The 72,089-nt window shown below is 35.0% G+C and overlaps 1 protein-coding gene across 1 annotated transcript; it reads right to left on the bottom strand.

The window, feature by feature from the left end:
* Positions 1-23,266: 23,266 nt before the first annotated feature.
* MS3_00004570 (uncharacterized protein) lies at positions 23,267-59,558 on the bottom strand. The gene is made up of 8 exons (XM_051212507.1): positions 59,304-59,558; positions 54,211-54,490; positions 52,727-53,071; positions 51,417-51,641; positions 37,696-37,905; positions 35,220-35,487; positions 31,473-31,805; positions 23,267-25,107 (listed from the first exon to the last, which is right to left on the bottom strand). The coding sequence occupies exons 1-8, from the start codon at positions 59,504-59,506 to the stop codon at positions 24,947-24,949; spliced, it is 2,025 nt and encodes a 674-aa protein (XP_051072692.1). The 5' UTR covers positions 59,507-59,558; the 3' UTR covers positions 23,267-24,946.
* Between the last annotated feature and the right edge of the window lie 12,531 nt (positions 59,559-72,089).

The following is a 72,089-nucleotide window of genomic DNA, read 5'->3' as shown; positions in this document are numbered from 1 at the left end:
ATACTTATAAGACATTTAGTAATGATGACAAATGTCATTTGATTATCTTAAATAACTAAAAGAAATAATTGAGTTATTTCATCACAAGTCGATAGGAAAAAACATCACGTTTTTGATCAACTTTGACTGTTAAAATGAATAAGGTGTTGTCTGTCTAATAAGACAAAATTCAATTATTTCAGTGTAATAGATTTTGAGAACTTTTATGCCAAGACAACAAATAAAGAAGTTGATTAGCTTTAATTTTTGAAACTGTATCCATTTTCATTTGGTATTGTTTATTCGAATATAGATACTGAAAATACATCTCTTAATTAAATCATTTTCTCCTATTAGATGTTAGCGTCTTTTTAGCGAGTTCATTGATGAACAAGGTGGGTCTGATGCAGATGTGAAAGTGCGAATCGGTAAAGCAAGAGCAGCATATTTACAACTGAAGAACATCTGGAACTCAAAGCAATTGTCAATCAACACCAAGGTCAGAATTTTCAATATAAATGTCAAGACAGTTCTACTGTATGGAGTGGAGACTTGGAGAACAATAAAAGTAATCATCAAGGAGATACAAGTGTTTATTAACAGCAGTCTGTGAATAATACTTCGAATCCATTGACCAAATACTATCAGCAACAACAACCTACTGTGGGAGAGAACAAACCAGAATCCAGTAGAGGAACAAATCAGGAAGAGGCGTTGGAAGTGGATAGGACACACAATGAAGAAAGCACCCAACTGCGTCACAAGACAAGTCCTCACATGGAATCTTCAATGCCAAGAGAGGAGAGGAAGACCAAAGAACACATAACGCCGGGAAATGGAGATAGACATGAGAAAAATGAACAAAAAATGGATGGTACTAGAAAAGAAGGCCCAGGACAGAGTGTGTTGGAGAATGCTGGTCGACGGCCTATGGTCCATTTGGAGTAACAGGCGTAAGTAAGTAAGTTTTATTAGATGTGAATGATTTTATCATATATTGGTTTATCTATGCTACACATATAATGGTAAGGCACCATTGATAAAACATATAAAACGGGAATTATTATTGATTATATTTTGACCTTCAACTTTATCCTTGATTAATTATCTATTAGTGAATATATCTTTATTTGATATTTCGTTTAAAGAATCATTTTTCTAATCTATTTTTATGTTCAGTTAGTCAATTAGTATTTTAGACTTTTAGAATCTAATGTATTGAAATTTTAAGGATAAGTCTTGTGATTAACTTATCAGTTCAGTCACCTTATCTATTCCAGAAATTTAACCAAAATAAACTGAACAATGTTATGATCTAGTTGAGTCAATTTAATTAGCACATTTAAATAATCTATGATCAATATTTAAATAAGGAATTAACTTGATCATTTTCTTCACTGACTATCAGATATTAGTGGTAATAATTTTATAATATCGGTATGGGGATTTATGGGGATGAAGTGTTGATGTTAGACATTACCATATATAGTGCCCGCAGTGTCGAGTCACGTAGACCGGTGGCCACATTGCAACATGATCGATAGCATTCGATCTGCACTAATAAGGACTAGACACACATGACATTGATCGCCACCCAGTGATCAATCAATTGTGAGACATTACCATCATTTTGAAATATTCCCATATTGTAAATTTAGAACAACATATATAAGCGAACAATACTGTTTTCGATTGGATCTTCATCAGGCTTTACTCTAATATACAGTAATATTTATATGCTCGGTTCTATCACACTTGATCGATAGAGGTCATGCAGTGGACAGAAACAAGTCATTTAAAGTCATTTATCGTATTCCCACTAGTTTCCCTTATGGTGTTCGATCTCGTCTCTTACATATAGCAGAAGCTATAGGAATTCGAACCAACAAGCCAAGTCTTTGTGTTCAGAAGAAATTTATAACACCCTCCCTTGGCCTGAATAAATGAATTTCTTTATTATTTTTCAAAGCTTCTCTTCGTTTATTATTTTTCTTCAACCCCTCCTACCATTTCATTTTATTTCCTCTCAAATATACGTTTCACGGTTCAATTATCTGAACATTCCTTATTACGTCATCTTATAATTTTATAAATGTCATCTCACTGTCTATACTTTTCTAATCATTGACCTATTTCCGATTATGTAACATGGATTTGAGCCTTTATTATCCTTATCAAAAACTAATGCACCTGTTGTCACACCATCAATTTGTACTTTTCACTTATTGTGCAATCGTTTTCATAGTTATCATTGACTCATAAACTACCTTGATTGGTTTAATAATTTCATATATGCATATAAATATTACTGTATATTAGAGTAAAGCCTGATGAAGATCTAATCGAAAACAATATTGTTCGTTTATATATGTTGTTCTAAAATTACCATCATTGTCTGCCAGCTCGGTGGCCTAGAGGTTAAGCGTTCGCTCAATAGACCGAAAGTCCCGGATTCGGGTCCCGAGGGTGGGATTGTGGATGAGCACTGCTGAGGAGTACCATACTAGGACGAATCGGCCATCCAGTGCTTCCAGGTTTTCAATTATGCTCTAGCTTAAATTAACTCGTCAATCCAACCGTGAAAATAATCATGTGCAATGACCATGTATAAAAGTCAATTGAAGGTAGAAACAGTTAGAAACATGTCAATTAGTTTGATTATTGTCTTAACTTTTATTAAATATTACTATCACAACTTTTCTTACCTTTATCACAATGTGTGAATCTTATGTATACTTTATTAAAACCTCATGAAATTTCAATCTTAAATTCATTCAAAAATAAATTAGATATCTCTGAATAATAAATTGTGACCAGTGAAGTTCAACCGCGTTTATTGTGATATAGTAATTCACTGAAGACAATCGTGGATGGTGGCGCGATTTCGTGAATTGGTTGAAGTTAGACATTAACAACGTTGAATGCCAACTCAATGGTCTAGAGGTTAAGCGTTTGCTTGAGAGACGGAAGTTCCTGGGTTCGGGTTCCGAGGGCAGGATTGTGGATGAGCACTGCTGAGAAGTTTTATTTATTTGGACACATGAATATTGGTACAAGAGAGCGCCAATATATATGCGCCACACAAAACAATGAAAATTCGAGAGGAATACAAAGAAAGAAAAAGAGAAAACACAGCTAAGGAGCGCAACAAAAAAAGAGAGAACAATAACGAAGAGACTGGTGTAAGGCAATGTGCTAGTAATCAGGGAACGCAAAGGTAAAATCGGAAGAAATCTTTCAGCTAAAGAAGTTACGATCACTTTTAAGAAGAAAGTAAAAGAAGGTTACAGCAGGATCGCCACTGGCTTCTATTCTGAGCCATATCTGATAACGTTTCTAGCCACTGTGTAGCACCATCTCTCGGACCCCAACCAGGGAGTCGTGAAGGACCAACACAAGCCAGTCCTTTGCAGCTTTCTTTCATGCCACGACACCATGTCATGCACTGACCACCTCTCCGCTTCTTCCAACCAGTCCCAGAGTCGGCAAATAATGCACGACGTGGAATTCTCTGGGACGACATTCGGAGAACATGTCCAAGCCACCGAAGTCGGTGTTTCAAGATGGTAACACCAATTGAATTATCATCTCTGTGCCCGAACACACGATGCCGAGCCTCTGCATTACTGACATGGTGTTGCCACTGAATGTCAGCAATCCTTCGGAGACAGCGATGATCGAACACAGAGAGTCGTCTAACGTCCTCAACTCGGAGAGGCCAGGTTTCACAAGCATAGAACAAAACTGCTCTCACCGACGCGTTGTAGATCCGACCTTTTACAGCCAGACTAACATCACGAAGGCGCCAAAGATGGCCCAGATTGGCATAAGCCGCTCTGGCTTTCACTATACGTGCATTGATCTCATCACTCACACCCCCACCAGCACTTATGCAGCTACCCAGATACACGAACATCTCGACTACGTCTATCTGCTCACCATCCAGGGTGAGTACAGGATTGGAATCCTGCCAGTCTTGTAGAAGTACTTTGCACTTCGACGGTGCAAAGCACATACCATACCTACGGACACTGATTGCCAACTGATTAAGTGCGAACTGCATGCCTTGGGCATTATCGCACAGTAAGACAGTATCGTCCGCATACTCAAGGTCGAGAAGTCTTTCTCCAGGCAACAGATCCACACCACCATTACTTACATTCATCAGAGCTGTTTTCAGAATGTCATCGATGGCAAAGTTGAAGAGGAATGGTGAGATTGGGCAACCCTGCCTAACCCCACTGCTCGAATGGAACAATGGAGAGAGGTGGTTGTATGCCCTCACTCTGCCTGAGGTGTTTGTATATAGGGCTTTTAGGATGTTAATAAACTTCTCAGGCACACCCTTCTTCAATAGACAATCCCAGAGAACAGTCCTGTCCAACGAATCGAAGGCAGCTCTGATGTCAAGAAACACTACGATTGTTGGCCTTTGATAAGTATGGCGATGTTCTAACATTTGGCGGAGGGTGAAGATATGATCAATACATCCTCGACCAGAACGAAACCCAGCCTGCTCCTCGCCAGTCAATCTTTCTCGGGTTTTGAACAACCTACGAAGTATGACGGAAGCCAATAGCTTGGACGCAATCGGAGGTAGACTTATCCCCGATAGTTGTTACAGGAACGACGTGAACCCTTTTTAAAGATAGGGACAACTATCGACTCATTCCATGACGTTGGTACACTCTCTAGTTCCCAAACCTTTGTAAACAACGTCGTCAATTCCTTAGTCAAAAAGTCACCACCATCTTTAAAAAGAGCCGGAGGTAAGTCATCTGGGCCAGGTGATTTGTAACGCTTCAAGAGTTGGAGTTCCTTGCGGACTTCCTCCTCGTTTGGTGGATCAGTCGTCAACGGCCATGGAGGGCAAGACAGTCTGGCCGATGTTGCCGGAGCAGCAGGCCAGTTGAACTGCCCTTCAAAAAATTCTGCTCATCGTCCAAGACGTCGATGGATGTTAGTGATTGGCATCCCATCATCCTCGCAGATTGTTTCACTCACACCAGACTTCTTGCTGCCAGTGGCTCGGATGAGTTGGAAGAGCTTCCGGTAGTTACCAGATGCAGCTGCTGCTTCCAGCTCATTAGCACGCTTCGACCACCAGGCTTCTCGGTCCTTACGCAAGCTTTGCCCAATTTCCTTACGTAACATCCTTCGTTTATGGTCAAACTCACGGTCACCCGGAGTAGACCGACGGGCTTCAATGAGTTGTAAGGAACCAGAAGAAACCCAGTGCTTAAAAGCGGGACGTTTCGCAAACCCACAACTGACTGTTCCCGCCATTTTCATGGCGTCATGCAATTGCAACCAATGCTCATCTATACTTTTCGGTGGAGTGGTAGCTAGCCTAGAGGCTAGCTCGGTTCGATACTTATTTGCAACAGAAGTTGCAACCAGCTTGCTAATATCAATACTTTGCTGGCGGTCACTTCGTTGTCCACTGAAAAGTAAGGCAAGATTGGCGCAGTCCAAGGCATGGTCAGAGTTCAGATAGGTACTCCAAAAGGAGCGGCAGTCTTTTACACAACCACGCCAGCGGTAGCTGATCGCGATGTGATCAATCTGTGTCCAGGCTTGGGATGCAGAGGGAGGACGCCAGATGGCACATCGGCGATGACTGTGCCGAAAGTTAGTGCTAGCCAGAAACAGGTTGTGGTCTGTGCACAGTTGCAGTAGACGGTCCCCGTTATCTGACCTGCGACCAACGAGTCCCTATCGGCCACCTAAACGACTCTCTTCTGTGCCTAGACGCCCGACCTGAGCATTCAAGTCTCCGGCTAGTACTACAATATCTGTCGAACGCACTTTCTGGAGAAGAACAGTTAACTGGTGGTAAAACTCATCCTTGATTGCATCCGGGCTGCAATCTGTCGGGGCATAGGCGGAGATGACGAAAAGACATCGTTTTTCACGCCGATTTCTTCTCACTTTGATGGAACTTTCTAATCTAACAGCACATAACCGACTGTTAATGGGGATCCAATCGACTAGTGCTGCCTCAGCTCTAGCGCTTAGTGCGACACCAACGCCAGCAAGACCAGACGAAGATGCCACAGGGTCCCCGGATAAGCGCACGTAAAACAAGCTTTTGAAGCGACAGATGGAGATCGAATTTGTAGTACTTCGCCAGAGTCTTCAATACGGGTCTCGGATAGACAACAAACATCAATATTAAGACTTTCCAAATACATAGCCAGCCCTATCTGTTGACCAACCTGCATAAGTGTGAGAACGTTGAAGGCAGCCAGTTTGAATGGCGCACGTGGTTTCAGAAAAACTGCTTCAGTACTCATATTCGATGGTAACATACAATTTTCAACCGGACAGTGACTCGAGAACGTTTAGATACAGTCGGATTTCCACCAAAGACGAGCCGCTGTATAAGTATAAAAGAGGGTGAATAATGTGGAAAATAATAATAATAATAATGACAATAATAGTAATAATAATAGTATTAATAATGACAATAATAGTAATGATAATTATTTGAATCGACTGATTGTTTTTCGGAGCGAGAAAAGTGGTTGCCATAGACATAGAGTTCATCGTTTGTGTGTGGGCTGTGATACTGCCCGGGTGCCCAAACCGAAGCAGGTGGTTATCTTAGGGGCCACTCCCCGAGCCTTTGACCTAAAGGTCTAACCCACAAGGCAGTGGAGCATCGTAAGGAGATGCAATCCCATGGTAGCCGGTGACCAAAGATTGGTTCATACGCCATTTGTTCCCGCAGGATACTGGAGCCCATGTGCACCATTGGTTTGTGATCCGGTTAAAGCGCCGGACATTCGCTTTTCGTCCTCTCATTTTCGTAAACAACACCCCCGCCACGAGAAGGCAATGAGTAGGACTTCCCTGGCAGAGGCTGTATACGCGCGGCCGTGTGAGAGTATTTCGAGAGGGAGAGCGGACTCACCCCACTCTCGGCCGTACCAGGGCATTCGGGGCCCCCACACTAGGACGAACCGGCCGTCTAGTGCTTCCAGATTTTCGATTGTCGTCTAACTTTAATTGACTAATGAACTCAACTATTAAACTACCACAATCTCCAGAAAACCCCATTGCGATAGTAAGTTTCTTTTCTGTTAATAAACAACTATACAATTTTGATCATGATCAACTTGTTTATAATAGAAAAACATGTGAACATTCATTAGAATCGTTTCTTAAATAATCTTTTATTATTCTAAATTCTTTTCTTTTTTTGAATATTTCAGGTAAATATTATTATGAACTGAGTAAATAATTTAGCAACATACCATTAGAAGAACCAACTTATTAAGTTTTCTGAAATCTATCAGTTTAATTAACAATACTTTGAAGTATGTACAATTGAGAAATTGTTGCACTGATTGAAATCATGAATCAATTTAAGCTAGACCACCATGGAAAACCTGGGAGCACCGAACGGCCGTTTCATCCTAGTATGGGACTCCTCAGCAGTGCGCATCCACGACCCCGCACCCCGCGAAGTTCGAACCCAGGACATGTCAGAATATAAACAATCAATATATTTGTGGTAAAGATTGATTTGTAATAATTTTATCATACAACATGATTAACCATTTGTTTAATGAACGAGAACTCAGATGAGGTCAAACAATTATGTTTTATTATGAAATCTCAGAGTTCTTTGATAAAATGTGAAAAACATATGTTCAATACATTATTTACAAATATTTCATTAACTGACTCAGACGTTACTGTTCCTTCATTGTCATAGCAATTATTCTGTTGCCGTTCTCAACCTCCTGTTGTTAGGCATTCCACTTCTGATTAGTGTTACATACTACTTATGTATGTCAACTTAAGTAGCATACACCACATATGAATTGTTGTATTTTATACCCTACTTACTAATTACTGAAATAGAAAATTCTAATTGGGCATCATGAATAAATGCTATCACGTATGAATAGTTTTGTTCTCTAAGCTAGATGGTTTGATCGTGTAGCTTTTATCGTTCTTCTGAATGATATCATCAACACAAACTCCAGGTAAAGGTGCTCAAATCTCTTCACATGTGGTTCACAGATTGTCCTGTATACTTCGATGTTGATTGGTTCTTGTTGACCTTTAAACCATCATTGTTTACTTCTTTATCTCGACATCTTCTCCACCATCTGATAGTCAACATAGAAGCACTGAATGAATTTTTCAAAGATATTATAAAACTTTTTGACACAAGTGAAATTCCTCACTGTTTAAAAGTGATTATAATATTTATAGGTAAATCTTTTAAGGACATTTTATGCTTTCAGTGTAAACAAAAATAAAATGTCAGTTAATAAAATGAATATTTTAATAAAGTTTGAACGATAGATTTTGATTTCATTAATGACTGAAGAATCTTATTGTAATTTGTTTTTTGATTTAAATATTTGGAAATGTGTTTAATAATTTAAAGTACCTAGTCTCTTTGATAACTCCACCAGTAACACTTCTAGGTTTACTGATGGTCCAGACACCAGGTAAAGGAAAAGGATTGGACATCGGACCAACATCCCCATCTTGTAGAAAACAACCTTGCTAAACCAGAATAAACAATTCAAACCATTTAAACTCTGTCCTCCGACATGAATCATCATCATTAAGAAGAATTATAACGCCTCATGGTGAAAACCTATTGTGATGATTAGAAGTATTCGAATTATTGTACGAACAAGGAATCTCAGAAATAACACGATATAGACCAAAGAGAACTAGATGAACACGAACTAACTTATTGTACTTTAAATTCAAAATCAGGTAGTCATCAAGTACAAAGGAATCATTATTTAATACAGACACTACACCTATGCTCCTCCACGAGTAGAAATAAGCATAAGTAAATATGTTTAGATATAAATATATTTAGATAGTGTTATATATGAAGATGAAGATTATCAGAACTATGTGATTTTTATTAGTGAACAATCTGATCACGAGTATACTTATTAAGAAACAATTATATAATAAAAATAGGTCAAATGTATTGAGCCAATTTATATATATATATATATATATATATATATATATATATATATACCATCTGATAAACTTCGTCTCCTTTATACACTACGCACAACTCATTATTATTTATTAGGTAGATGTGTAAAGAAATTAATAAAAACAATAATGGTATTCAAAAGACCATGAAAACGTCTAGGTTTTCAGTATAAGATCATTAAAAAATAATGAAAGAAAACTTATTATACCTAATGAACTAAATGATGTTAACTTAACTGATTAGTCACATACATTAGTTTTCTACTCTAAGTACAAATTCAATTGATTTTAATGGAATTTAATTAAATCAGCTGGTCATTAAAAGAGTAGATGGAAGAAGAGAAAAAATCCATTAGTATATACATTTCTTGTTATAAACCTAAAGAATTGCCTGTTCAAGATGAAAAAGTTCAATAGTACATGAATGTTTTAAACATTTACAATGGAAACTATCAAAATGCTCTACTTTGATTGATTTCGGTAGCAGTAGTAGTAGTAGTATTTAGTATTCCATTTCGAAAGGAGTTCAAATATGGTGTTTGATGTTCCTATGATTAGGCATCGTGATTTTATAATCTTAATAGGTGAAATCAAACTTTCCGTGTATTATTTTATTTATTAGCTTCATGATAAAATATGACAAGGAAATCGAAATGTTAAACTCATATTCCGGTATATACTACTGATGTTGATAGATATAAGTAGTATGTATCACCAGTCGAAAGTGAAATGCTTAGCTGTAGAATGTTGAGAAGATCAAAGAGAACAGAATGAGAACAGAGAAAAATTGATATGGAAATGAAGGGACAATAAAGTTTGAAATAGTCGATAAATATTTTGCAAATGAAGTATTTAATGTATGGCTCTCAGATTTTACTAAGATATTCTGTAATTTTATATCCTGATACATTTACTTGTCTCCACTTTTATTCTCGTCCATTACATCATCACTTTCTCATTTAGAGATGATTTAGCATGATGAATTATTTGAAAGATTATTGTTTATAGGGATGATGGATTGTTCAAATGACGGGGGAACTTTGTAGCTTCAAGTAGAAGTATATTGTCATTAATCACAATGAAAGCTCCACAATTAAACTGTCTAGCTCACGGAACACAACATCACCAAAATAATTGATTATTTTATACCAAATAAACACTTTATATCATGTTATCAGAAACAATCCATGTTAATGCATACATACATATCTAACTACTTTGAGTACTGATATATTTGAGAGTTTTTCATATGCTTCATATTTTTCAAAACAAAAAGGAAAAGAAAGGTCAAATTCATTATTAATTTAATCCATTAAGAGTAAACTCAATATCTTAGTAAAATCTGAGAGCCATACATTAAATACTTCATTTGCAAAATATTTATCGACTATTTCAAACTTTATTGTCCCTTCATTTCCATATCAATTTTTCTCTGTTCTCATTCTGTTCTCTTTGATCTTCTCAACATTCTACAGCTAAGCATTTCACTTTCGACTGGTGCCAATGGACTGGAAAGAAGGACACCTCATCAAGATTCCAAAGAAAGGAGATCTGAGCAAATGTGAAAACTACAGAGGCATTACACTACTGTCAATACCAGGGAAAGTCTTCAACAGGGTGTTGCTGAACCGGATGAAGGATGCAGTAGATGCCCAACTTCGAGATCAACAAGCTGGATTCCGAAAGGATCGGTCGTGCACAGACCAAATTGCAACACTACGGATCATCGTCGAACAGTCAGTTGAGTGGAACTCGTCACTATACATCAACTTCATTGATTATGAAAAGGCATTCGACAGTGTAGATAGGAGGACATTATGGAAACTTCTTCGACACTACGGAGTTCCTGAGAAGATTGTCAATATTATCCGGAACTCATACGACGGACTACAGTGCAAAGTAGTGCATGGAGGACAGCTGACTGATGCATTCCAAGTAAGGACCGGAGTCAGACAAGGCTGTTTACTCTCTCCATTCCTCTTTCTTCTGGTGGTCGACTGGATTATGAAGACCTCGACATCTGAAGGAAAACACGGAATACAATGGACAGCTCAGAACCAATTAGACGATCTGGACTTCGCAGATGACCTAGCCCTCCTATCACGTACACGTGAACAGATTCAGATAAAGACAGCCAATGTAGCAGGAGTCTCTGCATCAGTAGGCCTCAGCATACACAAAGGGAAAACCAAGGTCCTCAAATTCAAAGCGGAGAACAGCAATCCAATCACCCTTGATGGCGAAACTCTGGAAGATGTAGAATCCTTCACATATCTGGGAAGCATCGTCGATGAACAAGGAGGTTCAGATGCAGACGTAAAGGCGAGGATTGGCAAAGCAAGGGTTGCATTCCTACAATTGAAGAACATATGGAACTCAAAACAACTTTCAACCAATATCAAAGTGAGAATCTTCAATACGAACGTCAAGGCAGTTCTACTGTATGGAGCTGAAACTTGGAGAACTACAACAACCAAAATCAAGAAAGTACAAGTATTTATAAATAGCTGTCTACGCAAGATACTCAACATCCATTGGCCGGATACCATCAGCAATAGCCTTCTGTGGGAGAGAACAAACCAACTACCAGCTGAAGAAGAAATTAGGAAAAGACGATGGAAATGGATAGGACATACATTACGCAAATCGTCAAGCTGCATCACGAGGCAAGCGCTAACTTGGAATCCTGAAGGGAAGCGAAAAAGAGGAAGGCCAAAGAACACATTACGTCGGATAATAGAAGCAGATATGAAAAGGATGAATTACAACTGGAAGGAGTTGGAAAGGATTGTCCAGGACAGGGTTGGATGGAGAATGCTGGTGAGCGACCTATGCTCCTTCACGAGGAGTAACAGGTGTAAGTAAGTAAGTAAGTAAGTAATGAGTTCCTTTATTATGTGACTTTACTGACTAATAAACTAATGATTCATTTGAATGGGGTTTTATGGAGGCTGGTTTCATTTGTACCTATTATTAATTACAGATGTTTTTTTTTTTTGTATTTTAAAGTCGATCATCAAATGATCTTTTCTCAATATTTATTTATTATGTCACTATTATCACCGGAAATAAATAAATTGGTCAATGCATATGTTTTGGTAATTATGAAAAGATAACTCAGTCATTCTTTTCTATGCTAGTAATCAATGAGAAACATATAACAATTTACTATTCTTATTACAAAGATTGACTGAATTTTATCGAGCAAAAGAAGTTTTAAGCTCGTATAGTATATCCATTCTTGTGCAGAAGAATTTATAACGAATAAAAATTATGTAAATTTGTAATGAGAGCAGTAGTATTAGAGTAGAATTGACGGTTCACCAAACTACATTTAGCTTCCAATATTCGTTACTTTGTGGTATTTTTCTGGTAATCAATATGTTTATCACAAGTAAACATGTTCTATTTGAAATGGTAAGTGGAACTGCTGTTGAAATACAAAATGTCAACGCAAATGTATACTCAAAACTTAACTCATTGTTGATAATATTTCAAGATATTGAATTAATCCATCAAAGTAGTCAACAAGTACGGGTTTGTGTACTTGATCATGAGGCACAAGTTTTGAGTCAAGGCTATTAATACTACCGGGTTGCTAGCACTGAAAAATAGATAGTGAACTTCGAATCTGGGATGTAATAATTGAAAGCCTATCAATTTATCCTCAAACCATGAATCAGTATTTTAATCTTATAAGCATTCAAGCTAATCTAATCACCCAAACCAAATATAGAGATCTATTTTAATTTCAATCCATTACCTAATTAGTCGAATTCTTCTGAAATTAATACGACAACTATTTGTGAATGTTAATCGATTTGAAATCGTCCTACATTATTGACTAATATCAAGTGAAGAATATTTTGTAGAAAAAACAGGATAAACGATTGACCGCAGTCGGAAATGAAAACCGTTAAACATAGACTCACTGATCTGAAGGATTTATGATCACTGCTATGTCTAAAGGTTCTGGATTAAATTTTGTATAGGATTTTGTGATTAAGAGTCAGAATTTAAGACAAAGAAGCTTTAAAACATTCCCCAACTTTCAATCTTTCTTTGTGTGATAATAAATTATAAAAACTCTGAGAATTACCAAGGTAATAACAGTCAATAACGTCGTAATCGCTCAACAGTATAATACACTTTGTATAAAAATCCTTTGATTCAACACGTGTGTGTTACAAATAAACAAAGTTAAGGCGAAGTATGAAATGATAAATATATGAGTACAAAAATGAACTGGAATATTTTTGTCCAAAAGTACTTTAAGGATTCAAGTACAAATATGCAGTGACTAGTCATAGAATTCATGATATTCATTTCTTATTCAGTGACATTAATGGTCAAGATAATGATAAAAACACTGGATTTGTTTATCATCAGAACCATTCTAAGTGTAATGTAACATTAATCGTTTGCAGATAGAAATGCAACGAAAATAACACCAGAAGTATGTTGTAATTAGTAAGGGTTGTATTTATCCCATCGTTGATATTCAAGACAGGATTTTAATCAGTCTTCATCAGTATATGTGATTCCTTTACAGATGTTCTTGAGATAGCTATTTGGTTACAAGCTATTTGATATAGACTTATCGTGCCTAACAATAGAATGTAGGATGTACGTTTATCCCCGTTTTGGACTAGTCAGTTGGATATACCTGCATACTACTGTTGGTGTTAACATTGGGACTCAAATCTAATACCTTTTGCTTCAAACGCCAACACGCTGTACTCTAAGCTACTGAATCCAGATAGTCACAATGTGTTTTAAGGCGGTTTCATGTTCGTTAGTTACAGTTATCTAGCAATCTTATTAACTATATTCTACATATCACACAATAAACACTACGGTTTTCGTAAGAAGTCATAAAAAAATCTTTGCAATAGGATTTCATCTCATCGTATTACCATTACCCCAAACAGTTATTCGTATTTAAATCACAGAGAGACCAAACTTAAACAACTGTTGCTAACAAGGAAGCACCAAACGGCCGTTTTCTTCTATTATGCGACTCTTAAGAAGTGTGCATTCACCACCCTGTGACCGCGAATTCAACCCTAAAATCGAGATCTCATACAAGAACACCTAGGTTCCAGAAAGCTGAGCGTGAATGCTACAGTGCAGAAGTCTAGGACCAATCAATTCATAATCTTCCATTTCCTTCAGGGAGTACCGTCCTCATATACGACATAATTCAACACAACTGGTAACAGCTCCACAGTGGAATTCTGGAAATATCCTATTGATGCTATTTACTAGTGAGCACGTGGTTATTATCAGTACGGGATTGCGGAAGTAATTGAATTGCATGGAAATTACGAGAGGATCTAAGTTTCTTTAATGCCTCTTATATCAGTAATTCGCTGGCAAAATTAGGCCGACTTGACGTGCTTTTAAAATTCAGCATTACGTATATATATATATATATATATATATATATATATATATATATATCACTTACCTTTATCATAGGTAGGCGTTTGTCATGACTGGTACATAGTGATAAAACTGAATTATCTCAAGTACTCAAATTCTATATTCACTTATTTGTATGTACGTCTGTATTTATCATTAAAGTTTGAAAAAAAGCTTGAAATAAAACGATACTTTGCTCTAATCTAGTCATTATTAACATTTCAATTATGAAATTCAAAGGAAAAATACTAGTTCTTATGAAACTAAATCTCAGGTATCTATTAAAACGGTTTAGTCAAAGGTAGTATTCATAATAATAATAACAATAACAACAATAGTAGCATTTATATAAATAGCCACAACCTATCTCTGCTTATAATGCTTGTAATTTAAGGTAATACCGAGACAATCCACACAGGATGAACATATGCCAATAAGAAACCGATCAATTACAGTCCTAAACATCAATGGGAACATTCAAACATACAATACAAAATGAATAAGAATTTCTCTATAAAAATAATATAGAAGTTACATTTGAACTCTCACGGGTAATCTGTCAGCCATTCGAAACTTAAAATACTCTCTACCGAGATAAATGACTGACTAATTGAATTCATAAACACCACTAAGTTATTTATTTATTTATTTAAAACACGCAACCGAATGTGTTGGCTAACCCCTGAGACAGAATATTTTACAAGAAGGAAAATTACACTGTTATTCCAATTTCACAATCACTAATGTCATTATCTTAATTCATTTGATTTTCATTCTAAAGATTTTCTTTAGTTTGATTAATATGAATTCTAGCATCTTGAATTAAAAAACATTTTTATTCCAGTAAGTAACTACGTATTTAAAATCTAACCTTTTGTCTCTTTCTCTTAATTATTAAAAAAATTCGTTTACTTAATCTTGTTACCCCTCATTGAGGAGTATAGGCCGCCCACCAGCATACTCCATTCAACTTTGTCCTGGTCAATCCTTTCCAGTTGTTTCTAGTTACTATTCATCTTTTTTATGTCTGCTTCCAATTCTCGACACAGTATGTTCCTTGATCTTGATCTTTACCGTTTCCCTTCAGGATATCAAGTTAGTGCTTGCTTCGTGATACAGTTTAATGATTTCCTCAACGTGTGTCCTATCTAGTTCCAAAATGTTATCCTAATTTCCTCCTCAATTAGAAACTGGTTTGTTCTCCCCTACAGTAGGCTGTTGTTGATGGTATCCGGGCAGAGGATGTTGCTTACTGTTAAAACTTAAGTATTGAGTACCTAGTATTACTATATTTATAACAGTCTATTGTTATTCGTGACTCTATACGAGTAGTTTGTAAATTCGAATAGTCATAAAGCGAGAATAATGAAGTCTTTGGTATTATAAACGGTTGTATAGGTCTGTTCTGACATTTTCTGTAGTTTCTTTTTAAAAATTTGTCTTAATTAGATATATTTTCCAAATCATGTGATTTGTTTTAGTACTCTAATTATCATGTAATCACTGCAGATTATGAATGTGGTTCATATTGTCATCAGCACTGTATTTTTAATCTCCAAATGAATTTTAGTATTTCATGAAAAATAAGTGTTGATACAGATTATATATATCAGTCAGTCATCTACAACACAGAACCAGGCACATATATGCATCTGTCCAATTTCCCATATCTCATTAGCAAAACAACATCAAAATCATAGAAGCAGTTATTTTAATGGTAGTAACAAATAAAAAAATATTGCATAAAAGAATATGATACAGCAAGAAATAATTGGTTCGTAGAATGAAAGATATAAAAGAATTTTAATCTAACATTTTAAGGGAAGACTGAGAGTGTATACACCGACGTCATTGGGATCGATTCTGACCCACGTCACACACAGTCTCCAATCACTGGTTACCATAGTCATGCAGACCCGAATCAAGTAGTCTGCACCTACCAACATAACTTCAACCAGAAATTAGTGACTTCAAACACTGATGGCACGTTTTGGTTTGGCTGTCCCTAACTTTCTTCCAACTATCTCCAACACTGGTCAACATTGTGTATCGTGGTAATCAGTATTCAAGCATACATAACATATAATATATATATATATATATATATATATGGTATATACTTTTATATTAAATGACGGGTTCCATTGAAAATGATTCCTTCTATTGTAATTCCTGAATTAAAATCATAATGAATGAACGCTGATACATCCGTTGACAAATATCATACAGTGACAAGAAAGTTTAGAGAGGTATAAATTGGAATAACAGTGTAATTTTCCTTCTTGTAAAATATTCTGTCTCAGGGGTTAGCCAACACATTCGGTTGCGTGTTTTAAATAAATAAATAAATAACTTAGTGGTGTTTATGAATTCAATTAGTCAGTCATTTATCTCGGTAGAGAGTATTTTAAGTTTCGAATGGCTGACAGATTACCCGTGAGAGTTCAAATGTAACTTCTATATTATTTTTATAGAGAAATTCTTATTCATTTTGTATTGTATGTTTGAATGTTCCCATTGATGTTTAGGACTGTAATTGATCGGTTTCTTATTGGCATATGTTCATCCTGTGTGGATTGTCTCGGTATTACCTTAAATTACAAGCATTATAAGCAGAGATAGGTTGTGGCTATTTATATAAATGCTACTATTGTTGTTATTGTTATTATTATTATGAATACTACCTTTGACTAAACCGTTTTAATAGATACCTGAGATTTAGTTTCATAAGAACTAGTATTTTTCCTTTGAATTTCATAATTGAAATGTTAATAATGACTAGATTAGAGCAAAGTATCGTTTTATTTCAAGCTTTTTCAAACTTTAATGATAAATACAGACGTACATACAAATAAGTGAATATAGAATTTGAGTACTTGAGATAATTCAGTTTTATCACTATGTACCAGTCATGACAAACGCCTACCTATGATAAAGGTAAGTGATATATATATATATATATAATTGAACTGATTGAAATTTACGAGTTTACCGAATATTTGTTTTTTATATCAACAATCTCAGAAGTTATCTGTGCAATCATTATTATTACTATTATTAGTATTGTACCTAACCAAACTTGTGATGATCATGTATTTCCAAATAATTTTAATCACAATGTAGTTGATTTCTTGTTATATTATGACATACAATGATAACATTATCATTATTTTCAAGAACGTGTATAGTTTTACTGATCAGTATTTTATCCCTTAAAAAAACATTACTGATCATTTATTGATTGAAAATCGTTTCCATAAAAATATATATATGTGAAAAGCTATTCAAGCGATTCGATGTAAATATTCGTGTCGATGATGAAATTTAACTAAGATTTATTCCATGTCCTAGTTTAGCTGTTACTTCGACAGTTTAGTAATATATTATTATTGAAATCAATAGCAGTATATATATATATATACCATGGGTAATAACATGACACCCTAGCTACTCAGTATAAAGATGATGAAACATAACTGAACTTATAAGTGATCGGATGTCTGTGACGCCTATAAATCATAACGCATTATGAATTTAGATATAATATGAAGAAAACCGAGTAAAAATTTAGACAAATTATTCATAGCATTATCTATCCTACGATGTAAATAAAATAAGAGTTAAGTATTAATAATACATACTTTTTAACTTCATAATGTATAACGTCCATTAAGAACAGACTATAATCTTTAAACTACAACACTTCTAATCATATTCTAGTTATGTATTTCTACTTAATAGAAATTTATAAATATGGCACATGTGTCACAAATCTCATTAATTTTTTATAATGAGTAGATAGTTTCAAAGATCATTTCTAACTCAATATACATTATAAACATTATGCATTAAACATTAAAGAATTCATTATGCAACATATAGATGAATGAATTAAGTCAATAAACACCATTCAAATGTTAAATGAAAATCTAAACTATTGAGTGACACTATATGTGAAAATTATTATTTGAAATAATCTCAGTGATTGAAATTTAAATAATTCTAACGTTTCGTCCAGCTAACTTGTCTGGACTTCTTCAGGGTGATAATCAAAATCAAAATCATCAGAGAAATATATATAGCTTTTTAACAATCAAAACTATACTGTATTAAACCAGTCAAATTTGGATGTTGATTTTTTGTAAAATAGGATAAAATGAGTTTGTTAACTACAAATTATGTGAAAAAATCAACTACATGGAAATAATTAACAAATTGTATGTGTTAAGGACAGGTTACCAAAAGAAGAACAACAGAATATTGTGTTTGAGATCAACTGTCATGATTGTAATGCAGCCTATGTTGGAGAAACATCCAGACAATTGAATGTAAGATTGAGGGAACACAAACAATGTTTGAAAAGTGTTCCCAAATCCTCGGTTAATTTGAAGAAACTTGAGAATAAGTCTGCAATAGCGTTACATGCGTTAGAAACAGGACACAAGATTAATTTTTAAGGGACCAAAATACTTCAGAAAGGTTTTAACACCTATAAAGAAAGATTGACAGCAGAAGCGCTGTATATATGGGCGAACAAGAACAGCCTGAACCGAAAACATGGTATTCCACTGGCGACTACCTGGTAAATTTCGTTTGACAAGTAATTTGAACCCTATCTTTACTCAACCTGTTTATTTCACATGCATCCTTATTTTGACAGTTTTTTAGCACTACAATTAGGTATTTGTTTGACGTGTACATCGATGATTTATTAACAATTTTATCAACCTTGAACTTGCACTTTTATTTATTTATTCCTTCATATATCACATATCAACACAGAACATCAATAATTAATCTCACACATAAATACATACCTACACACTCACACACATACAATTTGCTGTTTCGGTTAATTATTTCTATGTAGTTGAATTCTTCACATGATTTGTAGTTAACTGACTCATTTGATCCTATTTTACAAAAAATCAACATTCAAATTTGACTGGTTTAATACAGTATAGTTTTGATTGTTAAAAAGCTATATATTTCTCTGATGACTTTGATTTTGATTATTACCGTGACGAAGTTCACACAAGTTATCTGGACGAAACGTTGGAATTGGTTAAATTTCAATCACTGAGATTATTTCAAATATAATTTTCACATATACTGACTTCTCTATACTCGGCGCCCAATTTGTGTCAAACAATTCGTTCTAATCTTGACGAATATTCGTATATATTGAGTGACACTTTTTTCAGGAAACAATTTCAGAAATTCTCCACAACCTCATACTGACAATTATCATGTGCTCACTAGTGACTAGCTTTGTGAGAGAATTCTCAAAGTTCTAGTGAGAAGCCGTAACCAGTGGAGCTAATCTATGTCAGGTAGACACAGGTATCTACCTCAGACAATTGAAGATGGTCGCCCAATCTCGTGGATTGGTTAGAGTTAGACATTAACACCGTTTGACGCCGGCTCAGTGGTTCAGAGGTTAAGAGTTCGCGCGCGAGACCGAAAGTCCTGGGTTCAAGTCCCTCGAGAGGGGTCATGGATGAGCACTGCTGAGGAATCCCATACTAGGACAAAACGGCCGTCAACTCGTTCCAGGTTTTCAATGGCGGTCTAACATCAATCGATTCATGATCTCAATCATAAAACTTAATTTAGTGAGTTATTGACCCTCTAAGAGAATGACTTACAGTAAACCACAAAACACCGTTAAAATATCATTATAACTTTTAAGCAGTTAATAAATGAATAAAGGGAAAGAAACCAAAATAACAAATAATTTTCTAAATCATATTTAGCATGAATACAAGTGTTGCAAATTTATTATTCTATAGGTAAATTAAATTAACAATTGAACAATCTGATTCTTGTAGCTAACTTTTTCATAGCCCTGTGTGAAGACTAGTAATACTACTTAGTCGTTTTGACTTAGATAAACGCAACAGGTACCAAATCTATAACTCGATGGTATGCAATTAAATATCTCAATCATTAATCCATTGTACTAACTGTATAAGTCAAACGGAAATACACTATCAAGACATCTTGTTTAAATTAATGATTGGTGCTGAAATTTAAACAATTCTTGAAGACCAATAAGTAACATTCGGATCAACTACAAGATATTTGTAGCTTCGAAAACGGTTGTACCATAGAATAGTGTGAATTTTATCATTAATTAGATCATTCACTAGGTACCTAGGTGATTGCTGATAATACACGGTTGCCCAAATCGAAGTAGGCGGAGTAGGGTTTGAACTTATGACAGACACTTTAACCACTAAACCACCATTCCAATTCAAGACACTTAGCGATAGTAGTAACTATACTAGTCAAGTTGGTTTAATAAAGAAACAGTTCTAAACGTCTGGTACACTTAAATATACTGTAAATTCTCCAAGTATTGAATTTATAACATTACTTATACAAATGTAATTGAATAGAATTTTGTTCGGTTATTTCAAATGATATAATCGATTTAGAAAGTTACTGGTGGTCAGATTAAAAAACGTTAATCTTGTTAAATCTTAGTATCAGTTTTTATTACCAATCGAATTAACTTCTACTATTGTAAGGATGAAATTTTGTAAAGTAAGCAAAACAAATGTGATAGTAACATATTTCCATTTGATGTAACTATATATATACATAAATATGGAAAATTTTGACAGTATACGAAATCCACTTGTACATCACGCAATTATGTAGAAACTGATAAAGCTTTTAAGATATATGCCTTAATATAACCAGTAAAACAGATATCATAAATTAGTTTGCCTAATATTGCTATAAATTAAAACGACTCCAATTTTCGAATTTATACATCATTTGTTTATGTACATCATTTCAAGGGGAAAAAATCAAGTTACCTCTTTTCTGGTTATGACACTTCATTATTGTTTGTAGTGTGTTAACATTCTTTATTGCACCACGTTTTCTTCTTCTTTCGATTTGTACGACACTAATAATCACATATAAATTAGGAAAGAAACATCTACTTACAACTGGAAATTTCTTTCCTGTTGTCCAATAAATATTTCTTATATTAACTTGGAAAGTTGAGGTGGATAAACAAGGAGAATAGATTCATGTCACGAAATATATGTATATACACCGTAGTTAGATAATTGAAGGCTAATATATTGTATAAAATATGATCATACTTGGTTTATAAGCATCTCAAGCTATTCACTAATCACTCAAAATGAATGTCGAAAGAATTCCAAATTACCCTCAATATGTCCGCTAAGTCATGCTGGTCCCACCAACCAATAAGGAAATTAATATCGATTCTATTGTAGACATTCAACGCCTAAGTAATATGCGATTCTTACCTTTGTAGGTTAGCATTTAAAAGAGGTTTGTTTATGTTTGTAACAATCGAATATATCATGACAAAATTCTAAATACTCTAATATTCCCCTTCCTACTACTGTGGTGCGTGCTAGTTATGTTGATATAAGTAGTATATGACGCGAGTCAGGAATGTAATGTCTGGCAGCAGATGAGAAAGATCAAGAAAGGAAGAGCGGGAATAGAAAGCAATTAGTATGGAAATGCAATAACAACGAAGTTCGAGACAATTATTGAACATTTTGCAAATTCAGTATTATCGTATGCTTTTTTTTTAACAAGTAACTGTAATTTTGTGCTAAACATGTTCGGTTGTCCTCACCTGTGTTCTCCTTCACTACACTACTAATACTATTACTATAGGACAAGGCACTGGCACAAGGATTGAATGTTTATGGTGAGAAATTAGTGTTTATATGATACGCATGCATAGCCTTCGATCTTCCATTTGCATCTTTTGGTGTGTTCTGCAATCCAAACTATCTTCGAACCTGAACTTTATGTATTCTACCTACGCATGCTTTGATGTACTGAAACTCTTCGCGGCATCTGATGGCCATGACAGCTTAGAAGCCACGTTCCACTATATATACTACTTACATGCAATCTTGGGATTAGCGTTCACTACACTACTACTGCTACTATGACTAATGTGATGAAAAATTTCCAATTTAAGGAACAAACAAAACCTATATCATAGACAAAACAAACAGAGTGCGCAATAATTACAATTTACACACCAACTTCTTTGAATACAATCGTTTAAAACAAAAAAAATCCAACGGTAAATTTTACTTTCAAAATGTTTATTTTAGTGGAAAAAGAGAGCTTAGTAAGTAATAAAGTATTACAAAACAATCAAATATTAAATAGCTACACATTCAGAGATTAGAAAACAATAAGACTCCCCAAAGTAGAAATCATCAGTTAATTCCATCTGAGAAATGTGATCAGTGATAGAGCCTATTAAAATGTATATTAAAAACTTCTAATAAACTAACAATAACATTAATATGAAGAATCATACTCCCACATAGGCTAATAAGATATACGAAAACACCTGAGTACTCGTTGAATCAATACGCTTATCACAAAAAGCACTCAGATTACAGTTTAAACGTTGTAAATGACCTACAACAAGTGATCCATATGAATTCGCCCCCAAATGACCTAGTACGGCCGAGAGTAGGGAGTCCGCTCTACCTTTCGAAATGCTCTCACACGGCCACGCGTATATAGCCTGTCATGGAAGTCCTACTCATTGCCTTTTCGTGGCAGGGGTATTGTTTACGAAATTGAGAGGACGAAAAGCGAATTTCCGGCGCTTTAACCGGGTTGGTGGACACGGAGAGTCCACCTAGGAGGGTCGGAAAACCCTGATTTCAAACCAATGGTGCACATAGGCTCCAGTGTCTTGAAGGAACAAATGGCGTATGAACCGATCGTTGGTCACCGGCTACCATGGGAATACATCTCCTTGTGAATCAGACCTTCAAGTCGAAGGCTCCGGGTGTGGTCCCCTAAGAAAACCACCTGCTTCGGTTTGGGCACCCGGGCAGTATCACAGCCCTCACACATATGAAATGAGATCTGTGTGGCGCATATGTATTTGGTGCCTCTATATGAGTTCACCAAATATTTACAACAGATCGTGAACTACTATTTAGGATTCTTTGTATACATTAATTTGTAATGATTCGATGAGTGACAAATAGGATGAAACGTACATCCTAAATTTCAGTGCTAGTTATATCTCATCTACTGATTACAATTCTATATATTGTTTGATTACTTTATTTTTCTACTGTCCATTAACATAAGTATCCTACCACCAACTATGAACTCATTTAACCTATCACCTTCCATGATCAAACGTTTACAACCACCGAATAAATTATCGACATCATAACATCAAACACGTTGAAATTGTGTAGCTGTCCTCATAAATACAACAAAATAGAATATATATCAAAATTTCTTTTATTAAAAAAAAAAAGAAGGAAAGTATTCTCCAGAAATAGTACAAAATGTAAATTACAAATATAAGTAAGCAAACGTTGTGTATCAAATAATGGAATTAATACTTGCTAGTGTTTGGATCTTGTACATGATAAGTACTTTGTTGTTTGTATTGTTTTGTTTATTTTCCATTTTAATTGTGAAAATCATAAACATACACTATGAAATACATCAAAATAAGACAAGTTATACAAAGAATAATAGCACATGTGTTATTAGATTAATTATGATTGTAACTTCAATAAGTTATATTCTTCTATTCATAACATAAAAGATAAGTAGTTAAAGGGAATCAATGAAAAGAAATTTATTATACAATAAATGGGATCACATGAAATAATAACTGATATAAGTGATCTACTATTGAAAGTAAATGTTGGTATAATTATGAACGTTCGTTTTTTTTTTTATAATTTCGCTAATAAAATCATACAATTGAAGAAGTATTTACTTTTTCGAACATCATTTTACACATTTATGATAAAACAATGGAAGTCGTAATATATATATATATATGTACTGTCTCTAAAGGTTGAATTAATATATCTTTATTGAAACATTGTATAACTATGCCATCAATATAAACAATAATAAATTAACAACATACTTACAAAATAGTCTTATACAAGGTTATCACTTCTTTATTATACACACATATACATATTATAAATGAAAATGATAATACACTTGGAAATGATTGGAAGTATCCAAATACAACATATTGAATATTTCATTCAATATTCAATGGGTTTATAAATGAAACAAGCAAGATACAACGAAACAGTCGTCAACAAAATCATCTACTTGAACCAAAAAAAAAGAAGAAAAAAACAAGAACAGAACGAGAATAAAGTAAATTGAATATAGAGAAGAACAAAAAGAAAAATCTATTTTCTAATAAATTGACCAGAATTACTTGATAATTAATAAACATTGAAAAAAGTGTTTTTCAGTACAAATAAATAAGATGGTAAGGTGAAAGGTAAGAATGTAAAAAGAGAAAAAAAACAAAAAACAAAACGTGTTTAACCACTGAGAAAAGGTCCGTGTTTGTTTTTCTCTTTTCTATCCGTTAGTTAATACTTACAACAAGAGAATAAAAATAACTATACACACGAAAGAACTGATGTATATAGCTGTTATTATAAATAGCATATATATATATATATATATATATATATATATATATATATATAATAAGTATGATTAATACAAATAGAATAGTTTATAAAATAAATACACCATTATTAATATCATTAAATAATTGTTGATCTACTAGTTGATAAACTTTTGTTTTCGGATTTAAAAAGTATACATGATCATTTGGATCAATGTTTGGATCGAAACCAAGACGACTGATTTCTGCTTTGCTAATTTTAAATGTACCTAAATAAAGAATAAAATAATAAACGAGATTTCTTTTTTTTAAAAAAAAAAAGGCGGAATGAAACCATTTTTTAACAATCATAAATTAAACTTCATTAAAAATACATTTAATCTCAAATATTCATATGAAAACACGTTCATATAAAGTTTTTACAATGTTGTTATATTATTAAACAAATTTGATAAATGTTCAATTCATGTTCCAATCAACAAGAGGTTAAAAGAAGTAAAAATTCATCCAGTCAGTCATCTACAATGTAGGACCAGGCAAATGTATGCATCGGTCAAAGTTGCCATACCGCATTATCACAACAAGATCAACAAATTCATAGAAGTAGTTAATTCAATGGTGGTAATATATAAAAGAAAGATTGCATAAAAGAATATGGTACAAGAAGAGAGAATTATTTCGTAGAAAGAAAGATATGGAGCGATTTTAATCTCTTAGTTTAAAGGAAGACAGTGTGTATACATCTATGCCATTGTGATCGATTCTGATCCATGTCACCAAAAGTCTCCAACCATAGGTTACGATAGTCACGCGGACCACAACCAAGTTATATCGAAAACTTGTGAGTAGTGGAGGCCCTGAGAATGCATCTTTTTACCGCCGATCTCACTACGATCCTAATACTATTACTATGATCATCATCATTGATATAAGTAGAAGTAGTAGTGGTTATTAATATTTTATAATTTTTATGAACATCTGTTCGTCCTTTCTATACTTTTTTATATTCGTCAAACAGTCAAGTATCATTTCATAATTTTTACACATAATACCATTCCATCTTACTCTTCCCTTCTATAAATCCGGTGTTCGTCTTGCAGTGCTAACTGAGGTGTGTCAACTTGAACCGATGCATGTATGCGCCTGATCCTACGTTGTAACTGACTAACTCTTACTCTTTCTCAGTATATAAGTTACCTGTACATTGGTACAATGTAATTAATAATATTTTGTTCAAATACAATCAAACTTCCTACTTAAGTCATTTGAAAATAACAAATTTCATTGATAACACAAGTTATTTCCAGCTGACAATAGTAAACAAATTGATAATGCATTATCATATGTAACTTCCTAATTAATAAAACAAGTAAATGATAAAATGGATATGAATGTTTGAAATACATTTTGTACTAATTATTTCCGATATATTTAACAGTATCTATTATCATCTGTTATACATTACGTTTCTGTAAATAAACAACAAACAAACATTACTTCAAATTCAATGTAGCAACAACAACAAAAAATCAATAACTTAATCAAAGGTTTGTTTATCATTTTGTTTGCCAATATCATAAAATTTTCATGGTGTGTGTGTGTGTGTGTGCATGATATATTTTTGTAAAGCTTAAACATTATAATAAACTATTCCAAGTGTTAAAAACAGTGCAATAAATATTCAAGTTTAATTCTTTCGTTCTTTGTTATCGCTTTTTTTCTCTCTAATTTTGAAAATGGAACTTAGTTGTGTTTTCCCTCTCGTTTTTCTCTTGAACAGATATCTTTTATTATCAATAAATAAAGCTTTAATAGTAAGTAATATATTGTGAATTCATAGAAAAAAAAAAGTTTTGTTTTAAAAAAATGAGAAAAAAAACAACAGGACTTTAGTACGTGAACATGAATGTGACAAAGTTTAATTATCACCTTAGTTGTTCGTTTTTTTTCAAAATTATTATTATTATTATTATTATTATTATTATTATTATTATTATTATTATTATTATTATAGTGTAATGTGGTATTGTGGTGTATGCAGATATAAGTAGTATATAACACCAGTCAGAAGTGGAATGTCTGTGAGCAGAAGATTGAAATGAAGAGAAGTGTGTAGAAAACTGAAAGCAATGGAGATAACAACAGAAATGTGGGAACAATGAAGCCTGTAAAAGACAATTCAAAGATGTATAATTTTCACATTTTTCTATACCACTGAGTGATTATGCATTAAACAGTAGATTAGTTTTCGCCACCTAAGTCCTCATTTATAATAGTATTATTATTTATAGGTGTCATTACCAAGGTTTGATTTGATAATTTCGAATAAATTGAGCATTGGGTTGATTGTTATAAATAAAATAATATATTTGTAATATCCCAATGAGTAAAAAATTGGATTTTCTGACGTTTCGTGACTTAGTGTAAGTCACTTCTTCAGAGAATAAATAACCAAATTAAAATTAATCCAAGTTTAAATAGTACAACGTTGTATATATATATTATTTTATTTATAGTATTATTATTTTATTTTATTTTAACACATAGATATTGGTACAAAGGGGCACCGTATACATGTGCGCCACACAAATCATGCGACTTGTGTGAGGGCTGTGATACCGCCTAGGTGCCCCAAACCGAAGCAGGTGATTTTCTTAGGGGGCTACTCCCCGAGCCTTCGACCTAAAGGTCTGATCCACAAGGCAGTGGAGCATCGTAAGGAAGTGCAGTCCCATAGTAGTCGGTGACCAACAATTGGTTCATACTTCATTTGTTCCTTCAGGACACTGGAGCCCATGTACACCATTGGTTTGGAATCAGGGTTTTCCAACTCTCCTAGATGGACTCTCCGTGTCCACCAACCCGATTAAAGCGCCGGAAATTCGCTTTACGTCCTCTCAATTCCGTAAACAATACCCCTGTCACAAGAAGGCAGTGAGTAGGACTTCTTTGGCAGAGGCTATGGTCATGTGAGAGCATTTCGCGAGGGTGAGCAGACTCTCGCCACTCTCGGCCGTACCAGGGCATTTGGGTGAAATAAATTCTTACGTAATTATGTCATATCAAAGTAAAAGTAATATGAATTTATAGTTCTTAATGACATTTTTATCAACAGATTAAATGAATTCAAACTGCACATAGACAGACAATATCAATATAAAACTTGGCATAGATGTGCGTTGGCCCAAACTACCAAACCAGATTACCATAACGAGATGAAAATAAGAAGAGACCGAAATAATCTAGTAATAATAACGATAAAAAGAAGGACTAAACTAAGGGAATATGGTTTTAAAAAAGAAGTATTCAGGTATGTATGAAAAATCGTGGAATTAATTAAAGATTGAAGGAAAGATGCGGAGTGAATGTATCTGTGTTATATTGCACTTTATAGTATTTCATGATGACTGATTGAAAATAATCCAGATCGCAGCTTGGATGTTTTTCTTTTTCTACTGAACTACATCAATACACTTATCAGTTGAACTACTATGACTGAATTACATATGACCAATCAACATCTAATTGGAACATATTAATTCATCGTATTACATGTGCATAAGAACATGATCACATTGACAGTAAAAAATACCATTCACATGAAATAGTAAGTTTTTAAAAAAAAACATAAACTCGAAATTCAGAGAGTAAACTAACAATTAAATTGGTGTGTATAACTCCCCGTGAAACATAGAAATATATCAGCCGGACAAATATAAACAATAAATGATTCGGCACTAGATATGTGTCAGTGTTCTTAATATCTACACTTTAGATATGCAGGATCGATGATAGCGTACTACTGCACAAAAATTACAGCAATCTATCTAATGAATGGATATGAACAAAAGTATCTCTAGTGAAAACCATTTGACATATTCAATTTATTTAATAGGATACAGTGTGGTGTATGCTACTTATAACGACAGACATAAGTAGTATGTAACAGCAATCGAAAGTGGGAACCTTGGCAGCAGAAGGTTAAGAAGATCAAGATGAAGAAAATACAAGGGGAAATAAAAAGGAATTGCCAATAGGAAGAATCATATTTATTTATTCATCATTTATTTATTTTAACATATAAATATTGGTAAAAAGGGGCACCGTATACATGTGCGCCACACAAATCATGCGACTTGTGTGAGGGCTGTGATACTGCCTGGGTGCTCAAACCGAAGCAGGTGGTTTTCTTAGGGGAACACACACGGAGCGTTCGACCTAAAGGTCTGATCCACAGGGCAGTGCAGCAACGTAAGGAGATGCGGTCCCATGATAGTCGGTGGCCAACAACAGGTTCATACTTCATTTGTTCCCTCAGGATTCTGGAGCCCATGTACACCATTGGTTTGGAATCAGGGTTTTCCAACTCTGTGTCTACTAACCCAGTTAAAGCGCCGGACATTCGCTTTTCATCCTCTCAATTCCGTAAACAACAATAATGCCGCGAGAAAGCAGTGAAGCACAAATGAAATAATCAATGTGCGGTTCTCATATTTTACCAAGGTGTTATGTAATTTTATACAAAACTAAATTTGGTTGTCCCCATCTGTTTTCTCGTTCATTACAATAGTAGGATTATATTACGGTTTTCTTTTTTACTACACTCAAATTTATAAAAGGAAGTACATAAATGAAGCATTTAAGTCCAATATTGAGTTCTAATAAGATTTTAAAATTAAGTCGGTTTATTACAATCAAGTTCAATTACGTAATAGGTTCACTTACACAGATCACATGTGTCGTGTCACAATATTATATAACGTGGATTAAAAGTGCAAAATTAACAATAAAAATCAGAACGATTTGTAAAGAATAGTTTTATTACACACTATCTATCACTTACTCTAGACTAACATCACGGCGGTGCCAAAGATGGCGCAGATTGGTACATGGCGCTCTGGCTTTCACTATATGTGAATTGATCTCATCACTCACTCTACTATCAGCTATTCAGATACACGAAATCGACTATTTCTAACTGCTTACTACCAAGAGTGAATGAAGATGCAGGGTCCTGCCAGTCTTGTGAAAGTACTTTGCACTTCGAAGGTGCAAACAACATACCATTCCTACAGATACTTATTTCCAACTGATTAACTGCGGATTGCATGGCTTGAGTATTATCGCACAGCAATACAATGTCATCCGCATATTCAAGGCCGAGTTTTTCTCCAAGCAACAGATCTACACCACTGTAACCTACGTCGATTAGAGCTGTTTTCAGAACGTCATCGATAGCAAAACTGAACAGTAGTGGTGAGATTGGGCAACACCAATGTTTGAATGGAATCATAGAGAGGGATGGTTGCATGCACTCAATCTGCCTAAGGTATTTGTATGTATGGCCTTCAAGCTGTCAATAAACTTCTCCGGTACACCCTTCTTCAATACACAGTTTCAATGAGCAGCCCTATCCAACGAATAGAAGGCGGCCCTGACCACAACAAAAGCAGAGATTGTTGGCCTGCAATAAGTATGGCGGTGTTCTAACATTTAGCGGAGAGCTTGGATTACATGACTTGAAATCAGTTGTAATGGATCATTTACATTCATTCTCCAATTCATGAATCTCGAGCTTAATAACACTAAAACCTTTTTATTCTTCGGTTTTATGCGTTCATTTTAACTCTCTTACATTGAGTGATGTTTTTATTTGTTGATTTCATTGTACTGTGTTGATGTACAGAAAGGCAACTTGAACTGCTCTAAATATACGCCGAATCTTAGATTGTTAATACTAATGATTTACATTTTCGAAACTGTTCAAACAATTCACTGAAAATCCACTAAAACACACAAACCAACATGTCCGCGACTAAGCATCTGGGGTAGCTTCTTAGTCTTTTCTTTTTTTGAGATAAACTTACCAATATTTTTCGCTTATAATTTAAATCTAAAAACTTGATTTCATAAAATACGTAGGTTTGAGATTAGTAGTGAAATTCAGAACACGCGTCTAGTTTTATTTGAGACACGCCGGATGCGTATACCTGCATCTAAATTTATGTTCACAGTGGGACTCAAGCCTGGAACATTTCGTTTCAAATGCTACTGAGTCCAGTGCTATTAGAACAGTAGCGATTTGTCTATTTCTTTGTATTACTATTAATACTATCATATCAGTATAAAGATGTAGGCTTGATCACATGTGACAGCCTACGCACATAACTCTCTAGCTTAAATGTTAGTCAGTTAAATATGCTTGAATCCTTTTAATTGCTTAGCTTTGATTTGATTGTGTATTCACTTGCTCGTGAGCATTAGCTTTTCTGCTCACATTCACTTGAGGTGCTTGTAAGTTTTTTATCTGAACTCACCATTAATAAACTGTAGTCGGTGTTTCGTGTTGCTTTTTGAATTCAGTGTTGGAATTTAACGGTTATCAGGACAATTGGTATAAGAAACCTAAAGAATTGTCTCGATAACAAGCCACTCAGGATATAGAGGATGAGATTCACACAAGTTTTAATAATGACACTAATAAACTTGGATTTGAGGAAAATAAAATAAAAACCTTCTGATATGAGCTTAGATAACATTATATGGAATACAAACCTACCTACACAAAAAAGAACGTTTAATCAGTCACATAAAAATTATAATAATGAGTAAAAAAGAAGTGAATTGAACATACCAGTCATCGTCAGATTTTGACACAACCGTATGAATAGAGGACGTGCATAAGAAGGCAAGTTCCCTGTAAACTCTTCATTTATTCGACAAAGCAAATTTTCTTCCTCTATAGAAGTAAGTTTTGATCCTTCTAATGCAATAGCAGCCATTCCAGCTTTCCCCTCTGTCCCAGGAATAGAAACACCGAATACAGTCCCAGTTAATGTTCCAATAGCTTGATCTAAAACACGTTCAACTTCTGAAGTGGATACATTTTCCCCATGCCATCTAAATGTATCACCTAACCGATCGATAAAGTACATATAACCCAATTCATCACAACACATTAAATCCCCTTAAATTAAAAGAGAATAAAAATGAGTTGAAGTATTTTCTTTATGGGTCAATTCAACCAAGGAGTAAATTTTAGTCTCAAAAATATAATTTATGAATAGTAATTTTGTATGATCTATTTTTGAAAAACAAACAAATTTGTATTTAATTTTTGTCAAACAATTTATTAATATCAGATGGGTTTTTTTGTGGAGGTTGTAGTAATTTCAATGGTTAAGATCATGAGTCGGTGCTTCCAGATTTTTCATGGTGGTCTAGCTTCAACTGACTTATGATCTTAACCATTGAAGCAATTTATTACCAAACTGTCTCTTACATATTACCATATATATTTGAGCACAGTTGTTATAAATCACATCATCGCCTGACTAACCTTTTAGTAACTCTCACAGATAACATTTTTGTCACCGGATTAATAATTAACATCGGATCATACTAGTAATTATTATTTAAATATTTATAATTCATTATCGATATGTTTCACTAACAATAACATTACTTTTAGAGCTGAAAAAGAAACAAATTATATATGGTAACTTAAAATTCAAAATAAAGCTATCTGCGATGATGAAGATTTGTAGCTCAAATGGATGATTTAGGTGAAGTTCTATTTTTTGAGCTGGATGATTTGGATGTGAATGATGTTGTTCAGAAGAACAATTAAAGCTCCACAACCAAACCATCCAGTTCAAAGAACACAACTCCATCTAAAACCTATGTACATCAAAACAGTGTATTAAAAGTATCATAATTTGAAATAGGTTTACTCCTTCCTTCGGTTACAATTAAAACTTCATAATGATTTATGTTTAATTAAAAGACATTCGACAGATTCAAAATTGATTTTAAAAAAGTGATAACAATGTTGTATGGTTTAGTAGTTAAACCGAAGGACATTCAATCTAATAGGGTAAAATGATTCTAAGATTATTCATCTACTTCCGTTTGAACAAATCAGTAACAACACAAACTGTGGTTCAGAGCTGAGTACAACATATAGTATTAGATGGAGTTACAGTGAGTTAAAGTTGATTAAGATTGTAAGTATCATTACCAAGGTTTGATTTGATAATTTCGAATAAATTGAGCATTGGGTAGATTGTTATGTTCCACTGTATTATTTAAACTTGGATTAATTTTAATTTGGATATGTATTCTCTGAAGAAGTAGCTTACACTGAGTCACGAAACGTCAGAAAATCTATTTTTTCCTACTTATTGGGATATTAAAAATATATTATTTCTCGTTGATTAAGATTATTTTAATAAAAGTACGAATGGATTAATAACGAAGTATTTATTCGAACCAGTAATTAATATAACACAACATAACATCAGGTATGTACGTAACACATTCGATACTGTGATATTACTATGATTTTAAAATCTATGCCAGTACTAATTAGCAACGTTACCAAGAATTATTCCAAGCATAAATGTGAATCTAAATGATTAAACATTCACAAGACCAAAACTGGTGTCTGAAGTAGCAGTCAGTCAGCTACAACATGGAATCAGACACATATATGCATCGGTCCAAGATGCCATACCTCATTAAAACAACAAGATCAACATCAAATTCATAAAAGCAGTTAATTCAGTGGTGGTAATATATAAAAGAAAGATTGCAATAAGGATATAGTACAAGAGGGAATTACTTCGTAGAAAGAAAGATATGGAGCAATTTTAATCTCAGAGTTCAAAGGAAAACAGAGAGTATATACACCGACGCCATTCTAATCGATTTTGAGCCATGTCACCAAGAGTCTCCAACCATTGGTTACGATAGTCATGCGGATCACAACCAAGTAGTCTGCATCTACCAACATGGCTCAAACTAGAAGTTAGTGACTTCAAGCACTGATACCACGTTTTGGCTTGGCTGCCCCTAACTTTCTTCCAACCATCCCCAACACCAATACGCATTGCGCGTCGTGGTAATCGGTGGTTGGGGATACGTAACACGTCGATGAAGCTTCACAACCTCATTAATTGATTTACCACTATGTTTGAAGTAGCATGATTAAAACGTCACAAAATAAGTTTAGTGGAAAGAAATTTTCTTTCCCAATTAGTTCCTCATCAAGGCTGTACTCTAATACATAAGTTCTACAATTAAGGATAAAATTAAATGCAAATAAATGACGGTTGATCATTTCAGCAACGAATCAGTTAGATACTCAACGGATGTAGAATTAAATCTAAAGATAAGACCACATAATCGGTTAATCAATAACAACTTGTTACGTAAGAATAAGAATTAAGTTCGTTCGAAATTAAGCAATTGAATATAAATAGCTGATGTTATTTTGTAAAATTATCAGTATGTAATTAATAAAATTGCTGCGAGAAAATAAAAATTACGCAATTAGACTATTAAGCTAGATAGATAGATCACGTAAAATAAAGTTATAAATTAAAACTGAATAGAACTGAAATCGATTAATGTCCTTAAGTATTGCACATTGAATAATATTTGATAGTAATTATATTCTATATCTTGTTCAGTAAGGTTTCAACAATAGTGAAAATACAAGTGACAAATGTGTTATTAGTCAATTATTCAATTTGTTTACGACAGTTTTTAGCAGGATTTAATCAAAACAGTATGACCATGAACAACATAGGTAGTTACATTCAGGAAATTTATAAATGTAATTCATGCATAAATAGGCTGTAATAAGTGTTCGCGCGCGAGATCATTAGGTCCTGAGTTCGAATCCCGCGGGGCGGGATCGTGGATGCGGATTGCTAAGGAGCCCCACAGTAGGACGAAACGGCCATCCAGTGTTTTCAGGTTTTCCATGGTGGTCTAGCTTCAATTGACTCATGATCTCAACAATTGAAACTATTATTACAATTAAGATTTAACCAAAATAGCACAATGATTAAGAAATTATTAACAGTTTGTTTCTACCTCTTCTCTTATTCTTTGATTGACCTAATAACCTATATTATCACTTGTATTCTAAGATTATACAAACAAAATGCATTGAGTTATGTTTGTCCATACGACACTGCTTATTGAAATATAAGAGTTTTCTCAAAAAGACTTACCTCTTACACTGATTGATCACTGAGTATTGATCAATGTTATGTTTATCTGACCTTTATTACTGATCGAATTTTATTGATCAAGCTACAATGTATCCACTAATCTACATGACTGGCTATCATGTGCACTATTTTTATAGGTTAGGTGATTAGAAGTAACAGGTAGAAAACCGTGAACCTAGGTATCGTGTTAATTGGCATTCGTCCGCACATTAGCGCTCATAAAAGAAGTGTACCTGTTACACATCCCTATACTCAAAAACATTGTTAACAAAACGTTCAAAGAGTAATTGTATTGAAACAAGTAGCATTTCAAAATAAGCTCACAAAATAGCAATGATATATATTTAATAACTTCTTACCAGAAGCAAACCATAAATCACCCTTACGTAAAACATTTCGAATAATTTTCTTTTCGGAAGCTTCCGAATTAACATAACCATCAAACATTCGAAAAGGATCATTTGAACCAATACGTGCTACCAAATGACCAGGTTCATTTGGTTCACACAGTATGCATAATCCAGTTATGGGATCTCTAATAGGTTCTTTAGTGTCTACATCAATTTTAATGATATAGCATGGATAAAAACCATCAATGATTTTTGAAACATAACCAACTGCACCAAACTGGAAGGAAAGTAAGCAAAGAAAGCAAAACAACATCGATAAATTCATAAAATAGAGAATTATAATAACTGTTAGTAATTTCAAAGATCTTCTACAGTAACATGGGAATGAGGTGATAAAATTTACAAAAAAAATCAACTTTGGGTTATAATAATTCTTTTCGATTAGTAGATCAAAGTAGACAAATAATGCCATCTTGTAACTCTTGTACTCAAGTAGAATTTTAAAAATTTCATATTATGCCTAATCAGAAATTTAATCACGTCAATGAAATCAACGACATGATCGACTAATCAATGTACCATTTTATGATAGTATACGCTAAAGATTGATAAACATCCCAATAAACATTAAAAAGTACAATTAAATAAATCCATATTTTCAGAATAGTGGTTTGTGGGAATTGTGGGAATTTTAACAGTGAACTTAATGAGTCGATTTAACTAGACCACCACTGAATACCTGGAAGCACTTGACGGCCGTTTCATCCAAGTATGAAACTCTTCAGCAGTGAGCATCCACGATCCCGCATGTGGGATCATATTTAGGATGAAACGGCTGTCAGGTGCTTCCAGATTTTCAATGATAGTCTAGCTCAGATCGACTCATGAATTCAACTGTTAAAATTCATAGTTGTTTATTTATTTAAATACATGCCCAATGGTACAAAGGACTATATTAAAATATATATGCGCCACACAAATAATTGAATTTTTGAGTGAGTCATGATACTGCTCGTGTGCCCAAGCCGAAGCAGGTAGCTTTCTGAGAAGGCCACTACCCAAGCCTTTGACCCAGAGGTCTAATCCACGAGGTAGTGTGACAATGTTAGGAGATGCAGTCCCATGATAGCCGGTGAGCAACAGTGGGATCAGATGACATTTGTCACCTCAGGATCCTAGAGTACATAAGCAATGCTGCTTTGGAATTAGGGTTTTCCAACGCCCCTAGGTGGGTCCTCCGTACCCACTAACTTGGTTTATACACCGAACATTTCCCTTAGTCCTCTCAATTTTGTAAACAAAAACTGCGCTGCAAGAAGGCAGTGAGTAAGAATTCCCTGACAGTGGCTCTATGCGGATGGCCATACGAGAACATTTCGAGAGGGAGAGCGGACTCTATCAACTCTCAGCCGTACCAGGGCATTTAAGAAGCATATTCGGCCAAGAATGTGATAATATACAATAATACCAATGTAAGTTTTCATATGCTTTGATTTAAATAGGTTAATTAGGTGTATGAACAAGTAAAAGCTTATCATAAATCAACAGATTATTAAACTATACAAAGTATTTTAGTTAGAAATTGGATAAGCTACGTTGCTGAAAAATTAGGCTTGTGGATAAGTGCTTACAATACTCGACCCTCAGACAGTAGATTACAGATCAGAACAATTTTTCGGCTAATTAAGAATTTAGCAAGCTGAATAAAATTGCTAAATCTCATGCAAAAAATGTGGCTCAAAATCAGTCAGCCATACGCAGCGTAAAACCTGATACATATGTGCATCAATTCAGATTATTAGGCCACACCATCATAAGAAGATGGAACTATCAAGATGAATACCAAAGTAGTAGAAGTGATAGTACTATTAATAGTAAAAAAATTCGGTGCAGAGGATATGAATTGAGAAGGCTAAATAAATTCACATAATAAAAGGTATGAAATGATTTTGAAAGTTAGGATCTATGAGAATATAAAGAGTGAATACGATTGGTTTTGACCCTTATCATTCATTTTCAACTAATGGTCACGACAATCATGTGAAACCCAACCAGATAGCCTGTACCTACCAAGAATTATCACATCAACGGTCAGCAACTTCATGTAAAGGTCCTAAATTTTGGTTTCAGTACTCCTAGTTTTATTCTCAACTATACACTAACCTTTACTCAGTAAGTTACATTTAAAAACGTAGAAACTGGTTTTGATAACAATAAAAAGGTAGAAACTGATCTTAATTAAAAATGAAGTAAACCTTTGGCTTACTCTTTTGAATAAATGTAATTTACATTTAATATTTACTCAATAAAATTAAAACTCGGCGAAATATTGTTTGTCAAACGTGTGTACCTCTGACTATCTAAAACTATTCATACAATTTAAAAAAACTTTGAAATAACCAAAAGAGCGGGTAGACACAATTTACATTAAAAAATATCACAAATACAAATAAAAAGTAATTTATATTGATGGGTACTCCCTCACTTTATTATCCATGTTAGCAATATTAGTATTTGACTCTGTAGCACCATAAAATTCCCCAATCTGTTTAACATTGAAACGTTCTTGAAATGCTTTCCATATTTGTGGTCGTAGACCATTACCGAATGCAATTCGTACATGATGTTGTTTATCTGTTGGTCTTACAGGTTGACATAAAAGATAACGACATATCTCTCCAATGTATTGAGCAACCTGAAATGGGAAAAAAAGAAATTTGATTTAAAGAGAAAAAAACAATAATTCCAATTTAATTGTAGTTGTTATGAAAATTATTTTAAAAACGATTGGTCAGAAAGTACAGACAAGTGTAAAATGTGTTGTGACGGATAGTGTCTGAAATCTGATACTGATACACTGTGTAGTACGCGCTGATCCCTTCCACCCGAATGACTACTTAAGTGAGAAAGTGTACTGGGCTATCAAATAAAATGCACAAATACTAATTCATATATATACCACTCAATTCTTAGGGAATTGACCCATTTCTTAGCCAATGAAATGTATTTATCCTTTAGGTTATCCCTGATTGTCAATGACTGACCTTCTATTACTTCTGGTCGTCTCTCCATATCAAAATAGCTTTTACATAAATGAACTTGATCCGTTATATGGAAGTTTGTAGATATGATTTAACATTCTTGTTTATATTATAATAATTGAGAAATAAGCAAATAACTATCCAATGCTTCTTGACTTTTAACAGTTGTCTAAATAAAGTTAGCAGTCTGTGATATAAACTTTAAAGAAAAAAAAGAATTCGGCATAAATAACATGAAATCATCATTGAAAGTTGAATATATAAAGGTTAGGAAATGAAATACAATGAATTGATCGATATAAACAAATCAATGGGAATAAGACAATTTCATTCCATAGTTACATAAGCTAATCTACAAAGTTCAAACTTTTACAAACTAATTTTACATAAATAACGGGAAATGAAGTGCAATAAAATTGATTTTTAGAGATAATTTACTGATTAATTAATTGATTAATTGGGGAAAAAAGTAAAGTTCATTGATATATCTTTATTACTTTTAATAACGATGTGACTAATCGAAAGGAAAAACAAAAGGAATATAGTGACTCCGTCATTATATATCTTATTATTATTAATATTAAAACAAGGTAATTATATTGTGGTGTGTACTACTGATGTTGACAGATATAAGTAGTAAGTATCACTAATCAGAAATGGAATACCTGGAGGTAAAAGATTGAGAAAATCGAAGAGAAAAGAACGAGAACAGAGATTGATTAGTATGGAAATGAAGGGGCAACAAAGTCTGAGACAATTGATGAATATTTTGCAAATGAAGTATTCAATGTATGGATCTCATAATTTACCAAGATCTTCTGTAATGTTGTATTAGAGTACATTTGGTTGTCCCCATTGGTGTTCTCTTTCATCACAATATTAGTTGTCAGTAATATGAATAGTAATAATAATTATTACTATAGTAATGATAACAATAATTAGTAAAAGTCAATTTTATTAATTTATATTAAGAATTGGTGTACAAACTAAACAAAATTACATTATAAACGAATAATCCATTACTATAATGTACTTTTTATTTAAAAAACAGGGATCCATTTACAGAATAAAGAATAAAAAATGCATTTATTGAAAAACCGATATAAAAGCATTCATAGGCTATTAGTACATATTCAGTAGTTGATTCAATGTGTATAACAAGACGGTTTGAATATTGTATTAGTTGTAAATATAGATAAATCGAATTACAATGAACCACCACCGAGTAAGCAACCCCTAGGTTAAGAATAGAGTCCAAGGTAAATATAACAAATAGATTGATGAGGTATTAAATCTTCATCAACTGAAGTGGCTGAGACATGTGTTACCTATACCTAATCACCACATAACTCAACGATTGATGTTTTGTAGTGTAGGAGTAGACTGGAAAAAAAAGGGGCAGCCAAACCAAAACATGGCATTAGTCCATAAAGTCACTGGCAATCGGACTAAGCCGTGTTAATAGGCGTAGACTGCCTAGTTGGAATTTGTATGATTATCGTAACCAATGTTTAGAGACTTTGAATGACACGGATCAAAATCATTTGTGATGGCGTAGATGTATGTATTCTTTGTTCTACCCTCGAAATCTGAGCTTCTGAATTCTTCATAAAATTTCTTGTTTTTATTTCAATAATTTATATATTCTTGAACTGTATTTTCGATGCCTAATCTTTTTAATCCCTATTCATACTGTCACTACCTCTACTATACTGGGGTTTAGGCTGACAATTTCATCTCTGTGCTAATGGGGTATGTCAACTTGAACAGATGCGAATAAGTACTAGGTTCAACACTGTGATCGACTGACATTGAATGGTGATGAATGATCTCATATAATACAACTTATTAGTCTGATTGTCACTTTCTCCATAAACAAAAGTTGTAAAATTAATTTAAGGGGTTTATGAAGATAGTTGAACACGAAATGGTGAACTTTAACCGTACAGTTGTTTACCAATGGCACTGGAAGATGATTGAGTTATATTGACAATTAATTATGATTAAGTGTAAATTATTCGATGTCAACTCAGTGGTCTAAAAGTTCAGTGCTCAAGGTAAAAGACGAAAACATTAGCTTAAATCAACAGTACAATCGTTGATATACACCTCTGAGAAAGCAATTGTTTAATACATCCTAGTTTTTAATGACTGTTTAACTAAGGTTAGTATCAGATATCAACTAAAAACGTTGTAGAAGCTAAACAGATAAATCCGCCTTCTTATGATCAGTTTAATACTTCCATCTAAGAATGATAGGATGTACAGTAAAACAAAAACAATAAGAAAGTTAATTTATAGAAGAAATGAACATTATGAAAGGTTACACTAATATATAGCATATTCTTGTCATAATTACGTCAAAATTTGACCCATTGTTCATATACATACATGAACAAATGCTGTTATGATTCATTATTAATACAAACAGATACATCAAACGCCAGTGCATTTCAAAAACATGTAGTTGCATTTGTAAAGCAAAGGAAATTAAATGATACAAATACTACTACTACTACTACTACTACTACTACTACTACTACTACTACTACTACTACTACTAATAATAATAATAATAATAATAATAATAATAATAATAATAATAATAATAAACGCTATTCCAATGCTATAAAACAAAGCAAAACAGTTGTTTAGAGTATCATCAACGATAGCGCACTTTTTATGACAGTTTCATTGATTTGCAAACTGTTCAATAAGATTATTTACCAGGTTAATGATGGAATAATTAAAAGAAGTAATTTTTAAAAATATAAAAGAACTAGTCAATTCATTAAGTGTATTTAAACTAAAGAGAAATTAAAACCATAACATTTCTAGGAAACATTGAACTGAAATAGTATGGCTAATATGTTTATCGTACAATAAAATAAGTGATAATGAAATTTCCCATTCAGATATTTAATAAAAGGATAAACCTATTAAAGTAATACCAATCACTAAAGCCATAATATTGTTATTTATTTATTTATTTATTTATTTATTCATATCTTAGGATAATTATCATTTTGTTTAATTGTTTTGTTAACTATTCATAATTATTTTCATAAACAGGTGAAATTGTAATGCAGTTTAATATATTACTACATGGTTGATATATTTTACGATCATTAATATTACTATTATTATTATTGCTATTACTAAATATAACTATATTACAATATTTGAAATCATGAGTCAATTGAAGCTAGACCACCATGGAAAACCTGGAAGCACTGGACGACCGTTTCGTTCAGCAGTGCGCATACACGACCCCGCCCCCGCGAGATTTGAACCCAGAATCTATTAGTCTCGCGCGTGAGCGCTTAACTATATTAGTGTATAGACTTAATGAAAGACTAGTTGAAAAGAAATATTTCTTTGTCCTATTCGTCTGTTTTAATAAATGATGAACCAAGGTGAAAAATTAAGGTTACAAAGTAGTAATTACTTTTGCTTATTATAATACACATAAACGAGAATTAGATAAAAGCAATAAATAAACAAACCAGTAACACAAAAAAGATATAAATATTACAAGAAAATAAGTATTAAATGTAAAAATCAGTACTTAATACTAGTAATAATAATTACAGAATTCACGTCAGTTTAAAGGCATGATCAATTTGACATAAATAGTAGCATACTATCGCCTCTAGTTGGGGTACGAACCCACTGTGACCAGCAGTGCATGTTAATGGTTGCCGAGACCTAATCATTACATGACCGACAACTACCGGTACTCCAGTTAATCCCAGGATAATTGAAATCCCCAGTGATAACCTTAGCATTAAAGTTTAGAGCAGATGCATGTATGAATGCATTGATAATAAGATCATTCCCATTAATCGAACTATCAGGGCTCTGTATATATATCCAAGGAGTAGACTATGACTCACGGTGTTGACTGACATCCAGACTGATTCTGGTAAACTATTCAGGACACTATCTTCAACTTTATTAGTTGTTAGAGTATCAAAAGCATATATAATACAACCACCTCCTCTCTTAATTTCTGTCACAGAGATAGAGTCTATAGTTCTGGATATTTAATTCTGAATCAGATACTGCTTGAGAGCACCATGTTTCAGTGATAAATATGAAATAAGGCTTGACTAGGAAGGCTAATGTTCTCAAGGCTGAAATTTTATTCAGAGGTGAACGTGAATTGATAAGTAATAAGTTGAAAAAGGAAGTATGGAATGCAAAAAAACCGAGAGCTTCCCTATTGATGTTGTGTATTTTGAATTTGCATAGACTGTGGTTTATTTTGTTTGACTGATCATATGGGCTATCGCTTGAACAAACTGTAGTGCTAGTGGGAACAGGAACTTGTGAAGGCCGAGAAAATCGTTATTTTGATAAAGTGGATTAATTTGTTGAACCTGACTAGGCGGACAGTTAAGACAAGCACCTGCTAGTTGGGGTTGAGTTGATGATGAGTAACCTAGTAATCCATCTTGCCCAATGGAAAAGTGTTGAGAAAAGCTACGTCTTACAGGTTTATTATTTTAAACGTCTAAGACTTATGTACTAAGCTGTGTTTATATAGTGATACTGTAGTGAACAAGAACAAGAGTGGGGACAATCGAATGTATTTGACACGGAATTACAGAGCATCTAACTAAAATCTAAGAACCATATAGCAAAAATTTAATTTGCAAAATATCAATCCAAGTCTCAAAATTGACTTTCTTTCGCAAATATCAGTCCATTGTCTCAGATTTTATTGGTCATGCATTTCCATACCAATTACGTTCCGTTCCCGTTCTTTCCTCATTGACCTTCTTCCATACCTGACCACCGTTATACACTACTTCTGTAACCCACACCACAATACTACCGGAGCGCATTAATTGAAGTAGGGAGAGATTAGTGTAAACTCTTCACTCACTGATTGAAAGCCAATAACTTGAACACCTAAGCCGTTTCAATCAATACCCTTTCAGTTCACCAATGGTTATCTTAAGAATTTCGGTACGTTTGAAGTTTGCGTTACGATAACACAGTATCTAATATATATTGTTTGAATATCGTTGAATCCTAGTTTATAACTCATAAATAGCTTTAGAATTTATACTTAAAGCGATATGGGTCGGCTGTTAAAAAAACGATCCCGGAAAAGCCCTAATTCTTCAGATAACAACAATTCTGTTATTACCTATTCCCCATGCTCTGCTACTCCTTTTGAATCTGATAATGTTGGGAGTGGTCTTACATCACACCTGCTGCTGGATGACTCTGTCTCTAATTTAATAACGAATTCCACCTCAAGATCAAAAAGTATCGATAATATCAAGAGCAACTAAACGACATGCGTTCTAAAGTTGAGTCACTTGCTAGCTCTTTGTCAAAGCATGATGATCTGAAACAAGAAATAAAGACACTATCACCCGTTAAACTGCTTTTGTCAAAAGATATCGTATTTGCTTATCGGCTTCTAATGGTAAACTGGATAATATCGGACTAGTGTCGTCATTAGATGTACATTGGTTATCAGAAGTCACTACAGGCATAATAGGCAAATTACCACTCTTCGTTGGTAAATCAGATTACTGGAGAACATGAGATAGGGTAGATGCTCTGTAATTCCGTGTCAAATACATTCGATTGTCCCCACTTTTGTTCTTGTTCACTACAGTATCACTATTTAAATACAGCGTAGTATAAAAGTCTCTGCTTGGCACATGAATCATAATCAATGAGTGTACACGAACAATTACAAACTTTCTAACTAATAGATGAAGAGGAACTATGACATAATTATTAGTTGCATTTTAATGAAAGCGAAACATACTAGAGCTAAGTTTCGTAGACATTAAGTCTAACAATTTTATTTATTAACAAAAGCATCAGTTCAAAATCATTCAGCTTAATGTGTAACAAACAATTTGATCTTACAAAGACTTATAAAAATAGACTGAGAAAACACAAATTTAACTGTCACGAAATAGATGATAATATTAAAATCAGTAGCAATTCTAATTTAAAGTGAATGAATATATAACCTGGTCATATGAACTGCTTATCGTATAACTGTTAATTTCAATATCTTAATTAATCAAACTGCATCAGAAGGTAAGCTTTAACTTGGAATCCTGAAGGCAAAAAAAAGGAAGACCAAAAAACAAATTGTGCAGGGCATTCAAAGCAAACATTGAAAGAACGAATAGCACTTAGAAACAACTGGAAAGGAGAGTTCACGAGAGGTAAGAGGAGTACATAAGTAATAAGTAATTAAGATTAGTATAATTCCAATAATTACACTTTAAGAATCACTATATCAAATAGCAAGAAATTCACTGAAAGTTTGAAGTATTCTCAACTGTTCAGAGAATGTCATTTACCAGATTACAACATTGTATGAGTATTAACGAAATTATAAACAATTTGAGTAAATATTAATTTTTATATAACGTTTAGAATGTTCAAATCAAACTAACGTTATCATATTAAACAACTGATTTCAACAAAAATTAAAAATAACGGTATAAGTAAAAGTGAAATGAACAAAGGTACAATTCAAATAAATAGAAAATTTGATTATTGAAAAGGTGAAAAAGATCTATAACTCAACTAGAGGAGGTCAGAAAACTAAACTCCATCAAAAATTACACTTAGAAACTAACATTTAAAAAAATTGATTGTCGTATCTGTAAAAACTTGTTTAATTTATACAACAATATCACAACATTTACAAATGTATTTCCGATAATGCAATGAGAAGATGAAGTTTATTAGAATTATGTGATGATATATTAGCGCAATACATTTCGAACAATCTGAACACACATAAGATCACAGGATAGACAGACATTATCCTCCGTTGCGAAACTTTTGATAAAGAATGGTCACAAGCTTGACATCAATTCAGCATTTGTAGTGTTATACAAAATCCTTCAAGGATGTACACTAAGGTTTATTGAAGCCTTGGTTATTTGGTAATTGAAACCTCCATTATGCATTCAAAAACAATTTATCCTTACACTTAACCTAACCTGGTAAAACTGATTTTGAAAAGAGCAAGAACAAACATTCTAGCAGAATAGCATGAATTCATTTTTAGTTCGTTGATTATCGTCAGCTACTTACAACCTGTGATATTTATAATCATGATTACATAATGGGTTTAAATTACTTACATGAAAGAGTTTGATTGGAAGTTAATGTTGAAGACATATTCGTATAGTATAGCAAGGGTGTAAATAAATTTAATAGACTGAATATTGTAAACATATACCTTCTGTAAAAGAACATTATGACAAAAGTTCGAACGGCTAGAAACAAGTAAACATTGATAGGAATAAAATGAGTAGAGTTCAGTTGATAAAATAAGATTATTAATTTGGAAGATAGTTAAAATAAAACTCAATGATGTGATAAGTGCAAGAAAGAGTTTAAAGAAAAAGAAAAAAACTATTAAGATACAGCGAAGGAATATTAGTCGCCAAGGCAAGGAAAGATTAATAACCATCTCCTTTTGAACACATAAATCAGGATTTTGGCGTCTGATAGCAACTGCTTCAGCAAACTTCAGAAGACTGGGGTTTGACTGCTTACTAATCACCTTGAATGGTTGTAAGGTATCGACATGATGTCCTGTATCAAGGAGATGTTTGGTGATTGCACTATTTAGAATCTTTCTTTCTCTTGTTCTGAGGCTTTTTGGAACATGTTCAAAAAATCTGAGATAAGCCCTTCTTTCTGTTCGGCCAATGTAACTGCTTTGGCAGGTACACGTAAATTTATAAATACAGTTGGCGGTAACATGAAAGGGATGCTTGTCGACCTTTGATTGAGTTATTGAACATGTTGTTTTATACAGAACTAAAAGTTTGGCTTCCGGATAAGTTCTGGTTAGCTCAGTGTTCAGTTTCCTGCTGATTGTGTTTGCAACATCATCACCTTTGAAGTCGATACCCTACAACCATTCAAGGTGATTAGTAAGCAGCCAAACCCCAGTCTTCTGAAGTTTGCTGAAGCAGTTGCTATCAGACGCCAAAATCCTGATTTATGTGTTCAAAAGGAGATGGTTATTAATCTTTCCTTGCCTTGGCGACTAATATTCCTTCGCTGTATCTTAATAGTTTTTTTCTTTTTCTTTAAACTCTTTCTTGCACTTATCACATCATTGAGTTTTATTTTAACTATCTTCCAAATTAATAATCTTATTTTATCAACTGAACTCTACTCATTTTATTCCTATCAATGTTTACTTGTTTCTAGCCGTTCGAACTTTTGTCATAATGTTCTTTTACAGAAGGTATATGTTTACAATATTCAGTCTATTAAATTTATTTACACCCTTGCTATACTATACGAATATGTCTTCAACATTAACTTCCAATCAAACTCTTTCATGTAAGTAATTTAAACCCATTATGTAATCATGATTATAAATATCACAGGTTGTAAGTAGCTGACGATAATCAACGAACTAAAAATGAATTCATGCTATTCTGCTAGAATGTTTGTTCTTGCTCTTTTCAAAATGATAAAGGGAAGTATGTGGATAATACTGATTTATTATCGAGAGTGGTAATCACATTGTTCTTGTGTAGTTTAATATTTTTTCTTTGTTCTGGCTTACCTTTAACCTGTCTAGTTGACCTTTAATTTTCATATAAAAATGTCTTGGCAAGTATATGTGTGATTAGATTGTTCAAAATGTAATGCGCTAATATATCACCACATAATTCTGATAAACTTCGTCTTCTCATTGGATTATCGAAATTTATCAAAGGGACTAATCGTTTCAAGTGTATTTTCTTTTTGTTCATGTTCATGTAAAAAACCGAATATATAAATAAGATGGGAAACATTAAATTCATGTTTTCGTTTCCATATCTTGTGACTACATTTAAAGTATTGAAAATCTACCTTTAAGAGAGAAAACATACCAATGACTTACTTTTAAAAGAATAAAATTAGAAATAGAATTTTTCCAATAAAAATCTGAAATTATATTAAAACACTATTCATATGTTTATTAGTGTAAATAAGTAAAGAAACAAATGTATCTTTCGATAATGATATTAGAAGACGAAGATCTGGTCACACATATACTTGTTAAGAGCATTTATATATAAAAATAAAAGGTCAACTAGACAGGAAACGGGGTAAAAGGAGATGAAGATAATGATAAGAGTAATATTAATAATAATAATAATAATAATGTGAACACAATTTGAAACCTAATCACTCTGGATAATAAGTCAATATTACCAGGGTAGGTTTAAGGTGAGAACAAACTGTTTTTGAATACACAAAGGGGTTGAATTTTCGTATGGCTAAGGCTTCAATAAACCTTAGTATACGCCCTTTTACACTTTTATACAACACTATTATATGTTTAGCAATAGAGGATGATGGATGTTTATCCTCTGCTCTTATTGGGTCACTTGACTGTATTTGTTTCTGAAGCCATTTGGGTACATGTTCACTCAACATTAGGGTGTCTAGTTGACCTTTTATTTTTATATATAAATGCTCTTAACAAGTATATGTGTGACCAGATTGTTCGAAATGTATTGCGCTAATATATCACATAGTTCTGATAATCTTCGTCTTCTAATATCATTATCGAAATTTATCAAAGGGACTAATTGTTTTAAATGTATCTTTGCTTATAACTAATATAATTTACTAAGGTAAGATTGTATTTTCACTTTCGAATGTCATGTATAGATACATATTTTTTCTACCCTAAGTTGATTGTATACGCTTTTAGTTGGGTTTTTTTTCAAATCCCCACATTAATAAATACTTTATTTGATGAAATATATGAAATATATGAATTTTAGAAGCCGTCAAATGCCCTGGTACGTTCGAGAGTGAGGAGAGTCCGCTCACCCTCTTGAAATGTTCTCACATGACCATGTGTATACAACCACTGCCAGGAAATCCTACTCATTGCCTTCTCGTGGTGGGGGTGTTGTTTACGAAATTGAAAGAACGAAAAGCGAATGTCCAGCGCTTTACCCGAGTTGGTGGACACGGAGAGTCCACTCAGGGAAGTTGGAAAACCCTGATTCCAAACCAATGGCGTATGAACCAATTGTTGGTCACCGGCTACCATAGGACTGCATCTCCTGACGTTGCTCCACTGTCTTGTTAACCAAATCTTTAGGTCAAAGACTTCGGATGTGGCTCCCTAAGAAAGCCACTGTTAAAATACGTAATTATCATTAAGATAATATTGAGAGTGTATAACAATCGATGTCATCCGGTAATTCGTATTAAGACAAATATTCATCTATTCGAATTTTTATTTGTAAATTAATCATACTGATGAAATGTTTGACATAAAGAGTATATAACCTACTGTTTTTTAATCACTTATGTTAACTTTTATGAATAATACCAAAAAACGTTTTGCATTAAACGTGTTGATTACACAACAGATTTGTAAATTAATCAATTCTAAACAAAATGAACTTTGATAATATGATACATTGTTGATAAGTAATAAATGAGTACACTTTTTTTGTATACCCTCTGATAATATTAATTAGATATGTAACAATGAATAAATGTAATTAAATAGGACACTGACAATATATATATATATATATATATATATATATATATATATATATGAGTGAATAGGGCTATTCCAAAATAGTAATCAATAAAGGGAGAAAAAAGAGTGAAATAACAATTTATTCTAGTAATTAGAGAGTTTTGTTTGTTCAAATTGTCTTTTGTAGGTTAACCGTTCACAAATCATTATAACCTGAATTGTTCACTTATCATAATTGATAATGTCATTTTTATTTTAAAATCAATACAACTATAATCTATGATATATACAAAGATTTAACATATTACAATCTAATCTATTCATTATTATAATGTATATTTTGATTATAAATAAATAATATATTTGTAATATCCCAATGAGTAGAAAATTAGATTTTCTGACGTTTCGTGACTTAGTGTAAATCACTTCTTCAGAGAATAAATAACCAAATTAAAATTAATCCAAGTTTAAATAGTACAACGGAACAATAAGAATAATATTTGATCAATCAAAAACAGGTCAGAACTTGTTCTGACTAAGTCACGAAACGTCAGACAATCTAATTTTCTACTCATTGGGATATTATAAATATTTTATTTATTTATAAGAATTTACCCAATGCTCAATTTATTCGAAATTATCAAATCAAACCTTGGTAATGATACCTATATTTTGATTAGTTTATATTTCAATAAGTAGTCAATTATTTCCACCCACAATCAATGATTATTACCATTGATATGGAAGGATGTTTAATTTTTGCGATACAATCATCATTGTCGTAAAACAATTATATTTTCTTTACAAAATTGATGAGCAATAAAAATGTGAAACTACATAGAATATTTGTTAGAATAGATCATTTCACATAATACACTGTAAACTACATCTATTTATTACTAACTTTCTTTTATGGGCTGATACTGTAGTTTGACTGATAAGAATAAATTTAGGTATTTGAATTAATAATTGAGTGGTTAAAAGTTAAGTGATCGCTTCAAAGAAGTACTAATTCATTTAAAACATATTTAATCGTGACTTGTTTTAGGAATTTCAGTATTTTCTTCCAAAAAATGCAAGAACAAATATTGATACAGAATAGTATGAATTTATAATATTTCGAGGTTTCTCGTCAAATGCTTACAACCAAATATGTAATAGAATTTTACATTGAGATAAGAAATAGTGTGAAATTGTGTGATAATTTTAGAGGTAATAAAGGATTCATGGAATTAAAACAGTGATAAGATAGGTTACGTTTTAAGTAAATAGAATTTGAAAAGTTAACACAATTTAAGAGGATCAAGTGAGCGGAAATGTGTGAATGAAAAGTTGGTTTAAGAATTAGGTAATAGGGGAGGAATATATCACAAATATTTTAAAATAAATAAATGAATAAAATAACCCAATTAACGAAAAAAATCGGATTACCAGGGTAATAATAGGTTTATTAATGTCTCTTTTTTGAATACATAAATCCGATTTAAGTTTTTTTATCACGATTGCTTAAACGAAACGGAGAGCAGTCGTACTTCTTTGTCTGTTGATAATTTTAAAGGCGTGCGGGATGTCGATGGTATGCCCGGTATCAAGTAAATGCCGGGCTATTGCACTGTTGAGAATCCTAGTCCCTCGCAGCCTCAGGTTCTTCGGAACACGTGTTGAATGGGTTAGTGATGACATTACGGTTTTAACTAATCTTCATTCCAAAAACTGGTTGTCAATAAAGAAAAAATGATGGAATGACAAATATTTAACCTTGTCAGATCACTGAACGCAACTTAGAGAGTTTGTTTCGTCATAAGATAGTAGATCATGAGGTTACCAAAAGTATCATTATTACTATTACTTAAATTACCATCTTTCCGTATCAATCTGTGCACTGACGGAAAAACCAAACACAAGTCTATTTTTGTCCATATCTCCTAATCAGTACTTAAATCTTATTACCGTATTAGGTAAACTATTATATTTTCTAAGGTAATTCAGGCATAATTTAATCAGCAGTGGTTGTTAGTACAATTTCTTTTTTTCAAAAATGAAGCTTTTTCGTAAAGATCAGTCTTCCTCTCTTCGATCTTCCTCGAGTTCTCGAGTAAAGCGTTATTACACCATTGCTCGTTGTGTATAAAATATTTGCGTAAGATCCATAATCGTGTAATTTCCGTTATTCCGTTTATATTCTTTAGAATAGATTATACAACTCAGATGCACTCACTCTTTAACTGACTTTAGATTCCAAGTTTCAAAACTATTTTATACCTTTAATCCTGTTAGTTTATTCATTATCTATGCCTGATTATTTTTTTAATATCACTGATACTACTACTACTACTACTACTACTACTACTACTACTACTTTGGTATTCATCTTAATGCCATTTCGCCGTTTTAATGTAGTTTAATAACTTCAAACGATGCACATATTTGATAGGTTCTATTTTGTTTATGATTGACTAACTGGGTATAAATAAGATGAACATTGTAGTTAGGGATATCAATAATAAACTGTTTAGCGAAACAAACAAATGACTAATAGACTGTCAATTTAAAAATAGTAAATATCGAAAAATGTGAAAACCTTGAAACATAATAAATAAATAAATAAATGAATAAATAATAATAATAATAATAGCAATAACTCACTGTGCATTTATATTTTACGCAATCTGACCAAAACTGTGATGCAGAGAATTTCGATCTGATTACAATTGTATTACCATATAATAACATTTGTCCGACTCCACATATTCCACCAGCTGAATGATATAACGGTAGAGGATCATATATAATATCGGATTGCCGAATACCAAATGAGTATTTAGCACCAACAACCAATAGAGTGTAGCGTAGTTTCGTTATAATAGCAGCCTGTATTGATATAGATGAAGTGATAAATAAATAGTAAACTTGGAAATAAGGAAATAAAATGTATTCAGACCGTAGTATGAGGTGTGTTTCTCATGTACATTTGAAATTCAATGCAGTCTCTGAACCAGTAAAGTACCAGCACTGATCAATATAAATCTACATGTTATTTTTTTAATTTTCATCGTAGAAAAATTTTAGTTACTTAGTTTAAGGGGATGAGTTATTGAGTTTTCAATATTTATCTTTTTAGACCTATTTGACAACCTCTACCAAACACCGATCAATATTTAGATATTAAATCAAATTACCATTACATGTAATCCCGATCTTAAGTTATTTAGCCTATCTATGGATTATTTTCATCCATAGAATAGTTATTAATCAGAAATATATTACAATTTAACTAGTTAAATAAATTGCAAACAACTTGACCCGCTTCAGCAAATTAAACGTAACTTTTTCAATATAAAATCTAACTGTCAAGCACATTCCTCATTATTTGTAAATATATGTGAAAATATGTTTAATACCTCATAATTCTAAAGGTTTCTTCAAATGTAAATGGTCAATAGTAATTACTTTTAAAGTGATTAAATTTTAAAAAAAAAAACAGCAAGATATTGTATATAGTTGGTCTATAAATATACAACCATATGAACGACTATTTTAATCGTTCCACAATAAAAGTCTTTACTAATCTATAACTACTTGTCAACCCCAAACTCAATCGAAAATTTCCTGATATGAAATGCACTTGTTTTGTTCTGAATATTATTCTTTTAAGATTTTGAGCTGATGGAAATAATCCAGTAACAAGTGAATCTACATTAGATTTTAACAAAAATTTATAGAGAAAAAGGGAATGTATAAAACTTAATTACATCTGGATGGTAGTAAATACATTTATGTTATAGAACCTGATTAACGATGAATACCGTCACAGAAAAAAAGAAAGCCAAGTCGAAAACTGAGCTGCGATAAAGTACTGAATGGTTATGGAAGCTAGCATGTTACAAATCATTTTATTCTGTAATAAAAATGAAATAACGAAAACGATTAAATATGTAAACATAGCTTTTAACTACCTTAGGCAAACCAGTCGTACCACTGGTATAGACGTAGATCAAATGTTCACGGAGATTAGCAATTCGTGGAAGTGGAATTGGAGCACAGTGTGGAACTTGTGCAAGTGCTATGTTCCAGCTACACGTTGAAGAAGTTGAATTAGAATAGGCAGTTTCTGGCAAACTTCTTTTCTCATCAACTAACCATATCATCTCTAATGATAAATCATTATACTCATTGACCGTTTCAAAAGTTTCTTTCAAAGAGGAACCCACAACTATTCCACGTGCACTCAGCGTTTTAATACAATTCATAAGTGATCCTTTACAAAGATTAGTATTTACCAGACCAGTCGCAACACCGACCTGTTAAATTAAGAGAGTAAATAAATGTTTTCTGAACAAAACCAATTCTTAGCGAGAAACCGATGTTCTTAGATGCATGTACTAAACAGATGTCCTATCAACTTAAGTAAAATATTCCGTATCTCTACAGGTAAACCTCACCTAGCATATACTGAACTAACTGTCGACTAGTTTTATTGCCATCTTTAAGGTGTGTTATGAGTAATCTAGAGAATAGCTACACTAAATTTGAAAATTAACCTGTAAAACTGCTAAAACTGTTCTGTTTTGCCAAGTCAATATTATCTATTATTCTTTGACGTCAGTAGACTCGTGCTTAAAATCTGATGTTCTTTATGTTGAGTCAAAAACGACCAGTTCCTAGTGTTGATCTATAAGAAACTGAGAGTGCTTAACTTCAGTGGAGCATAGTATGACAAACTACTCACCTTGACTATCATTTCAAGATAAATGGCTCATTACACATATGCGATTATCTCCCCACTAGTCTTAGTACTACAAGTAAGCAGCACTATCGTCTATTTCAAGCTTTGGAGTCTGTTAAAAATTCCAAATAATGATTACTACGGCAAAACCAGTTTACTTGGATCTTTACCTCTAAATAGAAGTGATTTCTAAGCCCTGAGAATTGTTAAGCAATAACACATATCGCGGTATACTCCCAAAACAATCGATTATCCTTCCGAATTAATACTGCTCTTGTAAACTTCCAGCAGATTACTGATACAATTTTGTCTGATAATTTTATTGAAATAGTGCATCTAGGTGATGCCCTCACTGTTACTAAATGACTAGATGAACTTCATAATTAAACCATAGCTGTATTATCACGTATATACGAAAATAAATTTTAGTCCGAAGCTAGGAAATATCAATCTTCGAAATTAGTGAAACATCAGGGGTTCATTTTTAACACCAATGTTCATTGACTTGGTACAGAAGACATTCAGGCCATACACTGATGATCTCAGGTGTATTGTGGCGGCCTTGAAGACTATAAACGCACAAAGTAAACACTACGGTAGGTTAAACTACACACATTAGTATGACTACCAAGTAACACATGAAATTAGTGACATAATATCACAGAAATCACTCCCACAACACGAAATAAACTTCTAAAGAAACTGATAACCTACCTTAGTTGCTCCTAGCCATATTCCAATATATGCCGGACAGGAATTCATAAACAGCAGTAATATATCACCTCGTTTAAAACCACATTTCGCCAGATAATTGGCTACTTTATTTGAATACGCATCCAGCTGCCCAAAGGTCCATACTTGGTCCTCAAAATAAATAGCAACATTTTCTGGTCCCCGTTTTTTTACAGTATATTCAAACATGTCGGAAAAAGTTCGTTTCGTCCATTGGAGCCAGAGAACATTTAACTGAACCATGAGTATGCATCGTAGTCCCCTATTGAACAAACAATATTATCTCATTATCCAGACTAATACAATCGTATTGTGCATCAAATTGTAAACATTCAAAACACAAAATTCCCAACCAAATGTCTGGATAGATGAACATATAAAAGTGGATCTGATAATACACATTAAAGTCCTTAGATCTAAACTACGAAACTAAAGGAAAGGTCAATTAAGTTGGAAAAAGAAGGAACAATTAGTAGCACAAATTCCGATTAGTCAACAAACAATAAATTCGCTGGTGGCTTTATCACCTATTGATTGGTCTGCCAAGGGTAGGATGCGTTCAGATTTCTTTATTATATACCATAACGCCAAATTCGGACACCTGATACCACCGATATCTCTGGACTACACCATGAAAATAGACCGACAAAGGTTATTTGATACGATTTTGGTAGTGACTAAGTTTTGTATCTGAAAAGTAAAGGACGTGCACAGGTTCCAGTTATTATCCATCGAGTGAGTAACCTTGAGTTTTAGGAAACATCGAGCCGACTGATGAGGCTATAAGTCATCGCAAAGACAGTGCTGTCCTAGAGATGGTGCAACACAGTGGTTAGAGACGTTATCAGGTATGGCTCAGAATAGAAGCCAGTGACGATTCAGTCGTAAATTTCTTCATAAAAAATGAACGTAACTTCTTTAACAGAGAATTATTATTATTTCACTATCATACACTAAAATCTGTTCGTTATTGTTCTCGTTTTTCTTATACGAACTTTACATTCCCTATCTCTTCACGTTCTCATTGTTATTGAATGGCGCATATGTATTTGGTGCCCCTTTGAATCAATATTTGTCTTCAAATAAATAAATAAATCACAGACTGATGTGCCTGAAATATAACACATCTGCATAACTGATATTTAAAGGTAATTTGTGAGTGACTGATTCGTTTTTACTGATAGCCACAGAATGAAATAAGCTGACGATGCTGAAATACAACGGGTCATGGGTGAAGCCATAATTTTAAAAGAACTCAAAAATATGCCGTGTACGTTAATGAAAGTAATAAGTTACAAAAATGACTATAATATGCACTATAAGACGACCGAATGTCATAATCATTACCGTCAGCGACACTACCAATAAAAAGACCAGCACGATGATTCCTGGTAAGAACATACAACGGGAGTGATGGGCAGATTTTTACACTTCAATACATCTTGAGTACTGTTAACATTTGGGTTTTAGCTCATATTGGATGTCTGTCTTCATAAAATAGGCCAGAGAGACATTAAACCATTTTAGTCTCTCGTCGATGGACTCGTTCCAGCACACACTTGAAACAAGGACTCGCTGCTTGAATCCCATATTCCGAATGCGGTCTACATGAAAGTCGAGTATAATACTCTAAACATTTATTCATCCAAGTACTGAAAAGACCTATGAATAGCCCATAATACCCTATAGTCTTTTCCAGCAGCAGCCTTACAGTTACTCGTAGTTTTGAGATCGCTGCTTATTATGACTCCTAAATCTTTAGTTTATTACTTTGGGTAACACGAATCCACGTATTGTGTAGTGATACGAATCATCATAGTTATTGAATTACATCACCACACTCTTGTTAGAATTCACTTCTAGAGAACATCCGTCCATCCATGCCACCAATGAGTTGAGATCATCCTGTAATATTACTCTATCTGACATACTGTGTATGGGTCTCCAAATATTTATGTAATCGGCGAAGAGTAGAACGGATGACTTTGCTACAGTTGGTAATTCATTTACATAAAGTAAAAAGAGAAGATTACTAAGGATTGTGCCTTGGGGAACTCCACTTTTTACAGGTTCCCACGACGAAAGAGCTCCATTTACCCTTACCCTGTCTCCTGTCATAGAGAAAGTCATTTATCCGGTCTATGACCTCATAATGGAATACAAAACTTCCCAGTTATAACTTAAGACCCGAATGAGAGACCTTATCAAAAGCTTAACTTAAATCTATGAAAATTACATCTACAGGAACATTTCGACCTCTTGCCGTAGACCAATCTTCTCTTATAACGAGCAGACTTGTCAAACAGGATGGGCCTTTCCGAAAACCATGTTGTTCCCTGGATAAAAGATTACGCCCTTCCACATAGTTTATAACAGCCAACTGGATAATATTTCCCATTAGTTATACAACTGCAATGATTAGACTAACGGGTCGATAGTTACTAACTAAATCTCTACACCTCGTCTTATACACCGGACTAATTATTACATCTTTCCAGTCTCTTGACAGTCCGGACTGCCGCAGAGTCACATCAAACAGTATGACTATAGGTTCAGCAATTACATCCAATAGGGCTTTCAGAATCCTAGGATGAATATCATCAGAACCACCGGCACCATCTCTTGCCAAAATTAACGGATTTTATTGTAGCAAAAGTAATGGAACTTCATCACTTCTCTGAGTTCGCCATCTTATATACGAAAATAACCGTTTCGGACTATTTTTACAATATCTAACCAATTGTTTTCATACGACCATCTAGTCTTACTTATCAACGCTTTACAAGCATTTCTAATCTAACAATAACTGGATCTGTGCTGTTCTAAGCCAGTAGAGATGAACATATTTCAATGCTTTTTCCTACCCATGGTGGATAGTTATTCGGTCGAAGTGGTATCAGACATGGTATAAACAGGGATGTAACTTAACTAAACTTGCCTTTAAATATGAACCCTACTTCAGCTGATGAACTAGTATCTACTGACCAATCTGTTTTACCAGCGCACTCCTGAATGGCTGATATGTTAGCTTTCCATATATTGGGGTGAGGCTTAACCTCATTATATACCATGTCACTAGATCTAAACGTGAATGACAAAACAGCGTGATCGCTATTCACTAACGGTGGAAGAGTATTTAGGTTGGTAATATCTTCAGAAGAACCTTGGTTTGCACCAAAACGTGTAGGTCTGGATACACGCTGTACTAATGCATTCTCCATTACCGTTATCAGGAGTCTACTATTATAGGAGTTCATAGATCCTACCGTGGCCACTTCAGTCCAACTAATATCAGGTTCATTAAAGTTTCCTAATATCAAACATCTGTTATTCCCACTCCATAGCTGAATGTACTGTAAAATAAAGTCATCAGGTGAGCAGATTGGGCTGCGATAGATAACACCGAGTATAAATGTACAACACCAGATAGTCACCTCACAGCTAATGACTTCACAAGTTCCACTATTATGGGATTCGCAAACAAAGGAGCGGATACTTATATTATTGGCTATGTATAAAACGACGCCACCTCCTTTCCTACACCTATGTCTAGGATTCGCTCCCAAGATCTAACTATTCGAAAACCCACTAATCGGAAATTTTCTTCACCGTTTGGTCGACGGGTTTCTAGTTCGGCTGGTGCCGATTTCCTCTTCATCTTCTATCTTCTTCAGGTCTTACTCGAATGCCGATATTGTCGTGACTACGAGCGCTATTTAACAGATCACGTTGCTTCTCCAAAACTAGGATTGACTTAAGGAGTCTATATGATTGGGATTCAACACAGTCATCGGCCCTATCACCTATTCTTATAAATTTTTTGACCTGAACTCCTTCAAGGTTATCTGGTGAGATACCACGGATAAGTTCTCCGAGCTTTCCCAAATCATGTGCGTGTCTAATTTTGGGGTCAGGATCGTTTAACTCTAGCAAATTACTCCCAATAATATTCGATGAGATTAAATTCTCAGCCACGCCAGGGTGGAGTTCTGTCTTACTATCGAATTTTGGTAGTGTATTTTTTAATCAGAATAGGAGTTCACCAGTGAATTCATAACGAAGTTTGTACTGCTTATAGCTTTTTTTCCCTTCACTTCTTTTTCACCGTACTACCGTCCATTTTTCATTACTCAGGACAGCAACACCGGGACTATTAGGAACGGTGACGGTTTTATCCCAGTTTTCAATTTCTGATGGTGTGCGATTACCCATATCAATACCAAGTGGCACTTCACTCTTCGTTAGTTTTAACGGAAACTTTACTTTTCCGTCAATCACAGTCGAGTGTTTAACGCGTCACGTAACAGCAGAGACTACACTGACATATTCCTCACTGCCAGTACTCGTGTTACCAGGGCAAGCACCACCTTTCTTTTTACAGGTCAAAATTAATAGGCTCATAGCCTGTTGTATCAGTAACGTCTTATTCGTACAGCAAAGCATACAAAGAAAATGAGAGTATGGCTTCAAGCATCTTTTGTACACGACGGGACCTAATGGGTATACATATTATGGAACCCCTTTTTACACTAATCACATTGCATTTCTTCCTCCACGGGGAATATACAATTTGGTTGTCCATATTTACAAGTACTGCGAACCGCTGTAACCAGATTAGGACTTAAAATACAATATGAATACGTGTCAATGAGAAATAAGGTACCACAAGACAAAGTCCAGCAAAATTTCAAACCCTAACCAAAACACCTCAAATTATAGTAAACCAAGAATGCTTTTTGATGCAACAAATACACAAAAGCAAAGATTATCATAAGTACCAAACCACTCGTTTCAGAAACGCGTGCGGGTTAGAGAGCAGTATGAGTAATTAGAATTATGATTTACGAGTCAAAGGTTTGGATTAGGAATTAGACTAGGGGTTTTCATCACGAATCGACATCAGCAATTATGCCGAAATAGTATTTAGCCAAACGAGTGTATGAAATTCGCGCTAAAATCTGAAACCTGTTATCTTAGATTCAATTAGTTCGTCCATAAATTATGGTCTCATCCCTATGAATATATTTCGAAAATTCGTACTGACATAAAGTTTTATCTAGAACAAAACAACTTACATGAGGTCTCTGATAAAAGTTAAAATAAAGATGCGTTGATAGCGCCAACCTCCAAGAGATACGTACAATAAGTACGAGACGACAATGGACTCGAAAATTGATCTCCAGAGTAACAATCTAAGTGCGAATATGGATAAATGAAAGACGAAACATGGTTGCCAGTTGATCGAATGCATCGTGCATCCACATAGCCTTTCAAACATACACCCAGAGTCTCATTTTAAAAGTTGACAAGGTCATCCTCAAAGTTGACGATTCATTAAAACATCAGATTTCAGATTTGTGTAGCAAGGATAGAAGGCGAGCGACCTATATTATTCATTTTCTAGTATGGTTATGTGATTGTCCAGTCTTCTCTCGAACGAGTCAATTGAAGGTGCGAACATCACTGCTTCGGGCAGCACGTTCCAAGTATTGATGACTCGGTGTGAAAACCTGTATGCCACGGGTATTTTGTTCGTTCTTTGCTTTTCTTTTCACGTGCTATGTCCTCTGAGATGTCCCGATCTAGTGGGAAGGAAAAGAGAGAATAAGTCATTTCTCATTTTTCTGTACATCAAAATTAAATCTCCCCTTAATCTGCGATAGGACAGAGTAAAGAGGTTCAGCCTTTCAAGCCGCTCTTTGTATGGTAAACCATAAAGTTCTGGAACTGAAAGGGTAGCTGACCTCTATACGTTTTCTAGGATATCCGAGTCACCTTTTAAAAAGGGGCTTGCAGCCTGAATGCGGTCCTCAAGCTTAGCTCTCACTAAGGATGTATGTACTGTGGTGAACATGGTAGTATCTAACTTAATGAATGTCCGTTTTAAAGCCCAGAGGGTTCGAAACCTCTTGGCTGCGACCTCATGGCAATGGGCCGTCGTCTTCAAATCATGACTCACTGTCACCCCTACATCCTTATGAGACCGGACCACGGGTAATGACACTTCCCCTATGTTGTACCTGTTAACCTTTGAATCCTCAATGTGAATGTAGACACGCTTTGCCGCGTTGATAGACACCAGCCACTCGAACGCTATATAATACTTTTAGAATCCCCAGTAATGCCTTAGGGACATCAAATACTCTCCTCGATTTACCAAGTTTTCGGTCTTATTTGAAACAAGTTAAATGGCTTTTAGTCTCAAGTCTTTCGTTATAGAGTCTCAAAGTGTCATCCAGTAATTCTGCATGGAATCCTTGGTGTGGAATAAACCTCAAAATTTTAACGTTATCACCAGAAGTTTCTGTTGATTTTTGTTCAAGCTGGATGTTAAAACATCGATATTTAATTGAGTAAATGAAATATCAGTTGTAAATACATAAACCTATATGTGTATTGGCCTCCATAAGGTGTAATCAACTTCATATTTCGCTTACAAAATTGACAAATCATCTTTTCCCGTAGATATTCTTCAAAGTGATAAGAAAGCATTGATGATAAAGGAAAGACATGGTTCTTCCTGTATTCCTTCTGAAACTGATGGACAAAACAGATCATTTATAATTATCGCGAAATAACACTGTCTGTAATCACCCTCAGAGCCTATGGAACTTGGTTGAAAGTTGATTATACTGAAGATGACACAGGTATTCAGTGTTTGACAACGCTTCTACCAGTAACACCTAATATAATTCGTAACCACCCAGAGAAATCAAAAGACATAGTCGAGGAGATCGGAAGAGTATATTTGGTGATAACCAATATATCGGAATTCTCTGATCTAATCTGGCTAGCGATTGCGGTTGATGTTGAGAACGGCGTTACCACACGTGATCTGGCGCGGATGCCTGACCGAGCGCCTTCAGCTAGATGAGTCCACTAAAACATATGGTCAGCATCCAATGTCGAAAACTTACAGAGCTATTTATTTTGGGGATTTATTTACCGCTACAATACTTTTAAATGATAAAAGATTAGATGCTGTTGTAAAAACTAAATTTGGGCGGTTAAGAGTTAGATAAAAACGTCTTGGTAATACCAAAATATTACAGCTTATGAAATTAGTTATTTTATAGGGCAAGTGAATTGTTGCTGGGCCTTACGTAAATCGTCTGGCAGTTGAGTCACTGAATACCGAACAGCTTATCGATCTTCGCCATACCCAAGGACAACCAACGCGCTTCAGTTAGTTACAATCCATAAGCTGGTCCATTAGGTTGTGGTCGTTTCGTACTGTTGAGTTCCTTCCCTTTTATTGATAGAACAAACCCGACTAGTGTGGGGTAGTTCTTTACCTTGAATATGAGCAAAGTAGTTGGAACGCGGAGTTGTCTTTTCTGAACGCACAAAGCCTTTCGACATTCAATATAAAATAGTGGGAAGTATAATGTCCATACAAAGTAAGGTAGTGAATGAATATGTAGAATTATGGTCTACTTCGTCATTAGTACTGCTCTAATAATAGACCTAATACCAAAAATGTAGATTTGTTATGAGTTAACTGCCTAATCTACAAGATCTTACGTGAAAGTCACGTCATTGTCTTCACTGACTCATCGTATCATAACAATCACCAATATATGATGAAGAACACATTTAGGCTGGAAATAGGACAATATATTTAATATGAATAAGAGTGGTAGGCTACACAAGAATGATCACGCCTGCAAGGCTGAATGACAGCATCTGTTTGAATTGAAGTTCCTCCTTCGTTTTCCATAGTTAACCGTCTCTTCGTATCATTTGTTGAATATGTGTTTTCAGTAATTATATGCTTGGCTTCAAAGGTCGTGTGGCTAGGTTCCGATACCACCACAAATACTTGGGCCCTTTTGTTTTGGCATATAATAAGATGTGTGAGGTCAACTCTTAATTCACCAACCTAAGTCATTACATTAGTTTCCTTCTAGAAACTACTTCCGTAGGAAGTTCGATTCGATCACCATATCTATCAAGAACATCTTCGTCCTGAATTACTAATTCATTCAATGCTTGGCTTTCAATCAAAGACGATCAACTCCGTCAGCATTCAACGACACTCCATGGACATCTCTTCCTTGACTAGCTTGATATCTTATTTCGTAGCATTTAATTTCTTCCGCAACTATCGCTTATGTTTTTATATATGTTGGTGAGGTACGATTTTCCCACTCTCTGTCCAGCTATCAGGTGTTTACTCACCTGCTTTTGAGTTGCCCTAAAGTAAAAAAATAGACAAGAATCTGTTTCAAAAACGATGATCAAAATCAGGCAAACCTGAAAGACTGATTCACTGCCTGTATAAAACAGTATGGTACAAAATGAAAAAAACAAATAAGATTAATGACTATTCGATTCCACATAAGTGCCTGGTTTCCAGAATGGATTGGCAATCTGGAAGGAAATAGACACGGTGTAGACATCTGGCGCACGAAACGATATTAAAAGAAAGAAAACTTACCATGTTAAAATATGTATGTAAATGTGTGAATTTGCCAGATATCGGATTCATCACCAAACAAGGAGCTTAGATTAAAGAAATATCCATAAATGCCACAAACACAGGGGAGACTAAGATAACAAAAGGAGGGAGGGTGACGTCACCGACCAGCAAACATGAAGGTGGGTAGATAACTTCAATCCACCCGTGTTTGTAGGGCAGAACGTGTTATTAAATTACGGCTCTTTATGGTCAAGCGTGTTGTCACGAACCAATGGTATTGATGCTAATTGATTATATAAAATGTGACGTTGAATTGATTTCACTTCCTACCGAGTAATCCTATTACAAGCATAATCAGACAATTTGCCAAGGATGAAGCCTGCTCATGAACCTATGAAATAGTTTCAGAATACTGTTTTCATAACTACCTTTTAAAACTACACATAATCCTCTACTTTTAGCTTCTTTTTGAACCACCTCCATTCATACAGTTCTTTATCCAATCATACCTTATTTATGCTTATTTTCTTTAACCTGTTAGAATGCTCTTGCTTGAAAAGTATCTTAATAAAAGAGAATTAGACTAAGTAACCATATCTTGACTATTCCTCCACAAATGACTCAACTTCAATTGTCACGAACATTGTACACTCCGCAACTCAACCTTCACAAAGCGCACCGACTGTTATATTGAAAACACAAGTCTTACCAACATTATTTACATTCATTTGTGAAAAGTGTTATCCCTCATAATCCTATGATCAATGTACCTCATAAAATATTAACCTAACTGTATCTGTAACAATTTGATCTTGCCTGTAAACTGGCATGCTTCATTTAACAGACTACTATTATCTAGTGAAATGCACTCATGTTAAGAGGTACCGAAAAGCACGACAATCCATCCAGCAAAATAATTGGGACCTCCTTGGTTATTCTTGCAGTTTAGATCATTCAATGGATTTGACATATGTGAGGCTATTTATGATGAGTAGTAATGATTCAAATCATCCGGATTAAACACGCAGTATAGCAACTAATCCAAGAGTGCATGGTGTTGCTGACCTTTTTGTCACTCGCTCGATTCAGAACAAATGAAAGAGTTTAGATAATTATGTGTTTGCTACTGTTTGAAAAATCTAAAATGACCTTACGATTGCAGAAAATTGAAGATTCCGGAGTATTGCCTTCGTTATTTGACAATGGAACTAAAAAAACTGGAAATTAGGCAGGCAGTGGGCGGAAGAAAAGATATTAAAGGATAGTCCTTAGTTCAAGACAGGTTGTAACGTTAAACGATCAAACAATATGAACAATTAGGTCTGGATAACCATTCAGCCCTTGCTCACATTGCTAGCTAATGTCTAGTTATGTCATTTAAAGGCCATATTTGCTAGAGTTTGATGTTTTAACAATTTTGTTTCGCTTAGATATGTAAATGTTATTAAAGCCTGTTAATCAATCGTCGTAAGCTAATAATTAATATAGATGACCACGCCTGCCAGGCTGAGCCGTGCCACCCGACTGAATTGATCAATTCTTCCCGCGTTCTTAATTGTTGGCGTTCTCTCCATGTTAAGTGTTAGATATCTATTCTCCCAGTTATTTCATGTTCAGAATTGAGGATTGTGTGATTATGACCAGTACCACTGCATACTCTACAGTCCGAACGGTCTTCCCTTCTGGACATCAAGCGTTCTACCTCTGACGTGCTTCGAACGTATCGAAATTTCCCCCGTCTGACGACTTTGACAGCGTTAATACCACGTTCCGCTACATGCAACTTACAAGCAGTGTTGCATGTAGTGTCCACCACACCAGTTGTCCTAGACATTACTCTCATTCCTCATAGGAATTCTGTCAAAAATGTTGAATATGACTGAAGAAGAGGAATTTCGATCGACAGACAAAAGAAAGATTAGTGAGACCATGGTTTGTGGACGACCTTGAGCAACGCCAAAGTGACTTTGAGGGTGCTTATCTGCTTACTAGAGCTAAATGAGGGTTACAAAGCGGTTTTAAGAAAAAGGGTTTTCATCACGAACTGATATCAGCTATAATGCCATGACTCTATTTAGCTAAATGAGTGAATGGATTTCGCGCCAAAATCTAGGACCTGTTATCTAAAATCTGATTGATTCGTCCATAAATTGTAGTCTCGCCAAAAGAGTGTCAACAAGAAGATTCCACTGTTGCTGCACGTCCACTGAATTGCATCTCCTTGACCAGAATATCTTTTTGAAGTTTGCTCCAACAGCTTGTAACCAGTTTTAGGAAGACTTGATATTAAGTGATAGTTCATTGTCATCTGTCGTTGAGAATCTAAGTCGCATAAAAAACCTTAACTCTTGGATGACTAGATGAAACTAACTCCCTGACTTTTCTTATCGCTAAATTCTCAGTTCACAGTGTAGGTAGTAAACCAACCTTTAAATATTACAGGTAAGGGAAGAACCATGTTGAGATATATATCATCAAGTAACAACCCAGTATTCAGTGAGCCACTTTATTTTGTTTTCTTGGAGTAATGGTGTTAGACCGTACTCCCCAAGCTGCTACATTCATATTTGAATAATCAGAAATAGCTGGATAGAATTATAAGTCAAGGTATTCCTTGTGAGGTAAATGGGAAGTAGTTGAGGGAGCTGGCTTTATTGTTCAAATCAATCATCCGACTGATATCTGTTTGGATGAACAATTATTAACTCCGAGAACTTACGGGAATCCTCATGCTAGGATTCGAGGTCAGCAGCTCCTATGTCGGGTGAGAATCAGGTTACTTGGAGTACCTTATATAGTGGTAAGGTGCAAGTGTCCCTAGGGTCTTGTAGCCATCTAAAATTCACGGGACACGTGAAAAGTGTTAGTGGAAGGAGTTCAGAAGGTAATATAGAATGAATAGTATTAATCCCTTAATATTACGTTACACAAGTAAATGGATCCCTCAGTCTTTAGTCTTCAGTAATAAGGATAGTAGGTTGATGAACCTGTGTTAATCCTGACACATTGCTTTCCAGTGAAGGTCCAGCTTTTCCTTGAAAGTATTCACTGGTGGGGCTGATACCACTTGTTCGGGTAAGGCGTTCCAATGATTGACTACTCGATGAGAAAAACGGGACCCCACTTTAAGTTTATTAGATCGTGGTTTATGAACCTTCTTGCTATGACCTCGGAGATTATTAGTGCTGGAGGGAGCAAAAAGATAAGACATATTAACACCCAAATCATAATTAAAGATACGAAATGCCAGTGTAAGGTCACCTCGTGTCCTACGATACGACAAGGGGAAAAGATTTAGGCGTTTTAAGCGCTCATCGTAAAGGAGTCTAGAAAGACTCTTCACTAATCTCGTTCCCACACACTGGATACGCTCAAGGGAGTTAGTATTCTTTACCAGACACGGGTCAGCTGCTTGGATACAGTACTCTAAATGTGGTCTAACATATATGGGATATAAAATTCGAAACGTTTCCTCGTCAAAAGATCTGAACGCTCGGCGAAGTGACCATAACGCACGAAAACCTTTGACAGCGGCTGCTCTGCAATGCGTAGTTGTTTTTAAATCATGGCTTAATATTACTCCTAAGTCTCTATGCTCTTGAACGCATGGAAGAGGTTTACCCTCAATAGTGTAACGGTAACTATTACCGTGACCGATGTGCATTAGTACACTCTTCCTAGCATTAATTTCTAAGCCCCACTCTCGAGCCCATCTAACTAAATCGTCTAAGTCAGCTTGAAGATCCAGATGATCAGCCGCACTTTTTATTGTTCTCCAGATTTTTACATCATCCGCAAACAATAATGTCGACGACCTAAGTAACAGCGGTAACTCATTAACGTAGAGAAGGAAGAGCAGAGGGCCGCAGATGGTGCCTTGGGGTACACCACTTCTGACCGGCTTCCAATCGGATAGCGTTCCGTTGACCCTAACTCTCTGTCTGCGGTCACATAAGAAATTTCCTATCCACTCATGTACAGTACCTATTATTCCATAGCTCGTAAGCTTCTGCATAAGACCTAAGTGTGAAACCTTGTCAAATGCTTTGCTAAAATCTATGAATATCACATCGACAGACAGACCGTTATCTAGGGCTGCTGTCCAATCCTCCCTCGCAATAAGCAAGTTAGTCAAGCATGAACGCTTGTTACGAAATCTGTGTTGCTCAGGAGCTAACAGATTGTGTAAATCTATGTGGCTTAGCAACCTAACCCGAATTATCTTTTCAAGTAACTTAACGACTATGCTAGTTAGACTGACAGACCGGTAGTTAGATACTATCTGTCGCTGACCGTCCTTAAATATAGGACTGACTATAGCGTCCTTCCAATCTCTAGGGAGTTGAGCGAGTGAGAGGGACATGTTTAAGAGTGTCGCAAGCGGTTTTGAAATAATGTCCGCAAGAGATGACAGCAACTGTGGATGTAACCCGTCAGGGCCCGGTATCTTACCAGGTTTGAGGTTAGTTATCAACGGAAGGACAGTTTCCTCAGTCACCTGTACAGATTCAATGGTTGGTATCTCGGTGTGAGTGGGACAAGTATTTGTTACAATAAACGTAGAGAAGACTTTGCTAAAATAGTCTGAAAAAGTCTCAGCTTTTGCTCGATCTGATTCAGCTAGTAATTCTGAATTTTCGTGTAACAGTAACGGGGGAATACCATCACTACGTTTCATTTGCCGTTTAACATACGGAAACAATCGTTTCGGACAAGTACGGCTATCATATACTAACTGTCGTTCGTAAGTGGTACGGGATTTCGCTATGGTTTTCTTACAGATATTACAGAATTCTTGGTACTCACGCTTAAATGGTGCATGACTTGTCAACAAGAATAAGTCCCAGAAATGTTTCCTATGCTTTGACAGCTTCCAGGTTTCCTTATTAATCCATGGAGGGCAATGTGATAGCTTACGTGCTGACCATGGGATAAACGTAGACGTTACGGACTCGAATGTAGCCTTAAACTTATTCCATTCATCTTCAAATGGTTCAAATGGTTCAAATGGTTGTGGACGGAATAGAAGAAGCTTTCGCTTAACAGGCTTCCGTGTCTAGTAGCAGGGGATCACCAAATCCTCCAGGCAGGAACCTAGGTATGTTAACAATAAAAAAGGAAAGGAAATTGGTAAATCATAATGTGATGCTGTCCTTGGTCCTTAAGAATAGGTCAAGTTGCCTCTTGAAGGACTCCTGAGAAGTCGCTTGGACTAGCTCGGCCGGCAGCGAATTCCAGCTTTTGACAACTCTTAAGGAGTAGAAGTTGTGTCTACATTCCGTCTTGCTATGTTGTGTTTCCAGTTTCTGGGTGTTACCCCTTAGATTATTATTCGAACTAAGCTTAAGTAGGTGTTTAAGAGGATGTCCAGAAGTGTTAACAATACTATAAGCCATTAGTAAATCACCTCTAAGACGCCTATATTCTAGTGGGTAAAGGTCTAGTGAACGGAGGCGTTCTTCGTAAGGCTTAGATTTGAGTCCTCGAACTGATTTCGTAGCTCGCCGTTGGATACGCTCCAAAGTGACCTTGTCCTTATGGAGTGAGGGAGGGGAGTACTATGTTTCCGTACTCTAAATGGGGACGGATGAAACTATTGAAGATTGTATGGAAAGTTCTTCCGTCAAACTGGCCAAAAATGCGCTTCAACGTTACCAGTGCAAGGTTTGCTCGGAAGGCATTTTTGTCACAGTTAGCGTAAGACTTTAAGTCATGGGGCACCAGGACTCCTAAATCTTTTTCGACTTGGGATACTACTAGAGAGGAGTTTCCTAAGTTGTAACTGTAGTTTGCGACATGTCGCAGATGGACTACTTTACACTTTGAAGTGTTAAAGGTAAGTCCGTTATCGTCTGCCCAACTTTGAAGTCGCGTCAGATCCTCCTGAAGTGCCTGTGTATCGTCTTGGTTGCGTATCTCTCTCCAAAGTTTCACGTCGTCGGCAAAAAGTAGTAAGTCTGACGTTACCTGTTGAGGAAGATCATTTATGTAGATCAAGAAGAGAAGAGGCCCTAGTACTGAGCCCTGGGGGACCCCACTAGGATATTCCATAGCCTGAGATAAAGTGAAATTAACCCTAACCTTAAAGTGTCGATTTTTTAGGTATGAAGTAAGCCAATCGATTAGAGGTGGTTTGATACCTAGTCGTTTGAGCTTGTTGATAAGACACAAGTGGTTAACCTTATCAAAAGCTTTTGAGAAATCAAGGTAAATGACATCAACCTTTCCCTTGCAATCGAGGATGCTTGTCCATCTGTCCACCGCAGTCAGCAGGTTGGTTATACAAGAGTAACCCTTCCTGAAACCATGCTGTTGGGGTGAGAAGAAATTTAAGGACAGTAGATAGTCATTTAAACCGTCGCATATCAGGGACTTCATGAGTTCTGAATGTAATGACAGAAGAGCCACCGGCCGATAACTTGAAGGTTCATTGCGTCGACCACCTTTGAAAATTGGTGTGATGTGAGCCAACTTCCAGTTTTCCGGTAATTTGCCTCGGCTAAGCGAGTGTGAAAACACCACGCTAAGCGGCGTTGCCAGGATTGAGGCTGCCTCCCTCAGTATGGCAGGATGAACCATATCCGGGCCAGGAGAAGTGTCAAGTCTTAAGTGCTGCAATTTCCGGAACACCAAGTCAGCGCTTAGGTCCACTTCAGAAAGTCCTGTGGAGTTGGAGATGAGACTGTCGTCAATAAAGTTGATGTCAGCCGGTTGAAATGTTTGAGAGTAATGGGCCGCCAGAAGGTTAGCGGCGTCGCCATCGTTGTTGGTCGGGCCGTTAAGACCTAGCAGTTGAGAAACTCCTGTTTTGGCTTGACGAAGAGAGGCTGCATAACGGAATAGGCTTCTAGGGTTAGAGGCGAATTTGTCCATAAGCTTTGTTTGGTACTGAAGCCTGTCTTCTCTTATAGCCTTCGTGCATGTGTTCCTGATATGTTTGTATTGCCTATACGCTCCATCGTTATTAGTTCGTTTGTATTCCGCCCAACAGTGCCGTTTGCGGCTTAGGAGGCGAAGGGTACGGTTCTTGATTACTGTGGGTGGCTTGAAGCTTTTGGGAACCGTTTGAGGAACTGAATGGTCTGTAGCACATAAGAGCGTGTGCAGTAAGAAGTCCCAATGACCATCCACATCGATTTGAGGGTGAACATCCCAAACCACCTGTTGTAGATAGTCATGTAGAGCTGGCACATTCAGCCGTTTAAAATTCCAACGCAAATTATTGTTGGGATACCTTAGCTTAGTTTTGATGACAAAACTGAAGGCTATGACGGCATGATCGCTTTTTCCCAGAGGAGCCAGGATTGAGAGGTTGTCGACTAGGAATTCTTCGTTAGTGAATACACAGTCTAAGCGCGATGGTGTCTGACTGTTTCTCCAACGAGTTCCCGACCTCACATTTTCATATAAGCCCAAGTCATCGATGAGGTTGAAGAACCGAGCTTCAATTGAGTTGTCGCCTCCAGTGTACGTGTGTTCCGCGAAGTTGACTCTAGGGAGATTAAAGTCCCCTAGAATCAGGATGTGTGTGAAACCGAGACGGATAGAACGGGATAGTCCTTCCAGCATACGACTATCGTACTCGGTGTCGGCAGTTGGCTTCCTGTAAATGACTCCGACTAGACACCTGGAGGTACTAGACAATCTTACAGAGCACCATATGGATTCCTCAAGATTGTTAAACTCGAGGTTGTGAACCTGGTGCACCTCCAAGCAAGAGCTTATGTATATGGCTACTCCGCCCCCAATTCCTGTTTTTCTGTCGTTGCGGAACAAAGTCATCCCAGGCAATGCTAACTCTTGGTCCGAGAACTGAGAAGATATCCATGCTTCAGATATTCCTATCAGATGGGCCTTATTAGCGTTGCTAAGTTCACGTAGTTCATCCAGTTTGTTTGGTAGACTCGCGGCGTTCATATATAAGCAGTTTATGCTTTCAATTTGGAACGCGTGAGCTTCGTCCTGTTTTTCTGTATGAACCTTATGTGAATGGACAGGTAGCCCACCTATGTGAGGTTTGCCGAGGTGGTAGGCCCTGTCCTTTACACGTTTTTTTTATCGTTTAGACAGTCCACAAGTGGAATGGTCAGCTCCAACTTGTCTTTATTCTTGGTCCTAACTTCGTATGGCCTATCCGGGTGCATGTGGATTCCAGGTGGCAATCGACGTCTATTAGCACGAAATGCTTCCAGAACTGCAGCCGCCATGTGGGAAGATGGGAAGGTTATCTTCATTAGACGGGGTCTAAGATCACCGTCCTTCTTGGCTAGTCTCGTCACATGCTGAGTCAGTATGTGTTTGAGCCTCAAGGACTGTTTGATGAATTTCCATTCCCTGATGTCAGAATTTGATTGAGTAGGGTCTGCATTTTCCGGTATACCTTGGACAATTATGTTTCTTCCGCGGAAAAACTTCTCACGAGATTCTTTAGGGACGTTTCGTATGATACTGCGCTCAGAGTACGGTATGTCGGGCAGTATTCTTACGTTACCATCTGATTTCAGCAAGTGGCTTGCTAGCAAGACGTCCTCTACGTCGGTGGCAGCCTTAAGTGTTACTCGGAGAAGCCTCGGGTGATTTAGATGCTTAGAATCCTTTCCTCGAGTGAGCCGGGTGACCGTCAAAGGCTCTATTCTAGGAAGTTCGAGCTTCTTGTCCAATTCACCCCAGAGCATCCTGTCGTTTTTGTCCTGCAGACTGAGAGGAAGATCAGGCTTGTCAACGAGGTTCATGATAATGAGAGAATCGTCACGAACTGTTGTTAATTTACCAGGTTTCACGATGGGTTCAGGTTTAGTAACTTGTTGTTTGGAGGTCAGTGTGCGTTTATGAATCATGGGCTCTTTATTGACCGGACGAACAGTCTTGGGGGTAGACTGTGCGACTAAATTACCAGTTATTTTCCGTGCAGCAACTCTTGGGTTGCTCGGCTTAGGCGGTGATGCCTGGTTCTTTTGGGCTCTCTTAACGTGGGTCGAATCACATGCAGGGTTTTTGGCAACCACTGTTGTGTTCGGGGACCCTGAGCTGGGAGACCCGAGTTTGCCTAGGGAGTTCAGTACCGTCGACGTAATGATGGTACTGAGCCTCGACACGTCGTCGTTAGTGTGGATGGATGCTCCATCGATGGAATACCTATCGATATCCCTGTTTTTGAGTCCGTTGCACTCTCTTGTTTGTATATCAGTTTTTTTACTATCGTATTCCAAGTTAACTGACAACTTGTTCCGAAGACTTGTCAGTAGGACAATGATGTTACTCAGCAAGAGTCTGTGTTGCACGTGACACACACCCACTTTTGCTCTGACTTGCCGAGTCTGTTGTAAGCAGTTGCTGTCAGATCTGTGCATGCTTCGTGGAACCAACCTTTGCAGTTGTCGCACTGCATGCCAGTTGTGACAGCAAAACGGCATCCCGGACGTTTGCATGAGTTTTTCAT

The sequence above is a fragment of the Schistosoma haematobium genome, chromosome ZW (genome assembly GCF_000699445.3).
Source record: "Schistosoma haematobium chromosome ZW, whole genome shotgun sequence".
Lineage (NCBI taxonomy): Eukaryota > Metazoa > Platyhelminthes > Trematoda > Strigeidida > Schistosomatidae > Schistosoma > Schistosoma haematobium.
The sequence above is the reverse complement of the archived record's forward strand: the minus strand, read 5'-3'. Positions and strand labels throughout refer to the sequence as shown.

What these genes read in the sequence shown, in the direction of transcription:
- MS3_00004570 (XM_051212507.1), bottom strand. Translation starts at nt 59,506, where the DNA reads ATGTTTGAAAGGCTATGTGGATGCACGATGCATTCGATCAACTGGCAA. An exon ending in GTACGACTGGTTTGCCTAAG is followed by an intron (nt 51,642 to 52,726) that starts GTAGTTAAAAGC and finishes ATATCAATACAG; the next exon opens with GCTGCTATTATAACGAAACT. An exon ending in TCAAAATCTGACGATGACTG is followed by an intron (nt 25,108 to 31,472) that starts GTATGTTCAATT and finishes TTCTTTATTTAG; the next exon opens with GTACATTTAAAATTAGCAAA.